The sequence below is a fragment of the Adelges cooleyi genome, unplaced genomic scaffold, assembly GCF_023614345.1.
Source record: "Adelges cooleyi isolate 19-005CV unplaced genomic scaffold, UGA_ACOO_1.1 ACOO_flye_CR_arks_rails_tigmint_CR_PRNA_307, whole genome shotgun sequence".
Taxonomy (NCBI): Eukaryota; Metazoa; Arthropoda; class Insecta; order Hemiptera; family Adelgidae; genus Adelges; species Adelges cooleyi.
The window spans coordinates 3,135,144-3,207,232 of record NW_026095978.1 but is presented as its reverse complement, the minus strand read 5'-3'; the positions used below and the strand labels follow the sequence as shown (position 1 = coordinate 3,207,232).

The 72,089-nt window shown below is 33.1% G+C and overlaps 4 protein-coding genes across 4 annotated transcripts; 1 reads left to right on the top strand and 3 right to left on the bottom strand.

Annotated features, from left to right (window-relative positions):
• Nucleotides 1-5,721: 5,721 nt before the first annotated feature.
• Nucleotides 5,722-12,056, bottom strand: LOC126839707 (mitotic checkpoint serine/threonine-protein kinase BUB1 beta-like). Its single transcript, XM_050575127.1, has 20 exons — nt 11,850-12,056; nt 11,026-11,180; nt 10,745-10,949; nt 10,482-10,678; nt 10,194-10,407; nt 9,962-10,124; nt 9,732-9,889; nt 9,516-9,600; nt 9,031-9,164; nt 8,839-8,956; nt 8,372-8,769; nt 8,166-8,287; nt 7,911-8,077; nt 7,701-7,841; nt 7,456-7,634; nt 7,255-7,374; nt 7,058-7,185; nt 6,814-6,970; nt 6,634-6,740; nt 5,722-6,560 (listed from the first exon to the last, which is right to left on the bottom strand). The coding sequence occupies exons 2-20, from the start codon at nt 11,172-11,174 to the stop codon at nt 6,380-6,382; spliced, it is 3,123 nt and encodes a 1,040-aa protein (XP_050431084.1). The 5' UTR covers nt 11,175-11,180; nt 11,850-12,056; the 3' UTR covers nt 5,722-6,379.
• A 1,551-nt stretch (nt 12,057-13,607) lies between these two features.
• LOC126839780 (uncharacterized) lies at nt 13,608-14,485 on the bottom strand. The gene is made up of 2 exons (XM_050575188.1): nt 14,033-14,485; nt 13,608-13,979 (listed from the first exon to the last, which is right to left on the bottom strand). The coding sequence occupies exons 1-2, from the start codon at nt 14,483-14,485 to the stop codon at nt 13,608-13,610; spliced, it is 825 nt and encodes a 274-aa protein (XP_050431145.1).
• Nucleotides 14,486-18,203: 3,718 nt separating this feature from the next.
• LOC126839668 (protein big brother-like) lies at nt 18,204-30,099 on the top strand. Its single transcript, XM_050575077.1, has 5 exons — nt 18,204-18,535; nt 20,620-20,706; nt 20,787-20,903; nt 29,512-29,628; nt 29,767-30,099. The coding sequence occupies exons 1-5, from the start codon at nt 18,341-18,343 to the stop codon at nt 29,908-29,910; spliced, it is 660 nt and encodes a 219-aa protein (XP_050431034.1). The 5' UTR covers nt 18,204-18,340; the 3' UTR covers nt 29,911-30,099.
• A 1,534-nt stretch (nt 30,100-31,633) lies between these two features.
• Nucleotides 31,634-36,183, bottom strand: LOC126839779 (uncharacterized). The gene is made up of 5 exons (XM_050575187.1): nt 34,739-36,183; nt 33,417-34,015; nt 33,157-33,358; nt 32,786-33,092; nt 31,634-32,059 (listed from the first exon to the last, which is right to left on the bottom strand). Exons 1-5 carry the CDS (start codon nt 36,181-36,183, stop codon nt 31,634-31,636), a joined length of 2,979 nt encoding a protein of 992 aa, XP_050431144.1.
• Between the last annotated feature and the right edge of the window lie 35,906 nt (nt 36,184-72,089).

Sequence of the window (72,089 nt, the reverse complement as noted above, 5' to 3'; positions counted from 1 at the left end):
ATCCTTTATTTATCAATTTATATATTTTGTGAACGAACAATTTATTTATTGTCATATATATTGTGTATACTGTATTATTGTGAATTTTTTTATTCTGTAAAAACTAAAAATGGGACATAATTATTCTGCTTTTATATATATTATATTTAATGGGTAAGTGTGTACTGTGTATACTATAAGTTTTTATCGTACACGTTTAATAGGGTTAGCACGTCGATGGTAGCTATATGTTTTCGAGAAATATATTCGGGTTAGGTCTTCTCTTGGCGTTTGTTTCGACCATTTCGACAGTGTCTACTGTTTTTTACTACGCTTTTTTATAACAAGTTGGTGCCCATACTAAAAATGACAAAATCGTCACTAACTTTCAGACATTACTGTTTTTATACAAATTGTTTTTCTACATATAATTTCAGTTAGTCAAGACACCAGTACCGTCAAAACCCAAGGGTAAAGGGCAAAAAACAGCAGCGAAGAAACGCCGACGGGAAAACAAAAAAAAGCGGCCATTTTTTGCTATGTAATTAATTTACATATGGTCAAACGATATATTATAAATATTACTGTTTTTAAATAAATTGTTTTTTCTACGTTCAAACTCTACCATCATCAACAACCATGAAAAATTTGGACTATGTAATTTGCTAACAAATTACTATAGTAAATAGATTGAGTTCTTTTAAAGGAAATGCAGACAAGTTTAAGTTAATGTGTTTTTATTGGCTATACCTAAAACAAGATAGAGGGAAGAAAGGTGATGGCAAAAATTGTCTTAGCTCGTGTGGGACAGGGAATTGTTGTTAATATCGTAAATCAAGTAAATAAAAAAACAATTGGAATAAAACCAGACCCGACTTGAATAAAAATCTCTGTGCAATTTCATATGAATCGTCTATTAATTCTAATATGATGTTTATAATTTTACAAATAATGATCGTACGTCGGAAAGCCAACACGAACCGGCTTCGAAAGATAAGGACGTCGTCCGTATTCTAATAAAGAAGAAAAGATCATCGATCTTGACCAGTAATAAATTATTATAATTATCCGGGAGAAAGGGTTATATGAAAGACAGAACCTCCCTGTCATTTCCTAGAAGTTGACCCCCAGCCATATGACATGTTTATTTTAATGTACAAAAAGAAGTAGATGCATTATCTAAAATATGTCGCAAACGAGGTGCACAGTCTGTCGGTAACGTGAAATGAATTGCATAGGTACTACCAACATTCTATTGTTTACGGTGTGTTGGTAAACTAGTAATTTGTCAACTGTGTATTTAATTTGTACAATAATTAATGTATATTCAACGTGTAATAATTTTCATCTACTTCGGTAGTCTAAAATTTAAATCCATGTCAATGTTAACCTTATACCTTGTGCTTTAAATAATATTTGTATTTTTGTAATTGTGTCGTGTATATTTATGTTGTTTAATTATTTTCAATGTTAACCTTATACCTTGTGCTATAAATAATATTTGTAATTGTGTAATTATTTTTTGTAATTACTTTGAATTTGTAACTTGAACACAGTTTATCATGTCAGCAAGCGTAAGAAGTACAAAGTCATTTTAGAGAAAATATATCCAAGCACTATTGGTAAGATTAGTGTAAAATTATTATTTAAATTAAAATACAGAGTATCAAATTATCATCTCTTCTCTGTAAGAATTAATTATGAAAAAAAAATCAAATTTACATGATGTAATTTTCCACTCCAAAAATACCTAGTCATATCGGTAATATTGTTATCTGTTGTCTTTGACACCAGAAAAGTTTGATTTCAGTAAGAAATAGGGTACTATTAAAATAAATAAGTTACTCCTAGTAAACTAAGAGTACAGTGGTAAAAACAAAATGGGCTCACGGTGTTTTAAGCGTATTGGTAATTTAACAATTACGGAAATATTATTTAATATCAACACTTAAATATATACATGTTTATTGTCCCGTTCTCATCAGTTAAGCTAAACATATAAGTATAGTTTAGCATTTAAGTTATAACCCATAAGTACGAGTAAAGGTCAAACTGGTGAGAACAAATATTGTATAAAGACTTAACTAAATCAGTATATGGTCTGGGGGGCCAAGGCTAAAGCATGATGTTCCATGCTAAAAAAAAATTTCTTATTAAACCATACGAGATATTGATGGTTTACCAAAAAATGATCACCCAGAACCACGTTTAAGTTATATTTTACCAAGATATTCAAACACTTATCATATTGTTAAAAAATAACAATAATTCAGAATTTAGTTATAACATTGACTATAAATAATATCAGGGTATCTGCCGCCAAACAGTATAGCTTGTATACAACGGCAACAATTCACGCGTAGCAAAAAATACATGCCAGTGGGCTATCTATATTCTATAATATTTATAATCAATAGTTATAATTGGTATTGCCGTATTTTTTATGTAAATAATTAATAATACAAATAACTACATTTATAATCACTTGTTAAATACATTATGAATATCATGATCGTGTTTTACATATCTGTATGTATATTAATTTACAAAATCATTACCTACACATAATTTTTTTGTTGTACAATTTTAAATACAATTTATTTGTTAAGTACAAACTTTGGGGCCTTTAATTATATAATGTATGCGTCGATTTCAAGCAAATTATAAATTATAGTGTTTTCGCACTTTTTTTTTTTGTTTGGTTAAAATTACTACCATTATAGACAATTTACTTACAATCAAATTTACGTAGTGTGCTTACCGGTGGCTTGTCTTTCAGTATTCTTACACAAGTAGAGCCCACGCAATAATTTGTGTGCTTCCTAATTGGTTTCACGTCTTGCAACGTACTTAATCAAGAATAGGCCAAATTATTGACAAACAGATAGCGCGTGCTGGACGGACATTTTTCAACATATCCTAGTCCAAGTACTGCCCGCCCTCTTAAAAAGAATATTATTTAACTATAAGGTTTACCAATACGACTACTATTCTCTATTAGATGAGTAATTATTTAATACGTGCGATATTTTTTATTAACTGTACGTAAATAAATAAAAACATCGACCAATTATAGAGCATAATATTATCTATTTTTTCAAATGAAAATTCTTTGATTTTTGACAAATTAAGTCGTAACTCGTATGAAATATACTAATAATGGATACTTCAAAGACATGTTGACTTTTTAAGATATATTTAATCAATAAATATATATATATATAATTTTTGGTATTTTTATGACGGCGCGACATCATAAACCCGATCATGATATATCTACTGTATTTGCAGTCAAATAAAAATAAAAAACTACATATTTTATTCTCTCGTTAATCGATTTAAAACAAATACACCATCACAGTAAAACAAATCTTAATAAAATATAATATATTGATTACCAGATAACCGAGGCCTGTAAAAACAGGCAATAGCTATATGTAAACATAATATTTGGTCTTGACTTGTGACACATTTACTTAGGTTTTTGTTTAAGTAACTCTGTCAGCCTACCGTGATACGCATTCAAAGCCAAATAAGGTATAACATACATAGGTACAATACTAGCATAAGCCAAAAAGAAAGTACGCCATTGACAATGTTCTTTTTGAATCTAAATACTTCCAAGTACGAGTAAAAATAAAAATGAAATTATACCTAGGTGTAGTAATATTTATCATAATTGTTGAAAATAATATTGATTTTAAATACAATTGTAGTGCAAATTATAGGTAGGTAATACTTGCAAGTTGCGTCAACATAAAGGTGCTCCGACAAATCAAACATTTAATGACTCGAAAATCAAAATTGTTTACTTCTTCCGGTTTTTAATATTGTCTGTGAGAATATTCATATTAAAATAATTTATTAATTAATACGCTATTGTAATTATTGAAATAAATGTTCTTATTTAATGAATTCCGAAAAAAGGGAGTTGACACAAATCGAGAAATTATAAAACAAAAACAGAATGACCGATGACAAACAGAGTACAGACTAGTAACCAGACTAGTATACTTGTCTATGCTAGTAACTACGGTAAACCGCTGACTCGGTCCTTGCCATAGATCATAAAAATACAATGCGGCGTTGCCAAACCAATGAAAAAAATAGTCTTGATAATTGAATTTTTTATAAAACTATTCAGTGCAGCCAAGGACAAAGAACATAATATAGCCATGACGATTTCCCACCTTCGATAGAAGAGGAACATGAAGAAGATCAAGTCTGTCAAGGAAAAACATCGAATAGGTCGACGAGAATCATAATAATTATACAAACGATGTTAGATGACAAGAAATAATTATGAAAAAAGTTAAATTATAAGGTAATAATTATTTTAAGGTTTATATTATTTAGGTATATTATACCTACTCGTGTCCTGAAAAATATACGATTTTCAAAAATGTTATATAGTATTATACGCGTACAAGGACACAAGGATCAAGCAAATAATATAAACACTACACAGTAGAACATATTATTGTTACCTAGAGGATGGTTTTCCTCCACGAATACACTATGATAATATTATGCGATGCGGAAGCAATAAGGCCGATCAGGCACTAGATTAACTAATAAACTAATGATTTTTTTAGGTTTGATTGATTTTAGATGATTCAGTAAAATCTTATGTTGGTCACCGCAAAACACGACTTGTGAGACGGGGTCCAACAAATATAGCGATAACTTGGCTACAATACTTTTTTTTTTTTTTAATTCTTGTCAAATAAACCATAATATAATAACTTTATATTATTTTTCTTATAAAATAAATTAAACTACTGTCAAAACAAAACTAACGGCAAGCAGCGATAAAACCACTGTAGTACGGCATATTAATTTAAAATTAGATCGACTTGGTGGCTGGTGTTATCGAAAAATCGTAGAATACAGCAGGTCATATCGTATATCTTTGTATGTGTACTGTGTCAAACCCCATAAATAACCGGTTGTAGATAAAATGTGGCGCCTCGAATGCCGTTTTCAATATGGAAAAATAATTAAATGTTCATGGTAAATACAATAACGACCCTCTCTCGATTACTTGCATGAACAAAATTTTAGTCACAATTAACTACAACTGGAATATTTGATACTTTTATTGTGAACGGGGAGGGGGAGCAATTGCCCCCCCCCTTGGTTGTACGATCAAAAAAGTTTATTTTTACAAATTAGTTTTGGTTTAAAATATAAAAAAAATTGCCATGTTTGAAAAAATCGTTTTGTTTTTTTATTTTGTCAGGAAATAATGTTATAACTTATGTGTAAAATAAAATATGTAACGAGTTAAATTTGTTTTTAAAAATTTTAGTCTACGTGTTGGATCGGATTGGACATAAGTGATCAGAAGATAAATCATAAATACTATATCTTCCTATTCATTTCTGTTTAATAAATAAAATACAACTTTTAGCCAACGAAAATCGATAACGTCTAGCCCAGCTTGTTCAAGACACCTTATTAATTTATTTTTACATATTTGATGTGACAAATCTCGTCTGTTTTTATAAAATTAAACTAGTCACATGAGGTAAACAAAAAACAGCCAAATTTTACATAAAATAAAACAATTTTTAAGTGATTTTCTAAAATGCTCGTATTCATTTTATTATTTCTAAAATTATGGCAAAACAATTAAAAAAATTCATTTTATCGTTTTAGAAATTTCAAATAAAAACCTGGCTAAAACTTATAATAATAATAATATAAAAAAAAAATCAACTAAAATAAAAATTCATATATTAAATGCCGTTAAATGAAATTTTTTTAAACAAATTATACTTTACAGACAAAACTTTTCAAATAAAAAGTTATTTGAAAAAACCTTAAGTCAACAAATATCTATAAACGAATAAAACATTAATGGTTTAAATTCAATTTTGGATAATAAACGTACCTCTTTATCACTTGAATGCGTTTGCCTGGGACGACTCGAATAATTACCATAACAATAACGTTAATAAATCTTTTATTATTAAAATATGAGATTTACTTTTAGTTGCACTGATTAATTAAATAATAATATAAAAGATTTTATGACACTCGATTTTGACATAAAATTATAAATATATAAATATAAAATTACATGTATTTTTTAAGTAAATAGTTAACATGCTTTTGATCATCAAAAAAAAAAAAAAATTATTCCAATTCACGTTATATACGTAGTTTAAAGGAAAATAGGGAGATTAAAAAAAAACGAAAATTATCATAAAAAGTTAGAACAGAATTATTCACATTCAATATAAAAAAATATGTTAAAACATTATAACACTACAAAAAAGTACGATAAAGTTAAGAGTAAATATAAAATTAATCATTGAAAAATTCACAAATGTCTTCAACCACCCTAACAACTACGATGTAATGTTTTGGCAACGGACCGTCAACCTTTGTCTCGTTAATGGTTTTGAAGAGTGTTCCTCAAACTGGCAAACTGATGATTCAACATAACTTTCTGTTGGGTCGACAAATATTTGTTCAACTGCACGATGATGTTGTCTAAATTGGGTTGTTTCTTACACGATTCGATGTTCAGCAAGTTTGTCAGAATACTGCACCACAAGTCTTTGTCCATATATCTGGAGTGAAACAAAAAAAATTAAATAAAGGAACGGCCAATGTAACGTTTTGTTAAATAAATAATTATTTTACCTTGGCAATGGTTTCATCAGGACCCAAGATTTGCGGATCTTTGTGGTCTTCATGTATTCGGCCATCAGAAGCATGTAAATAATACCGGCCAACCCGTAATGATCAGTCTGTCGTAAGTGAAAAAAAAAACAATTATTATCAGTTTTTGTCAACGTTCTCTGATCGTTCGACCCAACCGACCTGATACGTCCAAGGTGACTTTTCTCTCATTTCGTGACACACGAAATCGGCCGTTTTCACCGCATACGTAAAAGTTGTCCCGGCCGGCAACAAAGTCATATCAATGCTACGCCCAAAGTCGATGAGTTGTACACACGGACGCATCGATGAATTTGGCCTTTGACATAAAAAGACAATGATAAGCATTAGTTTTTTTATACCTTGCAAACTGTAAATACAAAAAAAAAAACCAAACAAGACTTACAAAGACTTGACGACGACGTTGTCGGGTTTCAAGTCTCCGTGGATGATCTGACACTGATGCAAGTACTTGACCGCCGACGTGATTTGAGAAGCGAAAAGAGCCGCCACCGTAACCGGAATGGGTCTGTACTGTAAACGTAGTAAAAACCGCGATTAATTCGTTGTCGATTATCAATATTAGTTTATTTTTTAATTCACCATCGCTTGTTTGTAAGCCAAGATGACGGACAATAAAGTTCCGTGCATAGCGTACTCCATCGATATAATAGATCCGTTGTTGAACATATAAATGTAGTCCATGTTCACGAAATAAGCAATCTGAAAACATTTGTAAAGGACAAAAATTAAAAAAAAAAAAAAACAATCGGTAGTTTAAATTTAAAAACGCGTTTGGTTTACTTTGTCCGATTCGGTGAGACGATGTTGAATTTCTTTGCCAATATACCATTCCCAAGCACAAGCCGGTTTTTGTAGTTTCAGCGCTCTCTCAGCAGCGCCCTCGCCTTCGGGCCGAGCTTTGACCACTCGAGCGTACGTTCCTTTTCCCAGTTCGGTGAGGAATGACATTTTTGTGGATCCTATCGACGCAAACAATTCGGATTAACAAATTATTTTTGTTTTTAATTCTGTCACAGCTTGGTTACCTAGTTTGAACTCAGACCGCATGCTCGGTACGTCAGTATCGATCTCAGAATATCCGCCTAAATGTCTTTCTTCGGGAAATCTCACCACATCCTTGAGTAATTTATTTATCAAATCGTCGTCGAATGGATTGATGTTGTCTCCTGCAAAAATCAACAATAAATTCAGCAAGCTGCATAATTTTAAAAATCCAATTTAGATTTATATTTTACCAAATTCGATTTTGGTGGGTTGTACCGACGGTTTCAGAGTCGACGTGAGAGTAGAAATTCCCGACGAATTACTGCTGTTGCGCTCTTTGGACGCTTCCAGTATCATGCTGAGGTTCTTTCCCACTGGATATTCTTCGGATTGTTTAGATTCGACCTCATCAAATACTCTACGATAAAATTAAAAAAAAAAAAAAATTATAAACTTTGACTAATGTGTGTTTGGTATCAACTATTTTGAAGAGTTACAAAATTTACCTGAGCGGTTTGAGGGCGTTTCCAGTGTTTTTTTTGGTTTTTGACTCGCCGGTATTCAATGGCGTGGAACTTGGCAAAACCATAATAAAAGCTTTAGTCGAACAAGTCAAGTCGTCGTCAGTCTGAAACGAAACAACAAAACAAATGTCACCAAGAGATAATAACTGAAAATTTAAATTAATATAAACGTTTAATAATTGTTATACTTGGACGTCATCTTTTTTAGAAGCAAGTTCATCGTTGTCAACATAAGCTTTTAAGTTGGCGGGAATTTCATTATTCGTTTCGACTTCATCACTGTACACAGTAAACGTCTCTTTTTTGGTCAAAGCCGGCGCAGCGCTTTCTTCGTCGTCGACATAGACATTTATGTTGGCCGGAATATTTTTTTTAGTTTCAACTTTGTTTGAACTAACGACATCGTCGTCACTGTACACACTAAATTTCTGGTTTTCCGTCGGTGCAGATGCAGGAGGAGCATTGTCTTCGTAAACCATAAAATTTGTAGGGTTTTCCGAATGGGCTCCGTTTTTGTTTCCACTAAATCCTGCAAATGGCACTTGATTGATACCGCTCGGCACATCGTGTACCTTTGCCAGTTTATCTGAAATTTAAAAAAAAATTATAATTAATGATAAGCAAAGGGAGTAAACAAAAAAAATATTATAACAACCTTCACACGGACTGTTCCACATTTGTTGTACCAGATCGATCGCTACTCTCGTGTTTACCGTGTACGACTGACTCAACATAGGGTCAGACTCCATTCGATGTGATGGCGGAAGAGGAGCCTATATTTTTTTTTAAACATAAAAAAAATTAGCGTCAAACGATAATTATAACAAATATTACAAATATTTCATACTTTGTTGGCTGAAACTTTTTCATTGTCGTCGTCAAATTGAATTACATTTTTCAATGGTTGTTTTTCAATCACGACTTTGACCGGAGACTTAACTTTGACCCTCAATGGGGATTTGTTGGTTTGGGAAGCTAACACTATTAAATTAATAGACAAATGTTAAAACAATCACACAAGTTCTTTTTTAAAAATTAAATAACAAATAATTATTTAAAAACAAGTTATTTGAAATACAGTTTTATTTAACTTAAAATAATCTGTTGAAATAAGATTATTTAGAATTAAAATTAAAAATTGTTTGTCATTTAAATATGTTTGTATACATTTTTTTAATGATTAATTGAAAACATGTTAGTAAATTGCATTCAACTTATTATTCAAATACAATTTTAATTTTAATAACTATTTCCATTTTTATTTAAATAATGCAACCATTACCAATTTTTTTTTTTTTTTTAATTTGAAACTTAACAAGTCAAAATACTCACTTTTCTCTTTTTTTTCTTTAAGCTGTTTCAGGTAAATCTCGTATCTTATCTCTTCGATCTGGATGTCTCTTCCGGCTGCATAAACCTAATGCAAAATAATATTGTTCATACATTTTTACCTACGACACAATTAAAAGTATTTTTTCACAAGCAATCGTAACACTTTTAGTCATAAAGAACGATGCGTGTTGGGAGGTATTTTTTTTTAAAACTTACTTTGTCTTTGCAATACATCGGACGCTTAGTGGGATCTGGCGGCTCAAACACAGCAACAGGACACGTGAGGTTTGCATGGTTTTTTATACTCCGCAAAGCATTTGGCACGGTTATGCCGTTTAGTTTTGTCACACATTCCGTATTGTTGTCTTGGTGAACTGAAAAATAAATATTAACTTTAAATAATGGAAAAGATTCACTTGAAATAATACATCATGTACTAATTTCACCTTCAAAGTTTATTGAAGGTAATGGTTTCGGGCCAGCTTTGGAACGGCTGCTCTTAGGTTTCGTCCATGGTCCAGCTTTCACAGTGTTCTCCTTGTTCACTCCCTTGGTAGCCAGGTTACAATTGTTGTTGTCCACGCCAAGTAATGCGTTTTCATCGTTGTCCTACATAACAAAAGAAAATTGTTTACCTATAAGAATTGTAGGATACACATTACAAAACCTAACATTTACCTCAAAAACTCTTAAAGCCGAAGTTTTTCCGTTAAAATTACCGTTTTGCGGCACTTTTCCCAAGATACCACCCACACCGCGTCTGGTTCCAGTGTGAGTTTCGCCCTTCTTCAAAACGCTAAAAGCTTGTCTCTTGTTCGGCTCGTTGCCTTTGTCGTCGTCATTCTGCAACTCACCGTTTATCATTCGTCTGGCGACACTTAGCTGGAATTGTCTAGAAAATTGACAGACAAAAAATTTAAATAGACAAAACTACATTTTTATAACAACAAACACAATGTAACTCACACGTGGGCTTGTTCGAGTTCCTGAATGGGTTCTGCTCTTGATTGTATTCCGAGCAAGAATATCTGATCCACTCGTTTAAAATCGTTGTACCTGTCCAAAAGATCGGCCCAAGCGCGGTAAAACATTGCACACATCGTGCCCAGTCCCTGATTGTACACGGTTTGATACAGTTCGACGGCATTTGGTTGATTTTCAATCTAAACATAAATTGAGTTGAAGAAAAAGTACATACGTTTCTCACGTGGTTATTGATTGTTACTTACAAATTTTATCAGGACTTGAATGAATCTCGGGTCTTGTTTGTACATTGCATCGTCTTTGAACTTTTGCACCGTTTCTTCTATGAGCGGCCAAAAATTGCTGTCGGGTCCGTGTGTTAAATACATTTGTTCTAGCCATTTGATATATTCAAAACGAGGTGCCAACGGGTCTTCTCCTTCGTAAGTTCGGATGTCGTGTTCATATTTGCTATTTACAAAAAAAAAAAAAAAAACATTTATATTTTTTCATCGAAATTCAAAAACATTTCCAAAACGAGACATACTCTTTTTCCTTGTTCAATTTCTGTTGAACTTCAGTATTAGATTGTGCTTGTAAAGCCGTTTCTAGTTGTGTAGGTTTTCTACCTTGTCTCAATGGTCTTATATTTTCTTTGGTCAAGTCCAAAGCGTCAGATGTGTCTGCGGCGTTCATTGTTATCTACACGGACAAAGTATAATATATATATATATATAATATTACAGTAAAAATTTGAAATGCTCAATAAAGATCTAAACTCATCCGAGGTACACACTCAGTCGATTTACCGATGTTAACGAAAAGAAAATATCTTCATTAACACTTTTTTGTCGGTAGGTTTTTTAGTATTACGGAAAAGTGACCGGACGTGTTTTAGAGCATTAGACTTTAGTCAAAATAAACCAACACGATTAGGTACAATCATTATACAAGCTTTCATCGGTAATTATTTAAGTTATGTGTTCAAACAGCTTTAATTATTGAACTAGAAGAGTCAACAGATATTTGAATAAATAATCGGCATTAAAAAAAAACACATTTTGTGCTGATGTAGAACAAAAAATAAAGACTTGTAAAGTAAGTTTAAACGTGAAACCCTTAAAGGTCTATTCGTCGGCACCGTCTTGCGTGTTATCAACGACCGAGCCGACTAACTCGACCGAGTAGACCGACTTGCTTCTCGATTAGAGATTTCGTTTGTCAGACTCAAGAGTGGTTTTTGGATGTTCAAAATAGACAACAGTGCTACGCTAAAATAATTGTTACTATTAATCTATAAGCACACTGTTGTTGTATGCGATGGACATAATATTGTTATGTGACCAATACACAAAACGACGGTGTACTCACATTGTCCGAGATGTAACCGCATTAATAACGTTGACCGGCCGCCGACGGTGTTCGGTGTCGGACTGTCGACTGGATAAATTCGGGTATTTTAATTGTCAGTACGGAAAAACGCAAAACAATATTTTATGTTCATCACCAAGTTGGAGCGCGCCGCGCCGAACGAAAACCACATTTATTGCGAGCCGCGAAAAATGTAAACAATGATCGACAGCGATATGGCGGCCAGCGGCGTAGTTTGAACGTAACGTCCGTTTGTTATCGTCAATCGTCATTGCGGTGCTTACCGCGTGGAGGCGCTCTGGCCGCCGTGGAGGTAAACCGCCTCGGGGGTAAGCCGCCGTGGAGGTAAAACCGAACGAGCGTCGTCCAAAGACCCATTAAGTGCGGTAGTAAAATGGCGGCAAAATTTGAATAATTGTATACTGACGCTAAAAGTATTCTCTTTTGGCGCACATAATATTTTAGTGCATTGTCATATTTTTTCAATAATACTTTTCGAGTTTAAAATAATATTTCCAGTTGCCTATAAGCACAGTTGTAAAAGTATAGAACTTTTCGAATATGTTATTATGACGTTTTAGCGCGAAATTTAATATTTCAAAAATGATATTTACCAAATGCACGTTTTAAATTATTCCCAATGTTAAAACCGTTCTTTAACAAAATTTTACTAATGACAGTTTTTACCATTACATTTAGTATCAAAACATCGTTATAGTACATGTTAAAAAAATATATTAAACAATATTTTGAAATTATTTAAATTTGTTCGATGAATGTGATAATAGTTACTCATATACTTTTTTTACGCATTTTGAGTATATTTCACTTCTTTGACCCTTTTAAAATGTCCCGAGCAAGCAAAGATAGTAAGTCTATAGATCAGAAATCGTACCTGAAATACTCTGTTGAGCTAAGTGGCCAACAATTTGAAAAGTTTACCCCTTCTTTGAAAATCGATAACAACACATTTATTGACAGACAAATTGTTTTTATTTAATACATATTTTTATCATCATACAGTTTCGCATCGAAGCGTTTGAAATATATTTAAAAAAGCGTTTTCTAATTATTTATTGGTGTCCATTTTATTATTAATTGAAACTTAAAAAATTGAATTAATTTTTACTAGGCTTACCTAAATTGTAAATCAATTAATCAAATGTCCTTTTTGTTTATGATACCTAAAAAACGTGGATCTCAGTTAGTCTACTTTATCCTCATTATTTAATAAGGTCAAGCTTTTTGTCACTAAGTTTATATTTATAATCAACGCAATAATACTAGGAATAATTACTATAATAACAATAGTAATGATAGAAATAGGACAATACAACTATCCACTCACCGCACTGCATCGTAACAACATATTATTATAATTATATTTGGATTCTTCATAATTTTCCATACATAAATTAATAGCTATTGATTTGGTTTTATAAAAAAAAAATGTTTGGAGATGGTTTCAAATGTAAAACCGTTCAATATCATACAGACAAACATACATTAATTTGTATATAAATAGATTAATGGAATCCTGGGTTGAGATTATAAGTTTAAAATGGTAACATTGTCGTAGCTAATTGAATCAGAAGAGAAACGACTTGCAATAACGCTGTTATGGTTACTAATAATAGTAAAATTACTTGCTTATTTTGCTGTGGGTTACAATAAACTATTTATCATAGACAATAATATATTGTTATCCGACACATTATATTACATTTATATTAAAATTTGGTTCATCGAAGTATGTGCTCATCTAATGTTCCACGAGATGGTCAACGAAGTGTTGTACTGTTTCTGGCGCACGACAAGGCCACGTATCGACGCCAAGGCCTCGTTGCTGTTCTCGGCCACGTTCCTGTCCCACAGCATGACACGGCGCCGTCCGCGGCAAAGGTCCGCGACATCTCCGCCCGTGCTGACGCGGTACGTGGCTCGCGTCCGGTCCGCCGGCCGGGCCGCGGTCTTCACCAACATCATGTGCACGCGCACGGTCCTGCGCACGCCCCTGCACAAGATCACCCACATCATGTTATCCCGCGCGTCCTTGAGTAGGAACGCTCTGTGCCGGCCAACGCGGTGCAACAACAAGGCGCGGACGTCCGGAACGGTGTATCTGTTGCTCTGCGGACGACAAGACCGTCATTTCCGGTTACAAGTATAATATATAATGTTACCTGAACGGCGACGACCGATCCCGGGTGGTCGGAACTGACGTGCTCATAGATCTGATCGTGCGTCCCGGTCCACTGGCACGTGGACACGTAGCACTTGGCGTCCGGCGCGTTCGGACAGCTCGCCTCGTGCGCGTTCACGTCGGGTATGGCCACCAGTTGTCGGCAACCGAGCGGCCGGTAGCTGCACGAGGTCTTGATGCCGCGCACGATGTTCGCCAGGGCCGTCTCGACGGCGGCCGTCGAGCGCGTGGCCGATATCGGCGACCGGCACATCGGGCACGTGGGCTCGTGCAGGTCCAGCAACCGGTCGAAGCAAAGGTCGCACACGGTGTGCCCGCGGAAACAACAACACCGGATCCGGCACGCCAGCTGCAGGCACACCGGGCATTCCAGGGCCCGGCGGATTAGTTCGGTGACCGTTTCTGTGGCCGCTTCTTCTGCTTCTTCAGACATGGCGAAAACATAACATAACACGCTTAACACGCTTAACACAAAACACTCACAATCACACAGACACAGACACGAGCAGAGTCCAAGTGCCTTGATTCAACGGGTTCTGATCACGTACAACATTATAATCGAATTTTGCTTTATAAAAATATATATATTTAAATAATTTGTATAGCATAGCCAGCAATATTATATAACAGCTAGCAGACTTGTTGTGTATTCGCTTTCACTATTTATCACAGTGAGTTATAATGTCTAGAAAAAAATTTAAGTAGAATTTTGGTTTTCACAAACTACTTAAAAGAAAAAAACCCAGTTCTGTGGGGTCGGGGCGTAGTGGGGGCGGAGAGGTCACAGGAATACAGATTTTATTATAACTGAAAGTGATAAATTCACTTTTAAATTAACGAATCTGTGGATAGTATGTTCAAACCAGTTATAGCGGCTTAGAAGATATCGTGGACCAGCAATAATGTACTTAAAATTTAATATTTAGTCTTGAGCAGGGTGGACACGATAAGGGTTGATCGTCTGTCTTTAAAAATGTACTGTCATAGTTACCCATTCATCGCAATTGACAATATAATGAAAATATTTTCATTACCTGTTGACTGTCGATTCACTCACACATAGCAACCTAGAAACTGACTACAACCAAAGTGTAAATTTACTCTATTTTTGGTGTTTTTCCTTAATAAAAAAAAAATGACTACAGATTTTTGAGAAAATTGTATGTTATAGTTCCATTTTAGATCTACCTTTGGTCTAATTTTCAGATCTAAATCTCTAAAACTTTGCTTGAAAAAGTGAAATAAAGAAAAAAATGTATGATATTTTTTTGGTTTGTTAATGTTTATCGATAGTACTATGTTTGAAGAACAATCCATATAAATTTGGGACTTTTTCGACTATTTTAAAAAAAGTTAATGTACAGCATCGTAATTTTAAGTTGAAAAACTTGTACATTTTTTGGGTGTTTTTCTCGATTTTGATGGGGAAGGGGTGTCTTTTTTAAATTTTTGGCCAGATAAAGTACCTTCCAGGTATGATTTCTGATCTATAGAGTTGCTACACGAATAAATCGGTTCAGCGATTCATACCTAACATATTTTCAACATTAATTAATATTTCCTAGGTAAAAAAATAGAATTGTTGTTTCAATTCGTCAACGGGTTCCAAGTCACGTCGTGCCAAAGTATTGTGTAATTTAAATAGTTACTTTTCGGCAGGTAAACTACATTCAAATAGTGTAGGATAAATAATTTAAAAAAAAGAATAAACAAGGACAGCTCCAAGTCGATATTTTTTAATACTGAATTAATGGTAATAACTAAGAATTAACATATATTTTTCTTTTAATATACAAAACTATTGTTACAGTACTTAGTAATATTGACATGAATATGCGAAAATGGGCGTCATGAGCTTGTCTCAACCTTAACCTAACTTAACCTAATCTATTATGGTTAGGTTAGGTATTTTATTTAAAATTAGTCAGTGCTTTGTCAAAAAAGTGTTAAGTTGAGAATTTTAGAGACATTTTCGTTTTGGATTTGTGGCCCTACTACTGTCACGCCATCTGCTGCCTGTATTATAAACTGTCGTTGGTTAAACTTATAACAACTAGATAGCGTATGAAATATAAAACTATAAATCCTACCTAGTGTGTGATTAAAAAGGAGGTTTCGCTTTTTTTAATCCGTAATGCCTACATATAAAATGGGTGGGCTGTACGAGTTAGGCATGTACACTAATGTAGAAAACAAACTTCTTTTTAAATGTTTTGAAAACTTTATAACAAAAAAATATATATAAAACAAGTCATAACGTTAGTGATCGCATCAAATCAAAACTCCAATGTAAGGTACGATATAAGGACTTTTGTCAATACATTATTATACATTATACGTTATTGTTGCCTTATTAAATTTGTTTGATTATACTGTTAGGACTGAATAATTTTCAGGGCTTTATGAAGCTTAGTGTACCTAATAAGGTGTGTACAAATTTCCCGTTATCTGATCAAATGTTTTTGTTTAAATGCGCTGTTCAAAATTAAATTTTTCTTATTTTTTTTTCTTAGAAAATAACTATACCGTCAAAAAGTCCCTACGTTTTATAGTTCATAAAACTGTATAGATATTGAAAATAAAATCATTAAAACAAGTATTATTATGAACAGGTAAATAACAGTTGAAAATCATGCCTAATGCCCAAAATCTGGCCCAAACCCATTTTTCAATAAAGCGTAAGGTAGAGAATGTTTTTATGCAATCCTGCCGTTTAAGAATAAATATATAATTTAAAATGTGATTAAAGCTACGAAATTGTTCAATTTTGCTTATTTTATGTTTCAAATAGGTACTAAATTATAAAACGGTAATTAGGTATAGGCAATGAGGTTTGAGGCCCCTATAAGTGTTTAATTGAATGATTAAATAGAAAACAAAGCTGGCACAGTAGGACCGGATTAGGTACATTGGGCCCGGGGAGGTAACAAAATCACTTTCAAATTAACGCTTCGATGCTAATCTATAGATAAATTTAAGGTGGAAATGTTAAATATCGACAGAAGCGTTTTAAAGTCAAAATAATTGTGTTTAAAATTGTATATTTTGGCTGGATAAGATTAGGCTTGAACGTTCAGGTCTTTACTCATAATGCGTCGCCGTTGTTACAAATAGACAAATCAATTACATAATGACAATATTTTTCAGAATCTGTTGCCTTATATTTCATTCACACAAAGTGAATATATACATATACTACTCAATATCTCACTGGGTTTAATAAGAAATTTAATTTTTTCTCTACGTAGGTTTTTTATGTAATGTGATCAGTTTTTTTTGTTTTTACCACCCTCCCAGTTTTTTTTTTTTTGATAGCAACTTTTGAAAGTTAAATTGTAACTGGGTTTCACAACGCTGATTTTCGTTTTTCAATTATTTACTTTCTACCATATTATACAACTATTATTTGTTAGATAATAATAATTTCACAACGATATAACTGTATATAGATTGAGTTTTTCTATATAACGACAACATGTCATTATGGTTTTGATATTTTCTATTGCTGTAATAATTGTTTAATTGTTTTTAAATAAATGTTTATAATTAAAATTAGTTTTCTAGTCGTAAAACATATTATATTCATTACAAAAAAAAAATTGCCGTTATAATGATTTTATCTGCTATAGGTGTTTAAGAAATGCACCTAACCAACCTAAATTAATAATTTCATAATCCGATTTTATATTCAATGCTTTTATATATGGATTCGAAAAATCCGGATTAACGTTGAATGTTGGGATTTCGGATCGCAAAAAAACTGGGATTCTCCACATTTTTCCTGTTTTAATGATTGCCGTTTTATAACGATTTTATCTGCTATATAAGAATTAAATGCACCTAACCAATCTTAAGAGTACCCAGCATTCATTTTATTCCTAAAGAATATTATTATTATGCAAACATAAAGCTTTGTACCCGGTAATATTATAGTAGGTAGGTGTAATGTAGGTATGTATATTATTTTATACACTATAACAAGGCCGGGTGTAACGTTTTCCGGTTATAATTATTCTTGTAATCTGTTACACGGTCTGGGTAGGTACAGGCGTTTCCGACACGCCCGCGTTTTCTCATTGGCCCGGCCGGGTGAACGCGGACGGCGACCGACTACTCTGCCGGCGGTGGCGCGGCCGTTGGTGCCGGGCTGCCAGTGTCAAACGGGACGCGATCGGTGTCAGCACGGGAAACATTATCAAAATCGAACCCCCCTCGAACGGGCGCTTTGCTTTGCTTTGCGTTTCCTACCTACCTAACGCGTTAAATCGTTTTGTTTGTCTCCGACAACATGCTGATGATGAACGAATTCGGTTCGATGGCTTCGGCCAACATGTTGCCGTTCAACTCCATGTGCCCCGGCCTGTTCGAACACCAGATGCCAAGACCGCCGAGGATGGCTTTCAAGATGCCCCGGGTCGTGCCCGACCAGAAGAACAAGTTCCAGACGGACGACCTGTTCAAACGGCTGAGCCGCGAGAGCGACGTGAGTACCACTTGAAAATAAAAAAAAAATCTACACGAGCTACATCTTAGTAGTGGTAGGAAAAATTTGGAGAATCCCAGTTTTTTTTTGGAATCCCAAATCCGACATTCGATGTTAATCCGGATTTTTCGAATCCAAATGTAAAAACATTGCATATAAAATCGGATTTTGAAATTATTATTTTTAGATTGGTTAGGTGAATTTCTTATGTTATAGCAAATAAAATCATTATAACGGCGATTTCTTTTTTGTAATGGATATAGTATGTTTTACGACTAGAAAACTATTTTTGACTAAACATTTAATTTAAAAACAATTATTACAACAATAGAAAATGTCAAAACCATATAATGACATGTTGTACACATAGAAAAACTCAATATATATAAAATTATATGATGGTGAAATTATTATTATCTATCGAGAAATAAACGAATAATAGTTGTATAATATGGTAGAAAGTAAAAAATTGAAAAACGAAAATCAGCATTGTGAAACCCAGTAGTTACCTTTTAAGTTTTGCTATCAAAAAAAAATAAACTGAGAGGTGGGTAAAAACAAAAAAAACTGTGAGAAAGTTGGAAAAAATGTAATTCCTTATTAAACCCAGTGCGATATTGAGTAGTTCGCGATAAGTTGATCACTCTGTATATAACAGCATTTGTTCCATGATAAATATTATAGTAGTCGCGTCAGTTTGTCGAATAATTAATTATATTAAAATGTTTGAGATAAGTAAAAATTGGGTTTTTCAGTCTCTCACAAGAGAAGTCGGCCGTCTCCTTAATTTCAATACGAATTCCCTGGATAGGCTAGATTAAGTTGATGTAATTTGTTATACTTTCGCTTAAACCTCGGTTTATCATCGATGGAGAGGAAGTTTAAACGCAGTATTATATTTTGGATGAATACTGTTTGGGCATGTTGGTTTTTAAAAAAATATATTATTTTCCTAAGGCCGCTTTGAACGAAAAACATTTTTTAACTAAAAAAATAATTCAATAAAATATTTAAAATATATATATATATATATATATATATATATATATATATATATATATAAAAAATCATACATATTTACATCTCAAAAATTTATAATATATAAAATTGATATTTTGAGTATCTTACATGACATTTATTTATTTACTTAATTAGAAAAATGTTTTAAAAAAAATGTTAGGGCTGCTGTGGTGATCTGATAAAAAATGTATCTATTAATCCACACTTAAGTTTAAGATTTAAACAAAGATTTTGCGAAAAATTGCCTATCCCGAACCCCTTAACAAATAAGGGTGTGCTGTCTCAAAATGAAACAAAATATTTTGTGCTTGCTGTACTTAAAATTGGTTTCAGAATTAATGTATTTTTATTTTTTTTTATGTACAAGTACTATTGAAATGTATTGATTTGCGATCAATGTACACTTAATTATGAATTCGTTAATTTGTTTTAAATTCATTATAAACCGATAGGCTATATACTAATAATTAGTATATAATAAAAAAAATCTATTAACTGATTACTTTAAAACAGAATGAAATCGTTTTAATGAAATTGAATCGTTTGATTAATAATGCGTTTCAACAATAATATCTAAAGCTCTATAAGGCCATTTGGGTAATTCGATTTGGGTGTTGTTAATTTATCAAAATTGAAATTCCTAGTACGGCTCTTACAGCTAAGTTAACAATAATCGATGGGCGTTATTCAAAGACGGGATATTGGCCGAATTCCGGTAACTCTGGTAAAGGGAAAAGTTTTTAATGTCTCTGTCAACAAGCTCTAATTAAATCTTTTTTCATGTTTTAAATTGTCGTTGTAACATCCTTTAAAATGTTTAACTTTTTCCTAGACAGCTGTACCTACGTTAATTAGGATTATAGAAAAAAACGTTATGAAATTAGTAAAAAAAAAAAAACCCCAAAAAAAGCTTGGGAATCAGGACGAACATGCACTTTAGACCTGTTTTCCCAAATTGCTTTTGATTTGTAAACGTTTACACCGCCAAAACAATATTAACCTAATCGTGTCAATACAAGTACAAAAATTAAAAATTATTTTTTTTCTTTTGGCATATATTACAGGTGAGGTACACTAGCTACCGGGATAGACCGCACGAGGAACGGCAAAATCGTTTTCAAATGGGTTGTCGCGAAGGCCATGTGGACATTGTAAGTCAAAAGCCGCTTGTTTTCTTCCTCGCCGACAATACTTGACTAACTTTGTTTATTTTGTTTTGGTTTTCACTCAGGCTTTTGCCAACACCGGGACGAACTTGCAACTGATGTTCACTCCAAACATGCCGGCCATGACGCCCTACCATCAGCCCACCATTGGCTATTGCGATTTCGAAAAAGAACGCGGAATGGTAAGGATTTCAATCGGTTGTTATTATTATTATTTAAGTGGCCTGGCATAGAAGAAAAAAATTGGTATATTTATATCTTTGGAAACTTCAACATCAGATACATTACTTAGTCAAAATTATCCTAAAACTATAATTACTTACCTTACTATATTGTATGTGTAGTCTAATATTGTAAAGTTCAAACAGACAGACAGCGCAAATATAGGAAAAGTTTCCACCCCTATTGGAAGGGTTGTGTTGGGCTTTCGTTGCATAAAAGCTATACTATTCGAGTACTGGATTTTTTAAAGCGCAATGGCCGTACATACGAGACGATGGTCCCTCGACAATCTGGTGTCGGTTTCCTTTTCTTTCCATATTTTTCCCTCTTTTCTTTCTCGAGGGGGAAGACCTTTCGGCCAAGGGGAATGCGGATCGATACGCCGTCGGTGCTGCTGCTGCTGCTGCTGACGGAAAAGAGGGTTTAACGCCTTTGTACGAGGGGAGGAATCGAATAACATATATAAAACGACGCCATTTTGTTTATGCACCCCAATAGTGTGACTATTGTCAACGAATCGAATTGAAAGCTACACATCGGAAGTCCTTTGTAAACGTCACAATGACCTAACCGTTTCTCTTTTTTAGCAATTTTTTTTTAACGTTGTTTTACTCTTATTATTTTCTATTCCAACGTGTTGGGTTTTAATCGAAATCCAAAATTATTACTGGTATGAGAAGTAAAAGATATCCAAAGATAACAAATCAGTATACATATTATTTGGTACTTACACACATTTTGCAATTAATATATACTTAAAAAATAGAAGTACAAAATACTTAAAATGATGTGTAATTGTTTTAAATATGTTTTTTATTATGTTTTGTCTTCTCGGTTAGTTAATTATGTTTTTTTTTTACAAAAGTTAATGGACTTAAATTATCGCTGGTAATTTTCGGCCTGAATTTCTTTGTTCGTTTTTTGGATATCAAATAGATTTTATTAGGTATGTTGTTTGTTTATTACAAGAAAGTGTCCACATTAGATTTGTTAACTATTTTTAACATTCATTTATTGCGGGTAGGCTTAAATTTATCAAAATTGTTATTCGCGATAGTATACAATGCAAAATATGAACTTTTAGGTGAAATTGTTGTTTTAACTAAACATTCATTCGACCTAACTATTTATCTATAGTTATTCCATTACTTTAAATGACCCTAATATATGAATTATCCGTCAATAATAGATCCGACTTCTAATCTGTTTTCCCAATGTAGGTACACTCATTCGAGTGTGTTCCATACAAGATTACATTAGTAAAATAAGTATGCTATTTGAACGTATATGGACATTATTAATAGGTAATTGAAACGACCGGATCAGGCGGCGCTGTGCAGTAGTTATAAAATGAATGGTTTCATTCATTCACGGTGTAACACATTTAATGTAATAATATGATATTATTTTTGGATAAAAGCAGAACACGCGCCCCCTCAACAGTCGCCGGGGGTACCTAATAGCAAAATTACCCGTGAAAAGGTGTGCGTTTCCTTTACACAATATTATATTCGTGTTTTTGACAGCCCTGACAAATTTACTCCGAAGAACTGACAACATAATATAATATATAGATAGGCGGGTCGGGGGTAGGTATAAGTACCTATACATAATACACGGGGTCTTGATTTCACATGTCTATGCATCGCCGCACCCTACGGTGTATTCCCGTTTGTACACACACACTCAGATATTATTACACTACCAGGACCTAGTAGTGTTGCATAAAGCCAACATTTTTTTTCCCTCCGTAAATCTACCGGACACTGCAGGCAATAATAATAATAATAATATTAGAGGTATGTGAAATGTCGCTGCCAAACAACAATATGATTTCTTGTTGCGCGTTTACAAAAAAAAAAAAAGTAAAAAAATAACCTATCCGCCTGTGTACCTGTGTGTTGTGTCAGAATGTTTTTACAATATTTATTATGCCTTGCCAAACGGTACAAGTTATAAAATAAATAGAATAGATGCATTTAAGTACTATTGACAAATGAAAGAGATCTGAGTGATTAGGATAAGTAATGAGTGGACAAGAGCAAGTTTGGGAGAGAACAGAGTGAGAAGGTTTGGAGCGTTGAATGAATAGGTAAAGTGAAATACTAGTGGGACATGAGTGTTAAGGGGTTTTCAAGATACAGAGGTAGACCAAAGAAGAAACGGGTGGATATCGTTATGTGCCCACGAAGGATGCACTTTCAGAGTATTGCGCCTGAATTACAATAATATTATAGTCAGAGCTGGACATTCTTTATGTAGTTTATGGCCAGGCATGTGGTGGAAAATTGGGAATTAGTGAAAACTGTGCTCGAATTATACACATTAAGCAGGGGAGTGCCCCGATTGTTTTTAATCGTTTGACATTGTCGTTTTTATAGGTATATTATTATTTTAATGTCCTGCGCACCCTCTCGGGGTGTTAACTGGTTTTGGCCGTGGTAGAGTATGTAGAGCTGTTCGTTCGTAACAAACGCACGGTCTGTCGTCGCGCGAGAAACAATAAGAGTTTATTATTTTATTTTTTTATGTGCATTTAGACCGTGACGTTTAGCGAATGTTAATAGGGTGAAACCGGAGAGTATCGTGTCATATAGTTATTATAATAACATGACAAAATATCGACACGTCACACTCCGTTCGACAACAGTAGCCGTGTAGTGACACCAAATTGACCGAGTGGACAGTAATATAATATCGTGTGTATTTTATTGACAAACAAACAAAACGCCCTAAGCAGTGCTTAGTAAGCAAAATAATCAAATACCTGCCGTCTCACGTCTGACCGAAATTCTGATCAATCAAATTAAATCAAGAACCAGTACGACGAGAGAAGTTAGCGAAACGGGGTGAAGATGTAGTCATTTTATTTATTCTATTCTCTTAACACACACAAGCCACCTCAATCTCAGCGACCTTTCGTCTGGCCTACACAATAGACATCACCACCGCCAAACTGCTTCTAAAATCCTCTACAAGGGTCATACTCATTGCTCGCGTTTGATCTATCCTATTCAAATAAATTAACCTAGGTACACGTTGTCCGACTGTTTAGCAATTAACAAACCTTCCTCTACCCCGACTGGATGTTTAGTTATATCAACACTTTGCACTCTGTCTATTGTAGCCGTTTCGCTAATTAGGTATTATTATTATTCAAACATTTACACGGCTATTATTATGACCTTACTCGTGTTTTGTGCGTGAACAATAGTCATCTGTCGTCATGCTAATATTATAGTCACGCCTATAATATTGCAGTGGTCACTTTGCGATTATTAGTAGTGTCCGCCGACTCCGTCAATAGCACCGGTAGTCCGGTAAAAAAAAAAATTATGTAAAATAATATATACAAGTATTTCCTTTTTTATATTTCCCTAAAAAAAAAACGCCCATCGGTGACACACATAATGTAGTTAAACATAACGATTCGATTAAAGAGTGCGTCGCGCCGGAAGGATTTCTCAGCTGGAGGTGAAAAAAAAAAGAAACAGTAAAATTACATTAGTAATTTAAAATTTTTTTTTTTTTATACTTACCCTATTTATTTACACAACCCCCCGACCGAGAAAATATACCTTTCCCTTACGACCCCCGGTACGTTTTGTCATCGCATTAGTAACTCTTTGACTCTCACAGCGTGCAGTCCGGCATTTCAATCCGCTAAAAAACCCACCTTTGACAAGGTACACTTGCGAAAACTACAGAATTATTATTATTTTTTTTTTATAAACGTATTCACTGTTGGTTTTATTGTGATTGTGATTATTATTATATTTTTCCCCGACGTGATAAGTTTATTAAGAGACATCTGTCTACGGAGCTGCGATTTTATTGCCACCCACCGTCATAGGCGGTCTATTGCGTTAACCCCTTTGCCCTCTTTTTTTTTTTTTTGTATCCTCTACATTATACATAATGGTTGTCTGAACCCTTCGATCCGAAGCTAAATCAACGACAACAATGTAAAAAAAAAAAAAAAAACAATTATTCGATATCGACGTGTTTAAATTATGTACTTATGCGTGCATAATATAACAGGAGAGCAATATACACGTTTATTCCCATTTAATTTCATAATTTTTTTTTTGTACAATCTGTAAATAAGACATTTTGTCAGACAGGCGGTTTTCAATTATCTAAAAAAAAAAACTGTAGGCTTTCACAAAAGCTACTTGGATTATACAGTGCAGTCATGTTCAACAACTTATCAAAAAAGTATAGTCTAAGTAAGTAAGACTTAGAAGCGTGGGTCGACAACAATCTGCGTGTAATAATAATGATAATAACAATAGGGATGGCGATGGCGAGAGGGATGAAATCCGAGACGGGCAAACTCGATATTCCTAGACATTGTACATATTATACAGAAGAATATTATATTATGCTTGCTTATGTCGCATAGAGGAGTCGGTTGCGGTAGGAATGCGGTTTTGCCGCCGTCACTGGATATCACACTGTCTGTGTGCCGGCCGGAGATTGTGTGTCGGACGTGTGCAACGATTTTTGTGGTCGAAAAAACCCGGCTAATTATTTCATTTCTCGTCACACACACCCCGCAAGTGTTGTAATGTATTGTAGTGCGGTGTTTTCCAGTGGATCTGAGATTCTTGGATAGCCACAGAACTCCTTGGACTGCGACGACGACCGTGCGGTTGTCTTCACCCCGTGATTCCCATGATAGACCTATGTATTGTGTATTTCATATTGTAACGGTGACCGCGATGCCTTAAACCGCAAACCGAAAGAAAAAAAAATTATAATAATAATAAGAGGAAACGGGCTGTCCAGGGGAATCCAGAAACCGATCCCGGATCCAAAGTGTCTGGGCTGAGGGGCAAGTATCGTTATGTTTTCACGAAGACATCGTGGTTTTCTACAGGATTATATTATTTCAACACGGTATGGGTACACCTTACTCAAATTCGAATTACTATATTATAAGTGGTTTATTCGATTAAACAATATAAATTATTATTACATTTTTGAAAACCTTACCTTCGCTCGATAATAGCAAGCAGTTGTTCAAACAATTCAAGTAAAAACTATCTATATACATAATATGATTGGTAACCGGTTGATTTCGAAAATATGTTAGGTGTAATAATATTATAACAAAAATAAAAAAATTAATATTGTAACATAAATAAATAAATCGCAACGATTTTAATATTCACAATAATTAGAAAATATCAATAGGTGAAAATATTCAATTTTATTAGATAAAATAATATATAGAAAAATTAGAAATAATTTATTACTTCTAATAAGTTAGGTATTTCTTTTTAGTTAGGTTAGGTTAAGTTAGAGGAAAAGGTTTTATGGTATTTTCTTGGTTTTACATCTCGAAAAACCCCACTCAAATATCTTTCGGGCGTTTAAACATGTTTGGCCGGAATTTCACTAATCTAAAGACTGGCTAAAAAATAGGTTCCATCAGCCGTTTGTTTTGCGCAATGGGAGATACGATTTCCAAAAATCTAACGACAGAGACATTTTTTATGAAAAAATTAGGGTCCAGATAGTCGATAGATACCTATCAGGTTAGGTGTACACGCTGTCGTCGAGGGTGGTTGCTTGCGGTCCGGCTACCGACAGATAATTTTCCACCGACAGGTACACGGGTACACGTATCATCGTTGCACAGTAACATTGTAATCACAATAATACATACCTAATAATAATATAATATGATACAACACGGGCTAGTGTATATGGTGGCACACGGCAGCCGGGATACGCGATACCCGTACGCGGTTTTGGACCGGTCGGTCACGGGAGAAGAGAACATTCTCTCTGTTCGGGTGGTCTCTTGTCCGTGGTCATTACTTCCGGAACGTCGAGCACCCCGGCGAAATAATAAGAAAAAAATTATAAGTATAATGTATAAGAAAAAAAATATATAGGAAAGAGCAAAAAAATAAAAGAAGGCGACCTTTTTGGCGCGCCTCCCGCACAACTACACCGGCCGGCCGGTCGCGTATATCGATTAACATTGATATTGTATGCAACACATTGATCCGGAAAACACATATTGTACACACAACAATAACATAATGTTGTATTTTTTTATTATAATAATGTCGATGACCGTTTTTGACCGCGATTATAATAATAAGTGCACGAACATCAGCTCTCATACTGTTTTGTAAATCGACCTGACCGACACACGGTGTAATACGTATACGCGGACCACACACGTGCAGCAGCTCACCCTGTATACCGTGTACTACAGTACCGAGTTGCTGAAATCAAAAATCATATTTTAAAAATTATTTTAGTTCACAAGTACAATATCATTAGTGTTACATACAGTATACAACATATACCGCTTAAAGCCACGCGATTTGCCTGAACGTTGAAGCAATGCATACACTAATTTTTTTTACTACGGTTTAATTTAAAAAAGACAATAACGCCAATAATATTAAACTTTTACTCGTTAGCTTACAAACAAGCTATTCAAATTTAAAAAAGTCAAAATTTACATATTAATTCAATAACTAATTCGGGCTGAGTACTAAATATTAGGTAACTTTAGCTTCGTTTGTATATTTTATTTGTTATTGAACTATCAAAAACACAAATAATTCATTTGGGATTAATTATAATTGTAATTTTTTGTTGCTTTTAAACAGCAATAATTTATATTTTAAAAATATGTTTATGATATTTCATCAAAATATTTTTTAAAATCATGTTTTAGCACATTTTTAGTACCCAATTATAATACCAACAAAAATGTTGCAATACGGTTTTCACAAATAAATAAAATAATTATAACAAGTGAACACCAAGCCTTCCAGAGTGTTGCTATCGCCAAGTAGGTACCTACTATAACACACTGCTGTCGCGTACCTAACCTTTTTCTATACTTCACCGCATTGGTATAGTATAATATTGGGGTCGAACGATTTACGAGCACCGTTATTGGTGAAGGTCGGGTTCTTTTTTCTAGTCAAACTAATTTTGCCCGATCGTCGATTAAGTGTATAATTTACCGTGCAAAAGCGTTTCATAGATTTCACGCGCTGGCCTTTGACAAGTCTATATCGTATGGGATGATGTTACATACTGTTATATCATACTGTATATATCTTATTATTATATTGCGTGGGGCTCGGTCGTGTGGCAAACGCGTCGTATCTAATCAACACGTTTACATACGGACTATATAGAGACAGTTTCGGGTTAGAAAGGGCAAAAGGGTTGTTCTACAAAAAGGGCGTCCGGTGTCCGAACCCTTTTTTATTATTTTTTTTAATAGCTGTAACGCATGCCTGTGTCGTCACGGGACACAATAATAATAATTGCAATAGCGATAATGGACGACAATAATTCATATAATATTTTACAAGCGGCCGTATCGGAGACACGAATCGATTAGAATCAAGCGGTTAAACACCCCGATTTTCGACGTTTAGGATTTGTCACCGGGAAGGCTAGGGGGGTTGTTAACCCTCCCGGACTTATTTACCGGTAAAAAACGTGGTAAAAAAAGCCCAAGCACAAGAGAGACAGTCTTTGAGTGTCTGTCATCGTTAATATTTTTTTACCTTAAACTCATACCTCTTTACAGGGTTGAAATGGGACCATCTTATGTAGTAGACATTTTGCAAGGATTTTTGGCAAAAAAAAACAAATTGCTTCCAATCCCTTTTGCAATAGCTTAGCTTATTTTCCGTAGTTATTACCAATACGATTGATAGAAATTAATGCTGTGAGAAACATGTCGACTTTTTGTCCAGTTATCGTTTATCGGTTGTGCAGCGTTTAAGGTCATTAAAACGTTTTGCGTTTGTGTACACAAAACGGGTACGGGTTAACTCTACCCAGTACGGACTACTATTATTATATATACCTTCCGAGGGTCGCAAAAGGGTTGAGAACGTTAAACAGAATCGACAGCCGATAATTTTAGTGTACACACACACTCACATAAAACCGTGTGTTTGTTTACTTGGATCCGTTTCACCGCCTCTGATTTTGTTTTTTTATACATTGTAATAGTAATAATAATAGGGACGTCTTAAAATCACAGGTAGTCGACATATAACGGGGGTCGTGATAATATTATAAGATGTTTGGGAATCGAATTTCGTTTGTTTACAATGTGTTTCACTCTGCCCGGGGATTACACCTATAAGCACACGGGTTCGAAACACACGACACAGATGACGTTGCCCGTGTAAAATTCTATTGTGTTCATATTGTGTCTTAACAGCCCTTTTGGGCCCTTTGAACGCACTACATGTATTTTGTTCACGCCGTAATACCTCGGGAAACAGTTTACCCCCCTTATTTTTTGGTTTTACCTTAATAAATAAAAAAAATGAGTTCAATATGAGATCTCCCTTAAGTTATAAGACTTTTCTCGAAAAAGAGAATTACAGAAAAAGTCCACCCCTCCTATATAGGGGTCCTCCTTCTTGGGTGTTTTTTTTTATTTTGTTGAGGGGAGGGTGAACTTTTTTTTAATGTTTGATCTATTAAGGCACCTTTTATGGTGTCTATCGTATAAACAAAGATTTATTTTTCATTTGGTTATTTTTTTCTTCTATTTTCCAGGTGCACATTCTGTCGCCGTTCATAATGAACGGGGTTTGCGTCCAATGGCGAGGACGGATCAATTTGGAAAAACTGGACGGGGTCGGTTGCTTGGAGTACGACGAAGAGCGAGCCATGGTATGTATTATATTGTGCTATAATTTTATCGTTTGTCGAGACAGAATTTTAGTGTTAATGTCGTTTGTTTAACAACAGTTTCTCGAATTTTACATGAACTTTTTTAAAAAAGGTTTGTTCATTTTTTTTGTTTTTTAGATTGAACACCAAATACTTCAGGAGCAAATCGAAAGGTACAACAACCGCGTTAAAGACCAACAAGACAAATCGCGCTCGTACAGGCCACAGGAACGCGTCCATGTGCCCGAAATGGATCCCGGCAAGAGATACAATAATTTCTAACCCAGTTGATTGTTTTTGTTTTTTTATTAATTTTATTTTTTGTTTTATATTATTATTATTATTATTATTATTATTGACTAAAATATTGTTGGTGTAAGAAAAAAAAAGTCTTGTAAACCCCGCTTGACCTAACCGTTTACACTTGACAATTTATTATTGTATGTTTTACTTTTTTTTTTCTTCGAGGCATTAAAAAAAAATTCCAACCATGACTTTGTTTTTGATTTATTTTGAAAATTATTGGTGAAACAATTCAGAGAATACAATACTTTTTGTTGAAAATAATTGAGTAATTAAAATATTTTTTTTAAACTTACCGAGTATGATATTATGACAAGGTAAGTTCTTAAAAAAAAAGCCGATAAAGGACACAAACTTTTTTTCCCAAAGTCACAGGTTTTTGCTTTTGCATTTACACGGAACAGATTGTTCTTGGAATAAATTATCAGTTTAATTTGTTTGGTAAGTATAAAAATTAAGTTAAAGTCGTTATTGAACCTTTTACGATTGATAAAAAAAAGATGGCCATTTTCCTTTAGTAAAATATTTGATTTGGTTTGGGTAAATTTATGTTTTGTGGAAATACTATTTTTTTATTTATATCTTAATTTTCAGGAAATACATTAAGCTTTTTTACACGGTTGAACTCCTATACTTTTGCAATATTGTTCTATTTTTTAGTTAAACTAACTAAAACCAAAAAACAGCACAGTCTTTAGATGTTTATTGTATGATAAACTTGATAATGCTTGATAAATGCTTTTCTATAAAATTGTCATTTTAAAATTGTGTCATCGCGATGTTCTTTGAGTATTAAAGTGTATTTAAAATTAAAATTTTAGAATACAAACTATAGAGAGTTGATTAACAGTTCATATGTTAGTAGTTATCAATTAATATTATTAATATTAATAAATATAATTATTAATTAACGTTAAAAATCCATTTGTTTTTCATTATTTTAAGTGTCCAACTAATTGTACGTATTTAGTATAAATTATTACTCATATAATTGACTAAACAACTTTGTTCAATAAAATGTTTTTTTTTAAATCTGAATTTAATACACTATAAATATACATGTTTTAAAGATACAGTGGTGTATAATTTTGATGGACTTATATAAATTCTACACGGGTTGATCTAAACTACACTTTTTTTCAATTATTTCTTCTATACAAAATTATGATCTTAGCTAAAAAAGTTCCAAGTAAAATCTTTGTCTAGTTAATTAAGGAGTGAGTCTTTAAAGTTAAATATAATTATAGGTATTTAATTTACCCATTTAAATAGAATTAATCTTTAATGCAAACAATAATTACCTCTTGTCGGTTAAGTTATATATCACACTACAATCGCCCAACTAAAAGCAAACGGGGTGTAAAAAAGACCCACGGAAACAAATAATTAGTTGTGCCCAGAAAAAAATGACTTTTTCACCTCGATTAGAAATTTTCAAAATAATTTTTGGCGCAAAAATGTATTTGCAACGGTTAAATATTCATGTCCTTCGACTAGTGGGAGTTATAGGCCCACGATGGTTATTAATAGCTAGACTTATTTGAAGTGAACTATTCAAAATGTCTTGAACATTACACCACCTATAGTTCGCGTACAAGACCAAAGAGTATTAAGACAAAAAACTAATAGTTTGCTTTTAAAATTATATTTATTTCATCTTGAAACGAGCGTTGGTGTTTTACATAAAACGGTGTCAGTTCATTTAGTTTTTACAACAGTCCATCTGGCCACAGTAAGGATTTTTGTCGACCTTACTTCTCAAGTCATCGCGCAGCGAACTAATGAATTCCGTCGGAACTTTCTTAATGATTTCTCCGTTATCTTCGAGAACACTTCTCCGTTTAAATGTTTTCATTTGGCCGTACAATTCCGAGTTGTCCTGTACTTCTTGGCTCACGGGATCGCTCTCTCTGTACGACTCGAAAGGCAGTTCATTGTATGGATCGTCCGCTCTGGAGTTGTCGACATGATGTTCGTACTTGTGATCCGAAAGTCGGATCAAGCTGGTTTTGTGTTTAAACCGGTTCTCCAAATAAGCATCGGCATTTTTCAAACACAGACATTCGCCGTCTTTTTGCTCGCCGGCTTCCTGTTGGTCTTCCATCATTTCCAGCCGACCTTGTAAACACTAAAAACGATATTCGTTCTGTTAACATCATCAGCTAACCATTGTATTGGCCTAATATTATGGTGTGTACGTGTCTTATGGGGATCCCCAAATTTTCGTGGACATATTCATGTCACAAAATCGGTTACGTTTGACAAGATACAGCTGATTAGAGATCAGATATGATAAGACAATAATTTCAATCACGATTAAGGATAACTAGATTTGGCCAAAGGCGTGTAAGAAACCACTGTTGTATTGGCCTGCGAAATAATTTAGGGATGTGGGTGTAGACAGTTTGGGAGACACTCTTATCATAAGTTGTTGACTACTCAGTTATCTAAATTCATGGACTTAATCCAGATTTGGTGGGTTTAATTCGTCTTATGTTATCGCCGATCCCTCTCATCAGCAGCCATAATCAACTGTCTCTTGATCTTAGATTGGAGAAAGAGGAGAGAAAGTGATGGTAAATGGAGGGAAATTTATCAAACTTACAAACATATCTATTATTTCGTTTATACGAAGCGATTTAAACTATTCAATGTAAAAGCTACTTTTGTTGGCCTCAAATTAATCAAAATATCGATCATAGTAAATTAAGAATAGCAATGTTATTTCTGGAGAAATTAAATTATTTAAAATTTCAATTCTTTGATTTTTGTCGTTTTTGACGTATTAAATTATTGTAAAAATTGTATTACAACAAAGAAGGGTTGTAGCCATTTCATTTAATATGTAAATTACCTGGGCCGCTACTTGATGTTTACAAGCCGGAACTGCTGGGGCTTGTGGCTTACACATATTTTGCCTGTTACACGGTGTTTTTGCGCCAACACAACAAGGTAAATCCAAACGACGCTTAGGAGCCTTTGTAGGTTTTGGCTGTTTTTTATTAGTGTCGTTGCAACCTCCTTTTGATCTCATCGTAGGACATACGCCTTTTTCGGTATCCTGACCTATAGCGTTTTGTTGTCTTTTCACCACTTTGCGGGTCTTATCTAGATTCTTTTCCAATGATTCTACTTTTTTGCGTTCGTGGTTGCAACTTTTCCTAAAGGAAAATTGTTTAAATACAAAAATTGAATATTCGATTATTTCTTCAGTATTGCGCTTACATGTAAAAGTCGACACGTTCCTCTAACATAGCGATTTTTTGATCGTTCGCCGCTTTGTTTTCTTTCATATCTTCGACTCGTTTTTTACATTCGTTCAATCTATCGATTATGTTCATGCAATTGTTTTGTTCGTATTCGATGATCTCCTCTTTTTTTTTAATCGTCTCGTTTAGCTCTTCTATTTTTGCACACATTTGTTTTTCTAAAACAAAAATACAACATTGAAATCCCGTCAGACTTCCAATGTTGTGTACACTTACCGCGAGCTTGAGATTTTCTTAAGTCCCTTTGCACGTACAACAAGTTTGTTTCATACGACTCTAACTGAGCATTGAGCGAGGCCTCTTTCTTTTCGAATGACGCTTTTAGTTCCATTTCCATTTGGAAGTGTCTGCGTTCTCCGTCGCATATCGCTTTCTGCGCTGATTTTTCCTGTTCGCACATTTTTTTTTTCATTTCGTCTAATTGACACTGTAATTTTTGTCTCTCCAAGTAATTGGTCACGCAATCGTTGTTAATCGTGGAACAAGGATCAGGTGGACAGCCACCGCAATCGTCGATCTGACAAGAAGGCGTGTCCATCGACGAACACGCGTTTGACTCTTCGGGAGGACATTTAGTACATGGGTCACATTTGGTTTTTGCACAGCCTTGTGTTTCCACATCATCACTATTTAACGAACAATTGGTAGTTTGTACGCCAATGGATGAAGTTTTGACTTCGACGTCGTTCCCGGACTTCAACCTGCATTCCGCCATGTCAGCGTCCCTTTGAATATTTGTGATCTCTAACAAGCGTTCCACTTCGGTGGTGAGCTCCAGGGCAGTCTTCGAAAGCCTCACGTTTTCTCCGACAAGTCTTTGAAAGCAATAGTGATCGTTCCGGTTCGGGTATCATAAAACAAAAAAGTTATTGTACTTGATATTTAAAATATATTGTAAAAGGAGTGTCCTAAAAGAACTGAGAGTAGTTATCGTATTTCTGGACTACACTATCAAGCGCTCGGAGAAAAATGATTCATTAATGAAAAGTCCTCTTTGAGCTCTTTTGATAAAGAACTCACAGATGTTTGATTTTTTTTACCAAAAGTTGTTCGATGACGCAGAGCCTAATTCTTATCGCATGTGGTAACCTTTTTCAATTAATATGGATCGACATTCACCATTTTCAGCAATTAATTGAAAATCTCCACACGATAATTCATCTGTTTTTTTGTTAAAAAGTGAGAAATCCAAGCAGATTAAATGTGGAAGGAACAGATGATTCTTCGCTTAGGACTTTGTAAACAATATTTGAAAATGCTAAATAACAATCCAGATTGTTTGAAGAAAGCCATCACATTCGATGGGAGTGGTGTTCAGCATTTTGATCTCCTATACTACTAAAACCTGGAATATGAGTCGATCTGCAAATAGCTTTAGGCAAAAAAATCTTTGAATTCTTTACCAAATGAGATCAAAGAGCGCTCTATCTTTAGCTAATGCTATGAACTATAGCCTGACATAAAAACTGACACAGTGACACATCAGTTATTTCTACCACAGATTCAAGTATTCGATATTAACAAAAAACGCATACAACCTGTTATTTTCTTTCAACAATATATCCCGGTCACAATGTTCAGGCAAAATTTTGTTTCCCGTTTTCTCCTGTCCCATAGTCGCTTCTTGTAGGTTCCTCTTGTCGTCGTTAGTGGGAATATTTCTTTTTTTATCAATATTTTTCTCTGCAACTGTGCAGGTGTCTTTGATATCGCATGACTCTTTTTCAGTTTTGATTTTCAATGGTTTGTCAATACACTTTTGCGGTTTGGTTTCTTGCATTTGTTTTTCCGTACACGTTGTTAGCTTTTCGGACTTGGCGTTCAGTTCTTTTTTATAACACCGCATTTCGACTTCCATGCATTTTATTATCTCGCCTAACTGTGCCGCCGTGTCGTTTGCCTTGATCAGATCTTTCCGCACGCATATCTCTTTTTTCTTAGCGCACTTAAGTAGTTCGTTTAACTCATCAATTTCGCATTTATTTTTGCAGTTTTCTCCTGTCAGCAATTTCAGTTTTTTTTTCAGTTCTTCGTTTTCTTTCTTGAGTTTTTCTTCCGTTTTTTGTCTGCACTCAACATCGCCGCTCAGTAACACACTTTGCCGTCTACATTTATCATTTTCGTTACTGGCGTCGCATAACTTCCGGCTCAGCGATTCAGCGTACGATTTAGACTCAGACAGGTCCAATTCGGACAGAGCTATTTTCTTTTTCAACACTTCGTTTTCGTTTTTGTGACTCATCAACTGTTTTTCTAATTCTTTCATTTTCCCTAGCAATTCGTCAATGCGTTGCTTGTGTTGTATGTTCGATTGTTTCTCGGCGTTCAGATCGTCTTTGGCCCGCGTGAGTTCTAATTTGTTCGACGCTATTTCGGACTTTAAGTTCTTTATGGTGGATTCCAATTCACTTGTATTGCAAACCATTTTCTGTTCCATTGCTTTCTTTTCATTGGTGAGCTTCACGATTTCGTCTTCGTTTAACTGAATTCTACTGCTCAATCCGTTTATTATGTTGTTCAAGTGGACTAACTTTTTGTCCAAATCTGCAATCTCGTTGGTTTTTTCTAAACTCTGCGCTTTCTCGCGTTTCAAATCGTTTTCCAGTTCGGCGTGTCGTGCTTTTAACGCTTGGTGATCCGTGACCAGTTGTTTGTTGCGTGATTCGTTATCGGTTAATTTCTGCTGAATCTCATTTAGCTTCAATTCCATCTGCTGTTTCGATTTGATATAGCCGTCGAGCGTTTGATTGTGTTCGGTGATTTGTTTGGTCAACGTCCGGTTTTCTTCAACTCGCATGTTCAAACAATATTTCATATTGACCAACTCGTCTTCCAGGTTTTCCGTTTTTTTCAATAGTTGTTCATACGCGGCATTTTTCGCGTTTAATTCACGAGTCACGCGGTCCAAATCGGAATCCATCAGACTGCTATTCGCGATAACTCTTTTCAACTCGTCTGCCAAGTTGGTCAGGTCGTTTCGCATCGCGTTGGTTTCGCACTCCATTTTCATCATGTCTTCGGCTTTGCGTTGTAATTCCAGTGCTAGATCTTTGATATCGGCTTCGTATCGACATAGCACGCGGGTTTGGGTGTCAACGTCATCTGTCAGCCGGTGAATGGCGTTTTTCGCTCTGACCAGAAGCTCTTTGGCCCACTCGCACGGTTCGTCAGATGCACAGCCCTCTTCAATCGCACAGAGTAACTCTTTGACGTCTCCACAACCGTTGTGTTTTATAGAACATTCTGTGTTGAGATCACATGCTGTGGCACAGGGTTTTTGATCACCGGCGTTTGCTCCTTCGGTTAAAGTGGCAAGAGAAAGTTTTACTATTTCCGACAACCGTATAAACTTGCAACGAACATCAGGATTTGCTACTTGTCCGCACGCGGTTAAAATACCATTTTCTAATTGTATGAGGTACGATTTAAGTTGATCCTAAAAATACATAAAAAAAAACATTACTTTTTCTCCGTTCTACAGTAAACATTGAATAATGGGTATGTTTTTAGATTTGATAAATGCCACTCTACTCACCTCTCATTCCATCCCCTCACTTTAACTTTTCATTTTCCTTCAAAATCTTCAAATCTGAATTAAATAGAAGCTTTAAAATTCGTTGTCTCCTAAAGGGAGTGAAATTTAGGAAGAGTGGTACACAGACAGGACGGAGATAAGGGAAATATGCAATTCCTTTGATAACTAATAAAATATTATTGTTAAGAGATATATTCAGAATTGAATGTCTTATCTTCAAGGAAAATCAGGCAAGGACGTGAGATATCAATATTAAAAAACCCGTTTGATGGAAGTTTAGGACAAGCATACCTCAAATAGAAAGGATAAAGGTGAAAGAGTAGAAAAAAAATGTCTTACCTTCAAGGAAAATATTGATATCTTTGAATTAAATTTTATAAAATATAATACTCATGTTTATCATTGTTATCATAATTATTACTAAAACCTGCAAATTACTTGTTTCTCGTCATTGTGCTGGGTCGTGTAACAAATTTTTTGTGTGAGGTTTATAATTTCATCTTCTTTATCAGTTACCAGACATTTCATTTCTTCCATTTGGCATTTGTGCTCGGACTCACGTTTTTGCGATAAATTAAGTTCCCAAATTAATCTGAAAATCACGACAAAAGCGTCTTGCTCAGTAAACCACCTGAAACGTTTAATAAGATCCTACTGTTTATTTTTGACTTCAATATTTTCGTAATAATCTAGCTTTTCCTTTAATTCTTCATTTTCTTCTTCGAGTTCTTTATTCCTATTGAACAAATCATTGTTGGTTTCCATTAAATTGTTGTACTTACTAAGACATTTTTCGGTCGCGTTTGGCACGGGAACCGACGGCTTAAACATAAACGGTTAAATATATTAAATAACTAATTACAGTGTGAAATAGCAATCGAAAATTGACATGTTATTACCCAAAAGGAGGCGCAAGTGTTGTCGTTTAAAAGACCATTATTGGTTTCCAATATACTTTTCAAAAATTCTTTTGGATTTTTAAACCGACCCAATCTGACTTCGGAATCATCGTTTTTTTCCTGTAACGTACACAAATAATTTTAACTTGATACATATACACATACATACATATAAGTATATATATATATATATATATATATATATAAATGTAATCCCGTTCTTACAGAATTTTCATTACAATCCATAACTGGTCACGGTAATTTAAAATTATCAATTAAACACAAAGCATGTGAATATGTAAATATTTATTTTGATACTAAGATTTGTTTATAGCAACACAATTTACATTGGAAGTTAATAGAGTAAAATGTGAGCCAGGCAAAATTGTTGTTGTTTTTAAAGTTAAAATTATGAAATCCCACTAATATTATTATTTATTATAAGTAACGCTCATCAAAAGGCAATAAGTACAGATTATTAACATTATTTAAATAATACCTGAAATATTGAAAGAATATCAATATAAGTACAAGACAATTTAATTCATAAATATAATAAATTAACTATTAAGTTAAAACAACTTGTTCTTTTACATGGCTAGGTATCGTGATGTAAACCACAATTTGGTACACAGGAGAGTTACATACGATTAAACGGAGAGTTATGACCAAAATTTTGCCTTAATATTAATAAAATAAGTTGTGTTCTTAAATTTGTAAGTAAAACATGGAATTTTATCTGACATCACATTTCTGAGCAATCAATTGTGTAAGTTTAACAGACTTAATGATTCCTTGGTCTGTACTTTGGCATACTTTCAAAATTAAATTAAGCAACAAAGCTATGCAGCCTTTGTCGTTATTATTATTTTTCGATTTAATAATTAATTGTTTTTGCTCTAAAAAATTATTTCAACTGTGTATATATATATATATATATATACGTAGTATACGCTTTAATTTTATCTTAACACTGAGATTCTGGGAAAAATTTCCTTTATCTAATCCTTCTGTAAATAGGAGTGTGCCACTTTCTTAAAAACATATTATAATGTTTGCAATAAGTGTATCGGTCAAGATTTTGTTTATTGAAACGATTCCAAATATATTATCTATCGTTCAAAACTAAAAGGTAATTGTCCACCAACCAACTTTTGAATGTCCATACTATAAACTCTTGTTTCTTTTTTGGCGTGGTAGTGAATCATTTTAAATTGCACTTGACTGATTTAAGCCTAGTTACATTTAAAAACAAAACTACTGTACTTCATCCCAAGATCCTTAATAAAACCAACTACTAGTTCTATAAACGCGCGTTCCTTTGGCCATTCGTCACTCAACGGCACTATACCGTATAATAACCGTATTGTGTGCCGGATTTGTACACCGTATATCATTCCGGTAGAGATCCAAAATCCGTGTTGACTGTTGACGGCTGTGTGCCGACACAGTAAACACCTATGCAGAGAGGTAATGCGTTTTCAATGGGCGCATCGTTCGGATTAGCTGAAATCGATTTTCAGCGGACGGTGTCAACATCGGATGATATTGTCGTTTATGGTCCCCTCTGCCCTTAAGTATTGTATCCCGTTAATGGACGAGAGGAAGGGGGGGGGTGGATCGTGTAAATGATAAATTTAATATATATATATATATATTTATTTTATTTTATATCATTATATTGTCCGTGTATCTGCCGGCGCGCCGAAGAGGCATCCCGCAGGGTCGAGCACAATGTCCATTCAGCGGCAATGATCGCAATATTCCTGGGCACAGTGCTTCTCTTGTTTAGGTGTTGAAAAAGGATCGTTTCGCAGAAATCGCCGTCGAGCCGAGCCTAGTCACAGGACACTGCTGGTGATTTACGATTTCCTTCTGTTTGCCCTCGCAACGTGTATTACTTGTGTAAAATATATATAAAAAAAAAAAATGATAATAAATATAGTATTATACAAACACACGGGTTTTGACCGTGTAATTCCGACGACTGCCATACATACACACAGCGAGTGTCGGTCCGCCCATAATGTTATAATGTATATACAGTTACGGTTACTTGAGTTAACGTTGATAAATAGGAACCTATTCGACCGAAAGCGATGGAAACGTCCATTGTGCACACGCACTCGTAGTAACAATATTATGATTACTGAAAACAAAATTAATCGTCTGAAAATTCAACATTTCCATTCGGGTTTCGATAGGCCCCGACTAGCTTCTTTGGATTATCTCCCATTTCGTTTAGCCCCTTACTGTACATTATATTGTATTGATACTATATTGTCTTTTATACAAGTTACAACACACATCGGCCATGGTCAGAAGCTGAGTGAGATTTAAGTTGGTACAAGGATATCATTAATCTAGGCTACTCTAAAATATTTACTTAACTAGATCTAAAAAAGAAGGCGTTCTCGCCCCTTTAAAAACGGTTAATTATTTTATTAAGACTTAAACTGTGCAAAGTGAGGGCTTCTTTTTAACTACTTAACTAACTTCTTTACACACTTGTGTACAGGTATCATCTAAGTATATTTTATAAGGCTAAAAATGAAGGAAAAAAGCTATAATCAGTTTCAAAATAATGAATGACACTTAAATTTAATAATTTAAACAACTTCTATTATTTTTGGAATGACTAAAGCTGCAACTAAAGTTTTAAAACCGGCTATTCAATAACGCATTAGAGTTGAGTTTATTATTGCCTGAAGTTCCTGATGACTTTTCAAACACATTAATGTACTCAACCTTATAACTGGACGTAAGTGCAATGTAAGTGCATATCAACGATTTTAAGGCAACATAATAATATCATTTGGTTTTCCACATGGCAATCTCAACTCTGTTGTTTTTCCCAACGGTTGTTCGTTTTAGATACGGCTAGTATCCCGATTAAACATATTTGGTTTTGTCGGGGATTTTCACAAAGCTTCCGGCAAGTTTTTTTTTATCATTCATCAGAGTGTATAAATATATTATATTGGCCTTGGGCTACACTAGAATATTATGTTTAATCCGTGTTAACTGGCACAGTGATTGCGCCGTGGGAGCATTCTACACTTGTATTTGATCGCTTCTTAGATGATCTAAATGCGAAAACCGTGTAACGCCCTCATACAGGGCCAACCGGTGACGTCGCCCGGATTAAAGTCTCCCGTCGAGTGTTGGGGATCGCCGCAGCCGGCGCACGCGAGCCGTGATTAATTCCACGCTGGCCCGTATGTTTAAACAGCTTTCCCGGGTTCCCAGTGGTCGGATTTTCAACGGGTGTCTTAGTATGATAATTGTTTCAAAGCGGTCTATGAATATTCCGGTAAGGGTCCGGTGCAATAAACAGCTCTCTACATAAAAAAAAAAAACAGTGCAGCGGGTTAGGAGAGGTCGCAAGTATTTAAAATGTTTGTATTTTACAAGAAAGAGTTATTTAAAAGTGTCTTACGAATAGATGAACTTAAAATGTGGACACCCTTATGATTATAATATAATTTCAAACCCAAAAATTGATTTTAATTGTTTTTTTATCGATATTAAAAATTTGCGCTATCTACAGGCTCGCATTGAAACGATTATATTACCTTCGGAAAGTGCCGTTACAACAATTTCTACAGTTCTTCAACTACACCGACCTCATTATTTTTACTTTCAGTGCTAATAATATTATAATATGGTCCCGTCACACACACATGCTTTTATAATATATTGCATAATGCACCTTCGATTTATCTGTGTCTTATTCGTCGTCATCTGTGTAAATATTATATGCGTAAGATTCAAGTACATGATAGCTTATTGTTTTTATCACATTAACCTACTTAATCATCTAAGTGTTTTCATCATATCGAGAAATTAATAGCAGACTGAGGTATAATTCAACAACTATAATATAAGTTGTCTGTTTATGAATGGCTAGCCTTCTTCCTCCTGAAATGGAAAAAGGAGAATAATAAGGTTACTACTATTTAAATGAGCTCGTCTCATTTCAACCATTATTAAAGCTGTTCAAACCGTCGTAAACGTCTAATAGACTTAATCTGCATAGATTTTATGAAACAAAGGTAAATGTTTAGCTACATATTTGTAAAACAAATAGTTATAATTTTCCGGACAGTTAGACGCTTGGTTTCTTAGTTGGCCTTGCAGCGAAAATGTGTTTTTATATTATCTTTTTCCTATTTTGAAATTGTATTTATAGTATTATTTCTCGGTTTGTTTAAAATATTGAAAAGAAATCTCATGTTGTCAAACTATCATTTTAATACAAGTCTGATGTAAGATTAAAATGTCTATATTAAATAATGCTGAAAAAATATATTGGTCGATGACAAGCTTTGAGCAATTTTTATTATGCCTTAAAGGTTCAAATGTAGTTCAGGAGGTGGGGTGGAATATAGTATTATTTAACCGTAATCCACATGAAGTGGTACATTTTAAACATTCTTATAACATTAAAAGTATTTTTTTAAACTAGTTGTGAAACTAGTTATGACGAATACTTATTCATTGTGAAAACGTCTTGTTGTTTTGATACAAGATAGTATGAACAATTCACCATAAATATGTCACAAGCAATGTTTTACCGCAATAGTTATTTTAAATATCCTTCATGATAGTATTTTATTTATTTTTTTTTTTTTGATTTTCATCGATTTTACGAAACGAAGTGTATTTTTTGATTTGTTTTTATCCGTACAAGAAAAATAAAACCAATAACACGTATAGGTTTTAGTTATACTTTCCCGTCCACAGGTTCGTATCGAAGACTATTTTTCAATACTTGTTTTTTCCACACCGGCGGTTGTTTTTCAAGTGATATTTTCCGAGTAAACATTATACAGGTGCGATAATGGGCATTAGAAATTGTTGTTCACAATTTTGTTGTTCGCGATTTGTAATAAATTCAGTCAAGCTGTATGTTTTATTAGAACTGTACAACTTTGTAAGAAAAATGAATTGGAAAAGTATAATATTTATCATGATTATATTCATTGAAGCAGTAGTATCAGGTCGTTATGGACCTCCAGACAAAGATAGAGAGGTAATTAATGCTTTTATATGTATATTGAAAAACTGAAAACTATTGAAAGCTATTTAAATCATATATTATACTTTAATGTACCTGATAGATAAGATAAACTTTCTCATCTAGTTTTAATCGTGTGCTATTATGATTTAGCTCACTCAATATATTATTTTATATTTAATAAGTCTCACAGTTCTTTTTCCGCTTATGTGATAGCCTAGGCAGGTAGTATCGATGAGTTTGTGCAAGAACTTTCAGGAAATAAGGATGGTGTAATTGATGATGATAAGAATGGTCATGTAAAGGAAGGGATGGATAGGACATACTATATAAGACTACATAGGAGAGGTGAGGGTTTTGGGAAAGAAAAGAGGCAGGAGAAAGAATTCTGGATTTATTATGTAATGTTTTATATAAAATGACACGAATAATGACATAAAGTGTAGACTTTAAAATTAAGGAAATTTAAAGATAGGATAGAAATGATATCTTTACTTAAATTACTCTATGCTAACAAATCTTTGGTTAACTTAAATTAAATTAATATCTTTTCGACAGTGAGTTTCGATTGATTGGTCACTTTACCAAAATTTGGTTACAACTTCATCTTATTAAATTTCTAAACGAGTGATTTGTAATAATGTCTTTTGTTTATAGAGGTGGCAACAGAAGCGTAATTTAGAAGAACTGTACGACAAGGAATTCTTAAAATTGTTAGCCTTTGTACCGGTTATCGGAATATCACTCAGCGACAAGGACATTAAATTGCTTTCGTTTGAATGCGGTACTGACTTTAAATGCTTAGGAGAAAAAGATTTGTCCCATCAAGCTTACAGCCTCGCACAATATAAGATCGAGTGTTTTAACGAACAATTTCTGTCAACCGTTTTCGTGGATGTAGAAAACTTTGGTGCGTTGGAAGTGCTGGTCAAACATCATCATTTGCATGTAACTCGCATGTTCTCCATGTTGCATACGGCCAAATGGAAACCTCAAAAGTCGCTCGTGGACAAATACATAACGCTGTTTACCGCTGTAGATTCTGCGGACTACGAATCGTTGAAGCTTTTAGAAAAGAGGCCGTTGAATCAAGCGGAAAGTGCCTGTGACATTTTGTCGGTAATCGAACATCTATACAACAACGATATGCTGGAATACGCCTACGAAAACGCACATTTTATCACTGTGCCGAATCTAATGTTGTTTCACTTGTACGATAAGTACGAAGCTATAATACAAAACCCAAAGTTTGGAACGGAGTCCATCGATTTGGTCTGGGAAAAGGTCAATTTGAAATTCGTCCAAATCACCGACGTGAATAAGGATTTATACGATAGTCGCCAGTGGTCACGGCTACGGTCCGAATTTCATATGTACCATACGTTGTTGTTAAATTGCATTCAACTAAGAACGCTATTCTATACGTGGTTTCACGTGAAAATGTCCTATACCATGCTATTGACGTACAAAAAGAAGTGGTTTGCAATGACGAAAAAACAACTACGCCGACACTGGTCTGCACTCACAGTACCTCTTAAACGTTTCATGCGATTTTTTTCAATCAATGATGGGGTTTTTTGGATGGCTATACGTAACATGATGGTTATAACGAAAATCAACAAACATGACATTGATGGCTTAGAAAAGACATTAAGAAAACGTTTTCTATACATAGTGAAAACTATGGATCTTGGAGAGGAAAATAGCATAGTTCAACAATTGGAAAACCTGTCGTTTGTAAAAGATTCCAAAGAAAACTTTGATAAAACCATGGCTAATTGTGATCACCTAATAAAATATACAAAGCATTTACAAGAAATGTTAACGCCAATAGAAGCATCGTTTATTAGTTGGTTTTATAAAGATTCTGAATTGTTCTCTAATTAGTGCGGGTTAAACTACATATATGCAATAACTACATTGTATTATTATTATTGTATCTTTTTTCGAGTTAGCAGTTTTAACCATCTTAATGTTTTTTTATTTATTCAAGCAATATTATTTTACACAATTAACAATCAATTTGTATTCATTTTATTTGACAATTAAGACGAATACCTAAATACACAGTTTTACCAAACAATTAAATGTCACTTTTTAAGCATTATTTTAATAAATTCAGTTCATTGTTAAGTTTTTTTTTTTATTAAAAAAAACATGTCGTTTTGAATTAAACAACTGTTGCCATTCCGCTACTGTTCTATATCAGTCCAGTATGTGTCTGGTTCGCTATACCTAATCTCACAAGAGAAACTATAATTATAATATTAGTAACATTGTGCAACACTATCAAGTTCTGTCATAAAGAGGATTAATTTTTTTTAGGGTTGGATCTATGTGAGTTTGAAATAATGTATAATAATGACATGTCTAAAAGATATAAGAGTGAAAATATAAATTTTTAATTAAATACTTTACTATATTCTGTAAGTGTCATGTAGTTATGTCAAAATTAAGAGCTGAGCAATAGTCTGGGTTGATGGCGTTGTTGAGAGATGACGAAAGGTTGATTATTACTCTGACAATATTTATTATTGATATTAATTAATAAATGTATAAATTTATTTTTACCGAAGTTAAGACGATTTTTCATAAAAAAGTGGCTTTTTTCTTTTACTGGCACCAAATAAATAAGACTCAACACATTGATGACATTTCAGAGTTCAAAATAATAAGATTTTAACCGACACGAGGTATATGTAGTCGGTAAAATACGGTTGAGAACGAATATACGTGCAACGTTGCCATGTTATTTATTTGGATATCGAACAATTCAACACATTGTATGTAAATAAAATATTTAAATATTAAAATATTACGTTATAATAATTAGGTATACCATAATTTAAGAAGTATGAATCAGCTTGTTGTATTTTTTTGGTCATTAGCCTTAATTAAATAAAATGTATATACAAATATTCTCATCATGATCATAAGTTTATTTCTAAATATAATAACAAAAAAAAAATGAGACACTGAGTAAATGTAATTGTTAAAGCTGTATTTGTATTAATTAAGTTTAAATGTATTGTATTTGTCTTAAAATTATAATAAAGTATTTGTGAAAAATAGCAAAGTTGGAATAAAATGAAATGTAGTGAGCGTTCTAAATAGTAACACTAAAAATGCTGTTCTCAAACGTTCGATAGCCTGTGTAGTGATTTCTCGTTTGTTGCACCCTCTTGGGTACTGAACTTCAAAACGAAAAATTCCAGACCAGAGAGGCAGCCATTTTGTGTATCAGTTTAATGGAAAGTAAAAGTGCTACGTTACTTTGCCATGACACATATTAAAGGTGATGATAACACTTTTATATATTTGATAAATCATAGAAATAAAAAACAACAAATATCATGGACAAAACAATAATTGTTCACAAAGTGGCAGCATCCTACTTGTGGACATTTTCATAGGAGCCGACTGTAGGTAATACGCGTTCCATTCTCTTGACTTATTTATATTTAATTAGGTCGTTCAAGGTGAGTGTTACAACGTTACATTTACAACATACAATTGTTATGTTTCTATATAATTTGATCATTTATCTGCTTTACCTGCTCACAATAAAAGCCCAACAGTAACACAAATCGTGCATCATTAATCGAGATTTACATAATATTATTGTAAATATATTGTTTCGCAGTTCACACAGTTTAGATGCTTGAATTATGTCAATAGCTTAAGTGTCATGGGACTTTCGACAGAGAGGTAATAAAGCCTTTATATACATAAAAAACTATAACTTATCGATGGACGTTAAATACATAAATTAAACCACATAGGTGTGGCTTAGGTTTAGGTTAGGAGTATTATTTTGATTTCAACGTTAAATTAATAACAGTATAAAAGTTATCTGATCATAAAAAAATATTTGCCTAAAAATGAAACCGCAGCTTGGTCGTTAGAAGTATTGACACTAAAATTTGTCTTTTAGAAAAGTTTAATGTAGGTAGTGTTAATAATACTTAGTTTTAACTTTTTTTTATTAAACTAGCTGATTAATGATAACACTTAACAACGGTATTTGTTTGATCTGTCAGTGTAGCCAACCGAGAAAAACAAAATATCCCTATTTTATCCAATATCACCCGAACTTACGGTAATGTGTCATCATTGTGTTTTGATTGGCTTACTGTGCTCCGTGCTGAAATTTCAAACAAAAATGACTGAATTAAAGTTAAATACAAGTCTTCACTTTTCATTTTATTCGACACAACATTTGGTCAAAACATTAATTTACTCAATTATCAAACGAGTGATTTCTAACGGTATGCCATTTTTACATGCTTTTCTTTAGCTCACTAAAACGTATGTACGTACGTACGTTTGTACAGGTTTTTTTTAAATCTTGCAAAATTAATTCAACCCACTTGCCGATGTCGTATAGGGCTGAATTTTGGCACAGTCACTCATCTTAGATGACAATACAATATCCTGTAATCATATTGAGACTCGGACATCCGGGTCGCCCTACACAGGGTCAAATGTGGGGGTCATTTCACTAAAATTTCATTTTTATCCAAATCTTCCAAAATTAATATAGTTATCTATTCAGCAGTTATTAAATACCCTTAATAGCACTAAAAAGTAAAAAAAAAAACTTTTTTAAATACATGCTTTTCTAAAAAAAAAAAAAATAGTTAAAAGTGAACTAAAAAGAAAAAATAATTTTATTACAAGAACAATTTACCAATAATGTGTACCATATTTTATTTTTAATGTGAATTACTTTGAAAACAACCGAAAATTTACTATAATTTTAAATAATGTTAAACATCTTTAGTTTCTGACTAAAAAGAAAAGCGTGGGCCCTATTCAACAAAGTCAAAATTCATTGAGTTAAGTATTATGAAATGTATGTGACACACACAAATATTAAACTGAATTTAAATTACAAAAGAATAATTTACAATATAAAACATTATCTATTCAATTTATTAGGGACTTTGTTGAATAGGTCCCACGCTTTTCTTTTTAGTTGAAAATTAAAGAGGTTTAACATTATTTAAAATTGTAGTTAATTTGCGGTTGTTTTCAAAGTAATTGACATTTTAAATAAAATGTGGTATAATTGATTGGTAAATTGTTCTTGAAATAAAATTATTTTTTACTTTTTACTATTTTTTTATTTTAGAAAAGCATGTTTTTAAAAAACTTTTTTTTATTTATTATCACATTAACTTACTAGTTAATTAATCAACTAAGTGTTTTTATTATTTTCATTATATCGAAAAATAATAGCAGACTGCGGTATAATTCAACAACTAAAATATAAGTTGTCTGTATATGAATGGCTAGCCTTCCTCCTAAAATGGAAAAAGGAGAATAATAAGGTTATTACTATTTAAATGAGCTCGTCTCATTTCGGACATTATTAAAGCTGTTCAAACCGTCGTAAACGTATAATAGACTTAATCTGCATAGATTTTATAAAACAAAGGTAAATGTTTAGCTATATATTTGCAAAACAAATAGTTATAATTTTCCGGACAGTTACATCCATAACAGACTATTGAAATGTCTAACTTGGAGGTGTACCCCCCAATTTCGATGTACACTCGAAATTGGGGGATACAGTTTCGCATAATAGCTAAAAACTAATGACAGTGTATTTTAAATTATACCACAGTACCGAAGAGTTTATTACCCTCATAGACATTATGATGTCTTCACTGAATTTCGTTGGGTCATGAGGGGCAAGCTTCAAACTTGAGATTTGTGTTTTATGTATAACTATATCGCATTGTTCAGTATATAAAACATGTGACAATTTTTAGAGAGAAGATGACACGCGGGTCGGGTTGCGTGGAACGAGGTCGACATAAGACTTTAGACAACGAACAGCCAATTAGTCAATGTCCGTGTCCAAGAAACGTTAACGCCCTTGGACGCTTATTTTCTTAGTTAGCTTTGCAACGGAATTGTGTTGCTATATTATCTTTTTCCTGTTTTGAAATTGTATTTATAGTATTATTTCTCGGTTTGTTTAAAATATTGAAAAGAAATCTCATGTTGTCAAACTATCATTTTAATACAAGTCTGATGTAAGATTAAAATGTCTATATTAAATAATGCTGAAAAAATATATTGGTCGATGACAAGCTTTGAGCAATTTTTTTTATGCTTAAAAGGTTCAAATGTAGTTCAGGAGGTGGGGTGGAATATAGTATTATTTAACCGTAATCCACATGAAGTGGTGCATTTTAAACATTCTTATAACATTAAAAGTATTTTTTTAAACTAGTTATGACGAATACTTATTCATTGTGAAAACGTCTTATTGTTTTGACACAAGAGTAGTAAGAACAATTCACCATAAATATGTCACAAGGAATGTTTTACCGCAATAGTTATTTTAAATATCCTTCATGATAGTATTTTATTTATTTTATTTTTTTTTTGATTTTCATCGATTTTACGAAACGAAGTGTATTTTTTAATTTGTTTTTATCGGTATAAAAAAAATAAAAACCAATAACACGTATAGGTTTTAGTTATACTTTTTTCGGCCACAGGTTCGTATCGAAGACACGAATTTAACACTTGTTTTTTTCCACACCGGCGGTTGTTTTTCAAGTGATATTCCGAGTAAACATTATACAGGTGCGATAATCGGCATTGTAAATTATTGTTCACAATTCGCTCTCTCTCTCACACACACAGAGACTAGGTAAAATTATGAAAACCCTAAGTTTAATATGCAAAAAGTTATATATTTTAAGGGTAAACAATCGTCTTACATGTAAACGACAAAAGAAAAATGTTCGAGCACGATTTTAATAAATTCAGTCAAGCTGTATGTTTTATTAGAACTGTACAACTTTGTAAGAAAAATGAATTGGAAAAGTATAATATTTTTCATGTATATATTCATTGAAGTAGTAGTATCAGGTCGTAATGGATCTCCAGGCAGAGCTAGAGAGGTAATTAATGCTTTTATATGTATATTGAAAAACTAATAACTATTGATAGCTATTTAAATCATATATTATACTTTAATGTACCTGATACCATTCTTATGATGTTAACAATAGTCATGTCAGGGGGGAGGGGAAGAGGACAGACTATATAAGGCTACATGGAGGAGGGTAGGGTTTTGGGGAAGAAAAGAGGCAGGAGAAAGAATTCTGGTTTTATTATATAATGTTTTATATAAAATGACACGAATAATTACATAAAGTGTAGACTTTAAAATTAAGGAAATTTAAAGATAGGATAGAAATGATATCTTTACTTAAAATACTCTATGCTATCAAATCTTTGGTTAACTTAAATTAAATTAATGTCATTTCGACAGTGAGTTTCGATTGATTGGTCACTTTACCAAAATTTGATTACAACTTCACCTTATTAAATTTCTAAACGAGTGATTTGTAATAATGTCTTTTGTTTATAGAGTTGCCAACAGAAGTGTAAATTGGAAGAACTGTACGACAAGGAATTCTTAAAATTGTTAGCCTTTGTGCCGGATATCGAAATATCACTCAGCGACAAGGACATTAAATTGCTTTCGACTGAATGCGGTACTGACTTAAAATGCTTAAGAGAAAAATATTTGCCCTATCGAAATTACAGCCTCGCACAATATAAGATCGAGTGTTTTAACGAACAATTTCTGTCAACCGTTTTCGTGGATGTAGAAAACTTTGGTGCGTTGGAAGTGCTGGTCAAACATCATCATTTGCATGTAACTCGCATGTTCTCCATGTTGCATACGGCCAAATGGAAACCTCAAAAGTCGCTCGTGGACAAATACATAACGCTGTTTACCGCTGTAGATTCTGCGGACTACAAATCGTTGAAGCTTTTAGAAAAGAGGCCGTTGTATCAAGCTGAAAGTGCCTGTAACATTTTGTCGGTAATCGAACATCTATACAACAACGATATGCTGGAATACGCCTACGAAAACGCACATTTTATCACTGTGCCGAATCTAATGTTGTTTCACTTGTACGATAAGTACGAAGCTATAATACAAAACCCAAAGTTTGGAACGGAGTCCATCGATTTGGTCTGGGAAAAGGTCAATTTGAAATTCGTCCAAATCACCGACGTGAATAAGGATTTATACGATAGTCGCCAGTGGTCACGGCTACGGTCCGAATTTCATATGTACCATACGTTGTTGTTAAATTGCATTCAACTAAGAACGCTATTCTATACGTGGTTTCACGTGAAAATGTCCTACACCATGCTATTGACGTACAAAAAGAAGTGGTTTGCAACGTTGAAAAAACAACTACGTCGACACTGGGCTTCTCTCACAGTACCTCTTAAACGTTTCATGCGGTTTTTTTTAATCGAAAGCGGTATTTTTTGCATGGCACATCGTAAAATGATGAAAGATATAACGCAAATCGACGACAACGACATTCAAGAATTAGAAGCAATGTTAAGACAAAGATTTCTATACATAGTGAAATCTATGGATCTTGGAGAGGAAAATAGCATAGTTCAACAATTGGAAAACCTGTCGTTTGTAAACGATTCCAAAGATAACTTTGATAAAACCATGGCTAATTGTGATCACCTAATAAAATATACAAAGCATTTACAAGAAATGTTAACGCCAATAGAAGCTTCGTTTATTAGTTGGTTTTATAAAGATTCCGAATTGTTCTCTAATTAGTATTGGTTAAACTCCACATATGCAATTACTACATTGTATTATTATTATTGTATCTTTTTTCGAGTTAGCAGTTTTAACCATCTTAATGTTTTTTTATTTATTCAAGCAATATTATTTTACACAATTAACAATCAATTTGTATTCATTTTATTTGACAATTAAGACGAATACCTAAATACACAGTTTTACCAAACAATTAAATGTCACTTTTTAAGCATTATTTTAATAAATTCAGTTCATTGTTAAGTTTTTTTTTTTATTAAAAAAAACATGTCGTTTTGAATTAAACAACTGTTGCCATTCCGCTACTGTTCTATATCAGTCCAGTATGTGTCTGGTTCGCTATACCTAATCTCACAAGAGAAACTATAATTATAATATTAGTAACATTGTGCAACACTATCAAGTTCTGTCATAAAGAGGATTAATTTTTTTTAGGGTTGGATCTATGTGAGTTTGAAATAATGTATAATAATGACATGTCTAAAAGATATAAGAGTGAAAATATACATTTTTAATTAAATACTTTACTATATTCTGTAAGTGTCATGTAGTTATGTCAACAGTAAGAGCTCAGCAATAGTCTGGGTTGATGGCGTTGTTGAGAGATGACGAAAGGTTGATTATTACTCTGACAATATTTATTATTGATATTAATTAATAAATGTATAAATTTATTTTTATTGTAGTTAAGACGATTTTTCATAAAAAAGTGGCTTTTTTCTTTTACTGGCACCAAATAAATAAGACTCAACACATTGATGACATTTCAGAGTTCAAAATAATAAGATTTCAACCGACACAGGGTATGTGTAGTCGGTAAAATACGATTGAGAACGAATATACGTGCAACGTTGCCATATTATTTATTTGGATATCGAACAAATCAGCACATTGTGTGTAAATAAAATATTTAAATATTAAAATATTAAGTTATAATAATTAGGTATACCAACATTTAATAAGAATGAATCGGCTTGTTGTATTTTTTTGGTCATTAACAATTAATGTATATAAATAAAATGTATAATACAAATATTCTTATCATAATCATAAGTTTTTTTCTAAATATAATAATAACAAATATCATGGACAAAACAATAACTGTTCACAAAATGGCAGCATCCTACTTGTTTATATTTTCATAGCAGCCGACTGTAGCTAATACACGTTCCATTCTCTTGACTAATTTATATTAAATTAGGTCGTTCAAGGTGAGTGTTACAACGTTACATTTACAGCATACAATTATTATGTTTCTATAGAATTTGATAATTTATCTGCTTTACCTGCTCACAATAAAAACCCAACAGTAACACAAATCGTGCATTATTAATCGAGATTTACATAACATTATTGTTTTGCAGTTCACACAGTTTAGATGCACGAATTATGTCAATAGCTAAAGTGTAAATAGTTACAATATTTTAAAGACAACACCTATGCGAGCGCATTGCAAAGCTTCGTTCTAGCGGTCGTCATCTGTGTAAATATGTGTTTAAAAGTCCAAAACATAAAAACACAAAAATATTTGTGCTACAAAAACCTACATATTTTATTATCTAAGAAGATCTAAGCGTTTTTTTTTATTACGTTGAGAAATGAATAACAGGCTTTAGCGTACACACATTTGTATCAGAAGAATGAACCGGAAACTTATTCTCTGTTTCGTTTTTTTCTATTGCTTTGAATCGATACCAACGAGTCATGGGACTTTCGACAGAGAGGTAATAAAGCCTTAATATACATAAAAAAACTAAAACTTATCGATGGACGTTAAATACATAAGTTAAACCGCATAGGTGTGGCTTAGGTTTAGGTTAGGAGTTGCCAAAAAAATTAAACCGTAGCTTGGTCGTTAGAAGTATTGTCACTAAAATTTGTCTTTTAGAAAAGTTTAATGTAGGTAGTGACTAGTGTTAAATATATTTAGCTTTAACTTTTTTTTATTAAAAAACGAGCTGATCAATGATAACACTTAACAACGGTCTCTGTTTGATCTGTCAGTGTAGCCAACCGAGAAAAACAAAATATCCCTATTTTAACCAATATTACCCGAAATTACGGTAATATGTTATCAATGTGTTTTGATTGGCTTACTGTGCTCCGTGCTGAAATTTCAAACAAAAATGACTTAATTAAAGTTAAATACAAGTCTCTACTTTTCATTTTATTCGACCCAACATTTGGTCACAACATTAATTTACTCAATTATCAAACGAGTGATTTCTAATGATATGCAATTTTTTTTATAGCGATGGCACGTGGCGAGTTTCATGGAAGAACTGCACGACAAAGATTTCTTGAAATCGTTAAACTTTGTACCCAATATGAGAAGAACACTCAGCGACAGCGACATTAACTTACTTTCGACTGAATGTGGCATGGACATGGAATGTTTGGATGAAAAAAAAGCTTCCTCCGTATATTACTACATAAAAATGTATGAGATTCGAAAATTCAGCAAACTATTCATGTCAATCGTCGTGGCTAATATAGTAAAGTTAATAAACAGTGGGGAAACGGGTTCGTTGAAAATGCTAGTTAAACATTACACTTTCTATGTGACTCGCATGTTTTCCATGGTACAGATGGCCAAATGGAAAGCTGGTACGTATCAGGTGGACATGTTTATGTGGCTTAACGCTGTGGATTCATTGACAACAGCGGAGAATCCCTCCAACCGCTTAGTCGAAAAACCATTGGACTTTTTGAGAAATTGTGCACAGGAAACAGCAGAGGCTGCCGCCACCGACGTTTATTACGTTTTATCGGTCATTGAAAATCTTTACAACAACGATAAGTTAGCACAGGCCTACAAAAACTCACAATCAATAACTGTACCGAATTTATTGTTGTTTCACCTGTACGGAAAGCACGAAGGTATCACGCACACTCCAGAGCTGGATATCGACCTGGACTGGGAAAGTGTCAACTCCACATTCGTCGTAATAGCTGATTTGAATAGGTATTTGCTTGACAATGACGAGTGGTCGCTGCTACGGCCCAGATTTCATAGGTATCATACGTTGTTTTTAAATTGCATTCATGTGAAATTGTTATTCTTCACGTGGTTTCACGTGAAAATGTCCCACACCATGCTGTTGACGTACAAAAGAAACATACAAGAAATCTCTGAAAAAAGGTGGTGGGCTAAAAAACCAAACAAAAGTACCGAACGTGCCGAAAAATCAAAAGAAAAACTGTGCGCTCACTGGGCTGCACTTATAGTTCCTCTTAAATGTATCATGCGGTTTTTTTTAATCGAAAGCGGTATTTTTTGGACGGCACTTCGTAACATAATGGACGATATAACGCAAATCGACGACAACGACATTCAAGATTTAGAAGCAATGTTAAGACAAAGATTTCTATACATAGTGAACAATCTAGATCTTGGAGAGAAAAACAACATAGTCGAACAATTGGAAAAACTGTCCGCTGTGGCAAACATGTATGACAACTTTGACAAAATCATTGCCAATGCCTATCGTCTAGTAAACTATACAAATTATTTACAAGAAATATTAACGCCCTTAGACGTTACGTTTCTGAGTTGGTTTTACGAGGAAACCGAAAAATTCTTTTTCACGGGATGAAGTAACCAAATTGTATTATCATTTTCTGAGTTAGCGGTTTTATTTAATTATTATTGCTTCATGGTTTATTTACAGGATTGAAAAGCAATCAGATATTTTAAAATTAACAATTCAATTGTTTTATTTTTTTATTCAATCACTAAGACGAATGCCTACTGTTACCAACACTACTAGTAGTTAATAATTACTATAACTCTGTGACTATACCGACCTTTAGCTGTTATAAGTGATATATCCATGTCCAAGTTTCATTGTCCTGACTTAGCTATCAGGTTTTAGTTAATTTGCTGCCTACGGGTTCGTATCGAAGGTATTTTTTAATAAATGTTTTTTTGTATCACACACCTGCGTTTGTTTTTCGAATGATATTCGCCCAGTTAATGTTGCACAGGTGCCATAATTGGTGTAGGGAATAATTGTACACTCATGCCTTTATAGATCATGGTGTCTTGAAATATTGTGTGTACAACGAACACGTTTTTACTCAAAATATTTTTTATTCTAACATTTGAGTAGATTGTTTTGTTCATTTGGTTGAAAAGTTAATGGCAGACTACAGTTCACATAATAATGATTTGGAAAATAATTCTCTTTCTCGCGATTGCATGTCACATTCAATCAACATCATCAAATGGTTTAAATGGACCTTCAGAAAGAAAGGTAACTAACGCTTTTTATATTTTGAACAAATATAAATAATTTATATAGGCCATTTCCACATAAATATAGTTTTTATAGTTTATAGGATCTGATAAAATAGACCATCCACGTATAGTTTTATCGGAGTGCCGTTGCTATCTAGGTCACTCAGTAAACACTTTATTTGTATGACATGTTTTCATTGGTTTATGATGTTTATTTGGTTTGTCAAATTTTATCAGCAGTACTATATGTACTATGTAGTAGTACTACATTGTGTTGTCTGTATAGAAACCCAGGCAAGTGCAATTACCATCAATAAACAAAGTAAAAGAAGAGCTGCAGGTAATGGAAGAAAAACAACTAAGTTTTTTCAGAGAACAATCGAGAAAACGTGAAAAGGGATTAGTGGACTAATTTGCTTAATGGATGATATTCTCATAAATGGGACCTTTATCAAAGAACATAATCAGCGGCTAGAGGAAGTCCTTAACAGACTACTCGAAACAGGGATAACATTAAATAAGAAAAAACGTTTAATTCATGCAACAAAACACAATTCTACCAAGCCCTAGTAAAACAGAAGCCATCAACAAAACGGAAGCACCTAAAGAAACAACTCATCTAGAAAGATTATTAGGTATAATTAACTTCATTGGAAAATTTATCCCTTACCTTGCTAATACTCTAAATCCATTATAAAGTTTGTTAAAAAAATAGGTTTTCACATATTTTCATTAAATTTGCTAAAAACTATGGGTTTCAACACATAACATCAAGCCCCAAATATTCACAAAGTAACGGATTCATAGAAGCAGTAGTAAAAACAGTGAAAATGGTATTAAAGAAGTTGAGCGATCCATACTTAGCACTATTGGAATACAGGTCAACACCCCTGTTCAATGGGTTCAGTCCAGCTGAACTACTTATGGGAAGGAAACTTAGAAGTACGGTACCAACGATACCAAAAAACTTAGAATCATCAAAAATGTTTTTTATTATTTATTTGTCGTTTATGTTATTTAGGTGTAACTCTCACTAAAAAAGGGGAGATGTTGGAGTTGTCATTATGTTATTATCTGTAAAATATATATTTTTAAGGTTAATATAATAAGAATACTGTAATGTAATATAACACAAGAGTGTCTTGAGTTCAGAGTTAATAAATTATTTAATTAATAATTAAACGTGTAAACATGTAATACAACACCTCTTATAAGGAGAACTATACTTAAACCGAATGCTAATGACTTAAAATAAGGCTTATAATCCTTTATTATTTCTTTAGTCATATTTAAAAGTGTTCTAAATCATGTTGTTCTAAAATATTTTAAATAAATGAATAGGTAAATAATACCAAGAGTGACTTTTCACCATTAAAAAACTTTACGCTATGCAATAATGTATATATGTACAACCAGTGCAATGAAATATAGTTGAAGCTAACAACCAGCAAAGAAATTTAATTAATCATATTTTATGTGATGCGAATAGTCAAAGACTTCCTAAAAATATGTAAATATTTTTGATGTTTTCTTTCACTTTAAAGAGAAAGTGCTTAACTTTAAAATTTTTGATCCAATAAAGTACCTTACAGGTAGATTTCTAATATAATATAGGGTTGCTATACAAAGAAACAATACCTTTTTCAGCTACGCATCGAGTCTGAAAGGTTTTCATATAGGTGTAAAATACGTGTTGTCTGTATAGAAACCTTAATCAGTAAATATTGAGTAAATGACAGAAATTTTTATAAAGTGAAAACAATTTTTTTTTATAGAAATGGCAAGAGGAACGACACTTAGAAGAATTGCTCGACAAGAATTTCTTAATATCGTTAAACATTTTTTCCACATTCACTGATCTCGGAATTGTACTCGACGATAACGACATTAATTTGCTTTCGTCTGAATGTGGCACAGACCTAAATCGTTTAGACTCCAAAGAGGTTGCTACTTTAAATTACCACAAACAAATAGAACAGGTTCAGATATTTAACAAACAATTTTTGACAATAATTTTGGGTAATATAGAACATTTTACGAACGACGAGGAAGTGAGTCCGTTAAAAATGCTAGCCAAACATTATAGTTTGTATGTAACTCGCATGTTATTTATGTTACATACAGCGAAATGGAAACCCGAAAAGTGGCAACTGGATATGTTTTTTATTATAAGCTCTGTAGATTCTATGCAATTACCGGCATTGAAGTATTTTATAAATGATACAAGAGAAGTTCATAGAAAAATAAATAAACCCTCAGAGCCTTATGACTTTTTATGGCTCATTGACAATCTGTATAACAACGATAAGACAGAACAGGCATACGAAAACGCACAATCCATTACTGTGTCAAATGTATTGCTAATTAACTTGTACGGAAAGCATGAAACTCTTACGCAAAACTCGGAGTTCCCAATCCAACTGGACTGGACAACTATCAATTCATTATTTGTCGTCCTGGCCCGAAGGAATATGGTTGATATGAACAACCATGATTGGATACATCTATTACCCAGGTACAATAGGTATCACACGCTGTTTTTAAATTGTATTCATCTACGAATGCTTTTTCATATGTGGTTTCACGTCAAATTGTCTTATATCATGCTGTGGACATATAAAATCAATAAAATGGATAAATTTTCTAAAGTATTCGCCAAGTCATATGAAGAACAACTATATCAACACTGGTCTGCGCTTATAGTTCCTCTTAAGAGTATCATGCGTTTTTTTTCAATTAAAGACAGTGTTTATTGGCTTGTACTCCGAAACGTAATGGACGACATAACAAAGATCCACGAAAAAGAATTCATTCGTCTAGAAGTTAAGTTAAGGGAGGAATTTCTAAGAACTGTACAAATTCTGATGCTTGGAAGAGAAAATTATATAGTTCAGCAAATGGAAAAACTTGCTGTGTTAAAAGACCCGGAGAACAATTTTGACATAATCAAATCCAATTCCGACCACCTAACGAACTTAACAAATAATTTACAAGAATTATTAACGCCGATCGAAGCCACGTTTATTAGTTGGTGTTTTGACGAAACCGAACCTAAAGTAAATATAAACTGTCGAGATATTGTTTTTAATTATTTAGGAATATTATCAATTATTTTATATTAATTGGACTGTGCGAGGGTAAAACGGAATAAGTCTAAGAACACTACAATCAGAAAATTGAAAAAACCATCTTAAATGTTTAAAAATACAGTTTTTGCTCTCATTTTTCACGTAATAATTTCTAAATCGATTATATGATCTTATTAAATGTCAAAGTAAAAAAAAAGGGTTAACATAGGACTCAATAAATCTAACCTTATACCACCCCTTCACAGATTCAACACTGGAACCTGTTTACTTATTATAAAATGTTTTCCCGATTTCATTTATTTTTCAATTTATTCAAATGTACCATTTTTTAATATAATATATATGTTTTTTTTATATAGAAATGGCATCAAGAAAGTCAATTAGAAGAACTGTATGACGAAAAATTCTTAAAATTGTTAAACAATGTGCCCACTTTTGGTGATGTCGATATTGTACTGAACGATAACGACGTTAATTTGCTTTCGTCTGAGTGTGGCACAGACTTAAAATGTTTAGACGCCAAAAAGGTTTCCACCCTAAACTACCACAAACAAATTGAACGGGTCCAAACATTTAACAAACAATTTTTGTCAATCATAATTGTTAAGATGGAAAATTTAATAAGCAGAGAAGAAGACGAATTGTTGAAAACTCTAGTCAAAGACTACAGTCCATATGTAACTCTCATGTTGTCTATGTTATGGACAGCTAATTGGAAACCTCAAAAGTGGCAACTGGATATGTTCATAATTTTGAGCTCTGCAGAATTCATGGAATCGTCCGCGTTGAAGTATTTGATAAATGATATAATGAAAGAAACGAATAAACCGTCTGATGCTTATCCAATTGTATCGTTCATAGAAAGTCTATACAACGACGACAAGATGAAATACGCCTATGAAAACGCACCATTCATCACTGTGCCAAATGTATTGTTGTTTCACTTGAACGAAATACACGAAGCTCTTATACAAAACTCTGAGCAAGTAATCAATCTGGACTGGACAAGTGTCAATGCAAACCTAGCCAGATTAAGTAATCGTCATTCTTTACTGCACCGCTTCAACTACTATGAATGGGCACTTCTACTAAACAGATATTATAGTTATCATACGCTGTTTTTAGATTGCATTCATCTGAGAATGCTTTATCATACGTGGTTTCACGTCAGATTGTCTTACGTCATGCTGTGGACGTACAAACATAATATAATGGATATAGTTAGTGAAGTATTTGCAAAGGAATATGAAGAACACATACATCAACACTGGTCAGCCCTTATAGTTCCTCTTAAAAATATCATGCGTTTATTTTCTATTAAAGACGGCATTTTTTGGACCGTACTTCGTAATGTGATGGACGATATAACACAGATGAGAGAAATAGACTTCATCCGTCTCGAACTTCAGTTAAGGCGCAAATTCTTAAAAACTGTGGACATTTTGATGCTTGGAAGAGAAAATGATATAATTAAGCAAATAGGAGAACTGTCAAATGTGAAAGACTATTTAGAGACCTTCTACAAATTAAAGAGGAATGCTAATTATCTTATGAACTACAAGAATAATTTACAAAACATTTTAACTCCTATTGAAGCTACGTTTCTTAGATGGTGTTTCGACGAAACCGAATCTGAAAAAAGTTTACTATATCGATAAATCATGTAAAATCAATAAGTTAAATAATGAAATTGTATTATTTTAGGTAATATTATTTTTAATTGTATTATTATCTTTTTTCCCAAGTTTTATCTACTTATTATAATGTATTTGATTTATTAAAGCAACACTATAATTTAAAATTAACAATTAAATTGTTTCAATCATAAAAACATTTTTTATTAGTACTGTTATTAAAATGTTAAAAACAGCAGTTTTTTTTACTTAAAAGTCATTCCATATCTAAAGTTGATTACCTAAACTTCTTTTTTAACGTAGATTTGAGTTAAATTTGATGTTTTTCAAACGTTGTTGATAAGTAGCTTTTCATATAAACTAAACGATTATTATATTTTTTATTTGATTAAATTTTTTTATTATAGTAGTTTAAATGTCAAGCTTTCAGTTAACTAATATTTTATAATCCAACCCAAATTCTGCATTTTATATGCATTACGGAAATTTGATGTGTAAACACCGCAGCACAACTGACAATGCAATTTTATAAGACACGACTCCTTGAACAATAAATTATAACAATAAAATCTTAGTACAACTAATTTAGTTGTAATAACTTACATGTATAAACTAAAGTAGTTTACTTATACTGATTTTAAAAAAAAATTTAATCTTAAAAATAATTAACGTTTTGTCATGTTCTTAAATTAATGTATACAATTTAAAATTTTTCTTAGTAATTAATATTCCTGTAGAATGTACTTTTAGTAATAATTTAAATTCAATGTTTCGACTGACATAGTCAAACCAAATAAATATCATACATTTCCCTCCTATGTGTTTTTTAAATATGTTATTAGGCATGGAATTCTTCGCATTTTATTATAACATTAGTTTTTAATCGACTCTTATTAAAAATATCTGGAAACCAGTGACTTTGTTGAATCTAGCATGTTTTTTTTGTATTTTACACTTTAAAGCGGTATTCAGTAGTCGTCATTTGTGTAAATATTGGTGAAAAACTAAAAAACATAAAAACATGTATGTTGTTTTACAAAAAACTTCTTATTTTAAAATATTGAATTGGATTGTTTTGTTAATTTTGTTGAATAGTTAATGACAGACTACAGTTCACAGAATATATTATCCAGAATAATGATTTGGAAAATAATACTCTTTTTCGCGATTGCATGTTACATTAAATTAACATCATCAAGTTGTTCAATTGGACCTTCAGACAGAAAGGTAATAAACGGCTCGTTACTATATTGAAAAACTAAATACCATCGATAATTATTATAAAAATATATGTACATAATTATATCTGATAGATAATCTTCCTCCAGTAGTTGTATCCGAGTGTCGTTGATCTAAGGATAAGCTCAGAAATTACTTTATTTAGTAAATAATTGTCGCAGGGTGCTTTTCCATTAGTGTCAATTTTTAATTTATAATATTTTTTTTTATAATAATACTTATAAAGTGCTATTGTTTGTTCACACTTTATTGCATAAAAATACTATTATAAAGTGATTTTGATGAATAGTGAACTACAAACTAAGATTGTGGTAAAACAATGTGTTCACAATTTTTAATTGATGTCTGAGATGTTATCTAGATTCTTTACAAACTAAATATCCATTATATATATATTGTAGGTATTGCTAAGTATTATTTGTCTAATACAAGTGAATAAAAAAAACATTTTTAAAGCTCTAAAATTGTTGGTGCAATATTATTCTGCTAATAAATACTCTTCGTGCAAAAAGAACATATTTTTAACACAAGTGTTTTGCTCTGATACAATAATGTATGTAAAATAATATTTCTCATATATTTTTTATCTTCTAAAAACTATGCGCAGTTACATACATAAAAACATGTTTGTTTGTTATTACAAAAACATCTATTTTAACGTTTATATCTATTTTTGGGTCATTATGTTGAAAAATAATTCATAATAACTAGAATCTTAAGTGTCTTTTCGTTACTTTTATTTGGAGAGAGTCAATATTGGTGGAAAGAATACTGAAGGGATAATTATATCTTATTAATAAGATATAACAGACCTGTTCTTCCATTTTATTTTTTAAACACCCATAAATTGAAAAACAAACATTTGGTTGCGTTAAATCGTTAATTAGGTGATTTTTTTTTTATAGAAATGGCACCAGGAAAGTCAATTAGAAGAACTGCATGATCAAAAGTTCTTAGAATCATTACACTTAGTTTCCACGTTCGGTCATATCGGGATTGTGCTCGGTGTTAACGATATTAAGTGGCTTTCGTCTGAATGTGGCACTAACATAAAATGTTTGAACATGAAAACGATTTCCACACAAAAGTACCACAAAACAATAGCACGGGTCCAGATGCTCAACAAACAGTTTTTTAGCATCATTTTGGGGAATATGGAAAACTTAATATACAAGGGGGAAAAACATGCATTGGAAGTACTTGTCAAATACTACATTCCATATTTAACTCGAATGTTTTCTATGTTATACACAGCTAAATGTAAACCTGAAAAGTGGCAACTAGATCTGTTTATTATTATGAGCTCTGTGGATGTTATGGATTTACGTGGGTTGAAATCTTCGCTATATGATATAATGAAAGAAATGAATAAACCCTCTAAGTCTTATAAACTGTTATCGGTCATCGAACATATATACAACAACAAGCAGATAGAATGCGCCTATGAAAAGGCGCAATTCATCAATGTACCAGATTTATTGTTTTTTCACATGAACGGAAGGCATGAAGCTCTTACACATAACTCAAAGCTCGAAATCCAACTAGACTGGACAAGTGTCAATTAAGTATTTGACGACATAGCCCTGGTTAAAAATTTGAGTTTTGACAATCCTGATTGGAATCTTCTCTTTCCCAGGTACTATAGCTGTCATACGCTGTTTATAAATTGCGTTCATCTAAGAATGTTGTTCCATATTTTGTTTCACTTCAAATTGTCTTACATTATGGTATCGACATATAAGACAAAAAACACATCCTTAATAGACATGTTTTTTTCTAAAGAAGTTACAATACCAAATGAAGAGCTTCTACACCAACACTGGTCTGCCCTTGTAATTCCCCTTAAAGATATTATGCGTTTGTTTTCGATTAAACGCGGTATTTTTTGGATCGCACTTCGACACATTATGGACGATATAACAAAGATGGCAGGAAAAAAATTTATTTATCTAGAAAATTTGTTTAGAGTTAAATTTCTAGCAATTGTGGAAATTCTGAATTTCGGAGAAGCAAAACAAATAGTTGAGCAAATGGAAAAACTTTCTGCCTTAGAAGACCCAAAGGACAGTTTTGAAAAAATCATGTCTAATTCCAATGATCTGATAAGCTATACAAATCGTATAAAAGATTTGATAACGCCGGTCGAAGCTACGTTTCTTAGTTGGTGTTTCGACAAAACCATGTCTAAAACACACTTGCGAGATACTTTTTGAATCATTTATCAATGCTTTAATTAAAAATTAACAATTTTTTTGTAATAATACTGTTTGTAATAATAATTTGAATGTCCACTATACCTACTACTAAAAATAATTTATTAATTAAATCTTGTATTTAGTATTAATTTATCTGTTTAATAAATTCAAACTTTACATATCATATTCAAGTACAAATTATTATTGGAATGAGTAATACCAAGAGGTGACTTTTTATCTTAATAACACATTGTTCTGTACATAATATTATGTACAAGTTACAACGTGCAACACTAAGAAATAAAGTTGAAATTAACGTCCAAACAGAAATAACAAATTCGTCAATCTTCACTTTATTTCCGGAAATACATTTTTAGTGCTGAAACTCTAAGATTAAATGTGTGACTTGGGCATAAACGAGTTACTCAGCAAAGTGAACGCTAAATTTGTTTTAAATAAATATTTTTTCTTGTACCAGTGCAAAGAATATTTTGCAGCAGATTCATATTCAAAAATCGAAGATGAAATAGTTTTTTATTAACAACTTGTATAAGGAACTTGTAATAGGTATCCAATTGTACCTACATTATTTAGTAATAAATATAATAATATGTTAATATATAGTATTTGTCCTCTGTATAGAAAAAACGAACTACTATGTTTTATTATTTTAGTTACACATTATATATAAAACAAAAACCAAATACTAGTAATACTACAACTCTATTGTTTTACTAAATGTGCTATTCCACACACGGCTTCACATCAGATTTGTCTTGCAACATGCTATCGACGCATAATAAAAATAATACATATTTGAATTCCTTTTTTTATCATGAGATTGCAAAGTCAAACAAAGAGCAACTATGTCAACACTTGTCGGGCCTTGTAGTTCCTCTTAAAGACATCATTTGTCTTTTCTGGAGACGGTATTTTTTGGGTCGCACTCCGTATTATGATGGACGGTACAACGCAAATGACATATACTCATTTACTCGTATGAGAAGTCACACTAAGAAACACATTTCTAAGCACACCGAATACTCTGGATCTTGGAAAAGATAAACATATATTTCAGCAAATGGAAAAACTGTCCGTTGTGATAAACCCTGAGGACAACTTTAACAAAATCATGTCTAATTCCGAACATCTAATAATGTTTGTGCATCATTTACAATAAAAAGTAGGTCATTAACGAAGAGACATTCGAAGGTATATTTATGGGTATTAAATTCGGTGTCAAGCGAAACGTTTATTTTTTTACTGTTATTTTGTTTTTCTCTTACATGCGAGTATAATATTATATATCATATTGTATAGCTGTACACACACTGTGTACATTATTGTATCCGTTCAGCACCGGCTGGAACATATGGTGTTTTCGATTGGCCGTTGCCGGGTAGAGAATAACAATAATAATATTAGAGAAATAAAAAAGAGAGTCGGTATTCCTCGCCCTATTATCGTGTGTTAGCCTGGCTAATGTACATGGTGTAGGTTTTTACGGCTAATACGGTTTGAATATCGACCAACAAAATGTATATACCTAATAATCTTTGTCCCTCCGAGTATAGATTGCATCACATTCTCACGAGTCCGAACCCGGTGTGTCCGGCTCCACGCACCTGTACTCTGTTCCTGCTCATATTATTATTGTCCCCAGCACATTGATATCTTACAGATATTATATTGGTAGGTATAGGTATAACAATATGCATTGTCTAATTTCTAATCATTGTCTTAGCTAAAAAAATGTTAAAACATATCCTTATTACTGACATATTATGTTTACTAAACGAAAATTATAATTAAAAATATTATTTTATTAAGGGAATTTTAATCTCTTCAAGATCTATGTATTAGATTTGCCTATGGACAGCAAACATATGTAATGAAAACAACAACTGGTCGATAATCGGTTTCGGATAGATTTTTTTTGAGTTGTTAACATTTAAAGTAGGAATAGTTGCTGATCGTCTTGCTTATGCTACAACATTTTCTTTGCACCTTTCAAATTTTGAGATACATTCCACTTACCTTCTCTCCAAGCCTCGTTCACTTTTACATCATGCATGGCAAACCAAATGACCTTCTCTCTCCCACCTAGTTAGGTACGCTTCTAGGCATAGAAATATATCTCATACAAATGCAACTCACACGTGGTTCTGGGGTCTTGTGATCTTATAGTCACCTTTATTCGGTTAGATTAGGTTAGGTTAAGTTAAGATATGCCGTTTATAAAAGGAGCGGCAAATTTATAGTGTCTCTACCCGTGAAAAAGCCAAGTCTGCCTTTGGACCGGATTGTTGTAATAAGTAAATGCGAATAGCTGTATGTATTATACGGATGGTCAATCAGGCTTTCCAGATAGCTCGCTTATGGAAATCGAGTTCAAAACGTTTGACGGGGAGGCGTTTTTTCTTGTACGTCTGATCGCATATTATTATTGTTATTATGAGACGGATGTATTGTACCTAGCTAAAAATTGTCCTATGGTAACAACAACCGTTTAGTCACGGTATCGCGGAAACAGATGGCAATAAGTAATTGTGCGTGCAAGCCCCGCTTTTCAGGTTGATCCACAGGAAACGTGGACACGGCATACGGCGATCGCGGCCAATGTCGAACGATGCTAGACAGTTGTATAAAACTATTGGTAAAACATTATAATCATAAACATTATAAATACCTACCCCGTAGAAAGTCAATCCGCGATTTACTTATAGTAAGTATACAATATTTGGCTCTCTCCTTAGGGATTTGGTCTCTCTAAGACCAAGAAGAGTACCTAAAAGGTATTAGAATATTACTGGAGGTTTTTTTTTATTTTCCATTTGGGTGTCGTCCACCGTTTGGGACAGGCAATTATTATCACCCTAAGGCCCGAGTACAGTAAACCGGGTAAGCGTGTACGTGATGCACCTGTTCTAAAAAAACCATGACTTGGATCGTTTGACTAGAGATGCCTATGCACAGACGGTTAATGCGCGGCCGTGATCGTGTGCCGGATGAGAATAATCATAACGATAATAATGATAATTGTAGTATAATTCAGGTCGAAATTACCCTGCCTAATTTCGCAGAGGCGGCGGTGTTCGGTGGGTATTTTCAATAATCGCTCTTAAACGTCTCCGACCGCGATGCGATCGATATTCCCGCCGAACTGTGGTCGAGACAAAGGTAATCGACCTCGTGTAGTCTGCTCACAGAGTTTTTATAACCTGGTTTCTGTGTGTGCACGTCATCTTAAAAATAGAGCGACAATAATGAGAAGAAATGAATCAATAGACTTGCAAGGGAGACAGTTCGAACAAGTGGATAATCCTAAGCATCTAACAGTGTGGCTTGATAGCTTATTCGCAAAAATAACAGGAACATATCAGGTCAACCTCTTAGCTACTCGGTTGGAATGCACGTTGGTTCAGTGTGGAGACAGGAGACAGTCAACCTATCATGCCAAACGAGTGGAGTTGGCCCTACACACAAAAACCGAATGATAACTAGATATCTGAAACCCACACCGATAGGGAAATTACAGGTTTTAAGTGGCCCCTTACAAACCGACAAGTCACCAGCACAGACATCTTATGTTTAGCGAAGTACAATGTGACAGCCGATTGAAGTGCAGCAAAACCATTTATGAGAACTAGTAAACCAATGGCAGAACTACAAGCACAGATAAGAATGAAAAAGTGGCAGGAAAGAGTCATTGTTGGGGATAAAACTCAGTCTGGGTAAATCCAACAAAATCCCTCCCCAAGATCGTAGAAATACAAACATCAATTAATTTATTGAAATGTCCAATACTGTTAATATAAGGAAAAAAATATGTTTTTCTTGGACAAAACTTGTGGGACACTGGAATTAAAATTGCAAATTTTTATTAGAAATAAGGACTTGCTTCTCCAACTCTTCGAAAACTTCTATATTCGTTAAGACGTGTTCTGCCGGCTATTCGCAAACGCTATAAGTCTTTTTTCTTCCATTCAACATCTCATACCAAACATAAAACATTAACAGATTTTTCCTCATTTTTATGTCAATATTATTTAGATGTAAACAAACTCTTCTTGCCCTCAAATCAAAGAACATCACACAGTTATGAATAATTGTTGGAATATTGAAATAAATATTTTTCAGTAATTCAATTGTTGAACATTCAAAATGAGGACAACATATTAAGTAATCGTCTCGAACAATAATAATAACTAATGTAGTTCTATTTTATTTGTCGTCCAAGATGAAAATGCGATTTTACACATACCTAATAATATAGTATTGGGGACATACGAATAACAAAAACGGTGGAAATAAATGTTATTTTATTATTAATGTAATTTTAGGAGTTTTTTTTTGGGGCAATATTCCATTAAATATCCAATATTATTATGCTTTTTATTTTTTGTTCGCCAACCGTGTGTATTAATGTTATTTGGGGAATAGATTAAACGGGATCATATTATTATTATTATCGGACATAAGGATCTAGATACGATACAGTCAGCTTTTTTTTTTTAATCGACAATTGACTGTCACAGTGGAAGCAAAAAAAACAAGGGGAGTCGAGCAGAGTATTACGTTTGCAGAATGATCGATGATTTCATTTGACTCTGGACAAGTGCTACAAAAGGGTTGTGAACGACTGGGTTTTCACTGTTATTTCCCAATATCATGTAGCAAAAAAAAAAAATATATAAAAAAAATCATATTTATTCACACACTAACATAAACAGTATAATAAAATGCAATATGTTATCGATGCATAGTTTTGGTGCATCGAAATCAAAAATATTGCACAGCTGAGAAGGTATAATTGTTTTACTTAAGGTCTGAAAATTAGACTTAAGGTAGAACTGTAAAGTGAAAGTATAACATCATGTACAATTTTCTTTAACAAACATATATTTACTACAAAACAAATTTAGTAAAAAATATTATTAGAAATAATTTGTTGTAATACTTTAAACAACGCGTTTCAAAAATATTAAACAGCATATGACAAGTTAAAAAAAACTTTAAATAGTAAAAAGTATTGCTCTACATCAGTCTTATTTTTTTGTAGTTCAAGTCTTTTTACTTATGTTGAATTATTAAAAGACAGAAAAATTACAAAACAATGCTGTTTTGTCTGAACCTACTGCAAAATGAATATTTTGAAATTATGTTTTACACAGCAACATTACTTTTAGTCATATTGAAATATATAAATAGGTAAGTTATACATTTGAATTATTTCATTTCGTTGACATCTTAAATATGTTGAGCAAGCACATGTCTCAAAAGTAAGGGGGAGGGGTAATATTTTTTATCAAGATATCTTAAACGCATTTTATGTTTAAAAAAAAAAGTCATATTACTGTAAATCCGATAGAATAAAACATTTTTTGCATACTTAAGGTACAACTGTTGAGATTATAATAATATATATATATATATATAACAAATGAACAAGAGGGTATAAAATTCTGGCATCATATATTATAATAATGTTCGATAATTACCGTCGCATATGTCATTCGGTCGCAAGTGCGTTTAACAATCGGCGTTTTTTTTTTTTTTTTTAATAAGAAAAAATATCAAATAAACATATTCATTAAGAGGGGTCGTGCGCCCGCGATGCAACCCTTTGCGAGATACAATATAAAAAGGGGTTGAAACTCGTTGTATTTCGCGTTATTTAGAAAACATCCATTAATAACTCGAGTATTTATTACATTAGTCATCGAGTTGTTTTTTATGTGTATTTTTGCAAATCCAACATTGATGAAATTGGGAGAAAACGAAAAGGAAATGTCGAGACGGACGTGAAAGGGTTTAGAATGGAATATTAACCAACCCTATTTTGTTTTTTAGTTATTTTTTTAACCCATATCAGGTCACGCACACATACACCTGTTTGCTATATTTTTTTTACCTAACCTAACCTAACGATGCCAAACCATTTTTATGACGACCGCGGGTCTAGGAATTCTTGGAGGTTTTTTCTTTCATTTTTTTTTTTTTATACACATTCAAAAGTCATGCGTTTTAATCCGTTGCACACACACACTGCAACACATAGGTTTGATGTCATAATTCATATGTATTATTCAAAGGCACTGCGATTTCCATCTAAAAACGATCCCCCGACCGACGGGCCGACTTCCATTATGCCGCGCTAAACATGTTTTGCCATAGTGTAACGAAACAAATAATAAAAAAAAGGAAATCACAATCATAATAAAATAAAAGGGTAGTGTCAAAAAATATAAATCTACTCTACTCTACTCTACTCCCTTGCCACCCCGGACTTAATGCCCGGTAAATTCGAAACACGCGTTACATACAATCGTCTCGTATCTTTTCCTAACCCCTTTTTTTTTTTTTTACATATGCGTTTTGTACCCTTACCCTATGCGCCGTGTAAAGACCGTACCCCGGACCGAGGCCGACGCTTTATCCGGGTCGTAAAAACCGTGTAAATACTCGACAACAGACGAATGCTATGTTTATATTGTGTTAAACACATTATACATATACGACGATGGCTACAATGGCTATTCCCATTATTCCCAATGAATTGTATGTGTATTGTATAGTATAGAATATAGATACATTCATGACAGGAAATTAAAAAAAATCGAAATCAAATATCATATTATAATGTTGGAAATATTTGACTACTTTGTCTTACAATTTGACGACCGACAGCGGTGCAACTTGACGTTCCAGTGCCCTAGTGTAAAATTAATATCATGATGCCCTCAGTCCTAAATTGTCCCTTGCAGTATTTATATCACTCTGTTTTTGTCAAAATATGAGTATTCACCATAGAGGAATCGCCTGTTATTACTGAATTTGCTATCGATGTAACGTAGAACATACTTCCAGACAGATACATATCAGTAAATAACACTCTGTACGTATATATGTATGGAAATTTGTGTGTATAATTTTTTTAATAATAAAAATATATTAAGGCGCACTCTAAGAGCATGCCGCAGTGCTGTACTTGGTAATTATATTGAAATAGTACAAGTGAATATCAGAACTTATTATCAACTAGCGCGTTTCACATTAAAAAGTTCTCTCGCTCGTATGCGCCATTTAGTGTTTTTTTAAATGTTCAGATCGTGAAAATGTCTTCTTACCAATCCCATATTAATAAGGTTTCTCGCCCGTATGCGTCATTGTGTATTTTTTAAGATGTTCAAATCGTGAAAATGTCTTTTTTCATATTTGACATTGAAAAGGCCTTTTGCCGTATGTGTCCTTATGTGTTTCTTAAGATATCCTAATTGTGAAAATGTCTTCTTGCATTCTTCACATTGAAAATTCCTCTCGCCTGTGTATATCCTTTTGTGCTTATATTGGTCTCCAGGTCGCGAAAACGCCTTCAAACTAAGATCACACTGAAATGGTTTCCCTGCTGCGTGTGTCATAATGTTTTTTTTAATTGATCTGGAAGGATTTTCTTGAGTTTGAATTTGATTGTATTTCATAGTACTGTTGAGTGTATTGCTAAAAGAATAGTTATAAAAAATAATATGACAATAAATTAATAGTAGTAAATGATTAATGAAACCTTTTCCATGTTTATACAATTCTTACTCAGTGTATTGTGGATGCAAATATTCGTCTTTGATAATTGCTAAATCATGGTTTTCTTCAATTACTATCTCAGACACAAAAAAATAATTATTACCGATTTCATCGACCTCCTGTTTAATTACAGCTACGGTGTTTGGCTTTCTAATTGTTGTTTCTTTATTTGTTATGTTGAAGTCTGATCCAACAAAACTTAAAGAAACACGTAAAACAAATTATATACAAATGTTCTTAGCATTAATAGTAAGTAATGACAAACATGACTAAGTAGATAAGAATTTATTCATTGATTGTATTTATAAAAAATCCGGTTTTTCTAATCAAAAGAACAAATTTCACTTAAGACCACTGTACTTTTAAAGACCCAATTATTAGAAAAATTTTAGTTTTAAATAGTTAATAATTTATCATATACTATAAGTACAGGGCATATATCCAAAAAATAGGTTCAAGTTCGGAATAACTCCCAATAATTTTTTTTTCATCTACTCGATGTCTTAAACAAATCCTGAAAGTCCCTATTAATATGTTATACGCGTGATTACGGACAGAGCCCCGAATATAGTAAAAATAGATTTTTGCAAATATCTCGATTTCTATTAATTAAACGGTTATTAAGGTAATGTACATAAATAAACCTGATACATTTTCTTGAAAAAGATCCTATAGTATTTATATCTTAAAGCAACACTTTTTGCTGAAAATTTGATACGAATGTTTCAACTTAATCGAAAACAACAGTTTTATGCTACTCAACCCATTTACCCATGCTAAAATGTATTATATTAAAAAAAGAACGTGTTGAAATATTAACATTTT

Coding starts and splice junctions, on each gene's coding strand:
- LOC126839707 (XM_050575127.1), bottom strand. CDS start 11,174: ATGAACGCCGCAGACACATCTGACGCTTTGGACTTGACCAAAGAAAAT. Junction 8,957..9,030: donor AAAAAGTTTCAGCCAACAAA/GTATGAAATATT, acceptor AAAAAAATATAG/GCTCCTCTTCCGCCATCACA. Junction 8,078..8,165: donor AACGCCCTCAAACCGCTCAG/GTAAATTTTGTA, acceptor ATTTTATCGTAG/AGTATTTGATGAGGTCGAAT.
- LOC126839780 (XM_050575188.1), bottom strand. CDS start 14,485: ATGTCTGAAGAAGCAGAAGAAGCGGCCACAGAAACGGTCACCGAACTA. Junction 13,980..14,032: donor GATCGGTCGTCGCCGTTCAG/GTAACATTATAT, acceptor TGTCGTCCGCAG/AGCAACAGATACACCGTTCC.
- LOC126839668 (XM_050575077.1), top strand. CDS start 18,341: ATGCTGATGATGAACGAATTCGGTTCGATGGCTTCGGCCAACATGTTG. Junction 20,707..20,786: donor GCGAAGGCCATGTGGACATT/GTAAGTCAAAAG, acceptor GTTTTCACTCAG/GCTTTTGCCAACACCGGGAC. Junction 29,629..29,766: donor ACGACGAAGAGCGAGCCATG/GTATGTATTATA, acceptor TTTGTTTTTTAG/ATTGAACACCAAATACTTCA.
- LOC126839779 (XM_050575187.1), bottom strand. CDS start 36,183: ATGCGAAACGACCTGACCAACTTGGCAGACGAGTTGAAAAGAGTTATC. Junction 33,359..33,416: donor AAGAAAATCTCAAGCTCGCG/GTAAGTGTACAC, acceptor TTTTTGTTTTAG/AAAAACAAATGTGTGCAAAA. Junction 33,093..33,156: donor GAACGTGTCGACTTTTACAT/GTAAGCGCAATA, acceptor ATTTTCCTTTAG/GAAAAGTTGCAACCACGAAC.